Source organism: Dipodomys spectabilis, unplaced genomic scaffold, assembly GCF_019054845.1.
Source record: "Dipodomys spectabilis isolate Male_0828 unplaced genomic scaffold, ASM1905484v1 ptg000075l, whole genome shotgun sequence".
Taxonomy (NCBI): Eukaryota; Metazoa; Chordata; class Mammalia; order Rodentia; family Heteromyidae; genus Dipodomys; species Dipodomys spectabilis.
Genome location: NW_024870752.1, coordinates 2,585,247 through 2,657,335, shown reverse-complemented (window position 1 = coordinate 2,657,335; position 72,089 = coordinate 2,585,247).

Here is a 72,089-nt window from a genome sequence, read left to right as displayed (position 1 = left end):
CATAGATACTAACATGTCCATATTTTCATGACATATCAAGTATAGAGTTTATGCAAAGCAGATTAAGAGACTAGTCACTGATCATGTAAATCCCTCACATTAAACAATAACTGTATCATAGTAAGGTCATTCAATCTAATTGGACTGCAACATTGTACTCAGAGATATGTTTGATTTATTATTGCCTAGCATACTAGACTTGGTGTTAAAATAAGAAACAACTCAATTTTGACATCTCCACTCTCATTATTTAACTATATCTCAAAGATTCTAGTTCCTAACTGATGGGAATCTGCTCTGTTCTCCTAACTCAAAGTTGCCCCCATGGTAAGGTCCACTAAACACTCTATCCTGAGGACCTTCCTGAAATTATTCAGTACATACTTGATTCCCAAAATGAATCTTAAACAAAATGTGAAAGCCATTTCCCTACCTCCACCCCTCAGGTGTCAAGCACCTGAGTTCAGCAAGCCACACCCAGCCAACCTATTAACAATACACAATAGATTCCCATAACCAGGCCATTTCAGGCCATTCCCACAAACTCTCAAGGTAAAACCTGAAACTCCTTGCAACTCTCCAGCTACCTTGACTCTGCTCCCACCTTGGACCCTACTTCAGGCCCTCCACACCTGTCTCCAACAACTCCTCTTCTTGTCTCCTGACTCTCCTAAGGTCACCAGGATGTCCCTCTTCAAGTTTCCATTAAAGTTGATTTGGTTTCTTGAGTTCAATGGCTTCTCTTTCTTTATACTAATATCCTCATGACCCAGTTTCCTAACAATGACTCATTACCTTAGGTTTTTTTCAACACCTGCAAGGGTACTGGGAATATAGAAATGTCATATTCATCATTAGATTTTTCCAATTTGACTAATAGTGAAATATGGATACTGGGTCCAACTGGTGCCATTTTGGCAATGTAGTAGATGAAGTTCTGGTGAAATTCTACTCACACACCCAGGTGATGGGTGTGCCTGAATTCCTAGAGGCAAGCTTCCAATGACTCTGACCCCTGACCATGACCCTATTTAGGCCCCAGCATTTTGTGCCATGTCTGTGTCTCCTAACTCTTCTCAGGTTACCATGGCTCCCCTCTTCAACTCTCCATTATAGCTGATCTGGTTATCTTATTTGTTGAGATTGTTTTCTGCTCTTTTTTATTCTTTTTTTTTTTTTCTCTTTTTTTTCCTTTTTTTTTGTGGGTGGTGAAGGAAAGAAAAGCCTCCTCCTCCTCCTCCTCCTCCTCCTCCTCCTCCTCCTCCTCCTCTTCCTCCTCTTATTTTTCTTCTTCTTCTTCTTCTTTTTCATCTTCTTCTTGGCTATTTTCTATTACTAGTTACTTTGATGGACTTATGACATTCTTGACCATTCTTTATATTTAAATGTATGTTATGATAAAGGTATGTGCAAATATCTGTATGTAAATTCTTTTATCTAAGATCAGAGATTGATATCTTTTTATAATAAATGTGACATACATAAATATATTAAACAATATAGATCATAATAAATGGAAGCTTTAATCAATTCATAAATAACCCAAAACAGAAAGCAAACATTGAATGGATCTTAGTTTTTTATCCAATTTGCTATTCTTTGATTGGAGAATTGAATCCATTGATGTTTAGGATCATTATAGAGAGATGTGTCATGTTTCTTGCTACTTTTTTGATTCCCTGTATTTTTTTATTTCCTCTTCCTGTTTACTAATTGATCTTCTAGTGATTTTTATCTGACATGTTTTTTAAATTTTATTGTTTTCTTCAGATTGTACTCCTCCCTTTAGAATTGTTTGTAATGCTGGCTTAATGCTCATGAATTCCATTAATTTTTGTTTGTCATGAAAGGTTTGGTTTCACCATCTAAGGAAATGATAACTTCACTGAATAGATCTGTTTGGATTGGCAGTTGTTACTCTTCAGTGCTTGAATTATACCATTCCAGTCTCTCCTTGTTTTGAGGGTTTATGTGGAGAAGCCTGCAGTGATTTTGATTTTTTCCATTGTAATATAATTCCTTCTTTAATTTACATCATGTAAAATAAGTTCCTTGCTATGTCTAGAAATGTTTCTTCTTGGATGTAGTCTACTGCATATTCTATATGCTTCTGTTTAGTAGGTGAGATTTACTCTCTAAAGAGTGAGGAAGTTATCAACTATCATTTTATTGAACAGATTTTTTTTGATGCCTTTACTATTAAATTCTTCCTCCTTGTAGATCCCAATCGTATAAATTTGATTTCTTAGCTGAGTCTGGCAATTCCTGGACATCTCTTTGGTAGATTCAGAGTATTTTTTCTAAAGTTTTGATTTTTTGTTCTAGCTCTTCCATTTTATCCTTGATTTCTGAAATTCTATTTTCCTTTTCACTTATTCTGTTACCTATGGATTCCACTGTGGTTTGCATTGTGAAAATTGAACCTTTTATGGTACTGAGATAAGTTCTTGTAGTGTCCATTTAATCTTTTGTTGCAGTGTATAAGATGTTTATTTTTCCTCTCTGTATCTGCTCTTTCTTTATGCTGTGAAACTCATGTCTCAACTTCCTAACAATATTAAGTGTATTGGAGGTGTAAGGTGTGAGGCTGCAATGTAAGGTCCGCTCCTGGATGGCAAGAAAACTCCACCCTCCTCGCAGCAAAGTCTCCACCCAGTACCTGTGTTACCTAGGCAACTGGGACACCTGGAAAAGGTCACATCTGCATCCACTGAGGTCACATCTGAATTTGATGTGGCAACACCTTTCTCCACCCATACCCTAGATAAGGCCTCCAGGCCCAGCTGGTCTTTCTCAGCTCTTTTCCTTCTCAGATCTTTCCCAGCTCTTTTAGCTCTTTTTCCCAGCTCTCTCTCTTTCCCTGCTCTCTTTTCTAGCTCTCTCTCTTTCGCACCTGTTTTCCCAGCTCTCTCTCTTTCTCATCTCAGGTCTTTCCCAGACCTTTCCCAGCCACTTAGAGTGCCAACCTGGCCTGGTCCAGCAGGTCTACTGAATAAACCTATCCCTTACCTGAATACCATGTGAGTGCTGCTGTTCTTACTTGACTACATCTTTTTAAAAACCTAACAAGAGGCTGTGAGCCTTTTTATTTTTTTGGTGGCAGGGAGGGGGAAGTGTTCATTTGCAGTGGCTGGCTTTCTAATGAATATTCCCACTTGGACTTCTCAAAATGTGGCTTCTCATTGTTACAATGGGGCAAACTTTATCCTTATATAAGCATTTTTTCCCTGCCCCTCCCCGAAATAGGAAAGTGTATATACAAGATGCAGAGCACTGATATCAAATACAATGAAAATAGGGGTTATACCGTGGGAGAGAAACATACAAAGCAACAAAAAAATCACATGGTACGTTATAAATATGTTAGAAACAATAGCAAGAAAAAAAAGATATTTGTGTCCCTATCTTGGGGTTCATTTCACTTAACATCATCTCATATGGTCATATGTACATAGCTTTAGACCCATTGTAACAATGAGATGTACAAAACACTGTGTTGAAAATGAACTTTACAACTTTGGTGGGAAGGGGGGTGTAGTTGTGGAGGTGGGAGAGAAAGGATGGTAGGGGAAAAACAAAGGAGGAGGAGACAACAATGCTCAATAGGAAATGTACTCATTGCCTTGCTCATGTAACTAATCCATCTGAGCAGCATTTTTACAATAAAAAAAAGTACCAAAACAAAAAAATGTGGCTTCTTTGTATCTTGGGATGAAATTCCCATATATTTGGAGGCCCCAACAAAATCCCAGTGCTGCAGGGGGCGGGGGAGAGTGGGGAGAGGGGGATGACTTTGCTTCCTTGAAGCCACTGGCAGATGGCCTCAATGGCCTGCTTACCAAGAGGTAGGGGACTCCATAGTGCGAACACTGCTCCGACAGCCAGCCAGCTTGTTAACAGGCCATTACATATTTTGAGTCACTCAAAAATCTACAGAGGTAAGTTCCTGTTTTTCTGTGTCATCAGTTTTCTGTTAATCTGTGGTTCTGTTTTCTAGAGATCAATCTACTTGGTTTCTGTTGTGTAGAAAGAGATCAGACACAATCAGGCCCACCCAATGGGCCCTCTCAAGCTATGATGTCAGCAGAATGTTTTGGTTTCTGTTGAGGAAGCTCAGATGGGATCATCCCTACCCAAACTGTGACATAAATAGAGGATTTTGATTTTTCTTTGTTTCTGTTTTGATATTGTCTAACTCTGTTTTGAAACAATAGGTACCAGTTTTAGTTGAGATTTTCAGATGAGTATGAGGTGAAAGTTCTAAATCTAAACTGAAAAGGTTTGTATAGTAGTTTGTCTTTCTTTGGGGGTTGTCTTACCAAGCCAAGGCTCCATTGACCACATGTTAATCTTGGCAGTTTGGAATTTGTTAGGTAAATTGCTCTCTCTTAAAATGGGAGAAAAACATAGGCTATGTGGTAGGTTAAGGGCTCAGTTCCAGGTCAACTTCACATGTCCACCAATCTTAACTCCTCCACCACCCATCTAGAAGGTATTTAAAGATCAAATTTATTTGCTAATATACCTTGCTAGCAAAAGTTGTCTCTCTTTGAGGTCCATGGAGACTGACACACATCTAATGGGCTACACACACACACACACACACACACACACACACACACACACACACACACACACACACACACACACACGCAAAAAGTTGTTTACATATGTTATCTAAGTCTTGGTTATCTGTAAGATAAGACATTGTTTGTTTTTTTGGCAAAAGTATTTGTTTTTAAGGTTTTTTCTTAAATAATGACCATGTGATTCTATATTGCCATGGGCAAACTATCTGTTGCCACTGGAATTCCAGACAATTTACAACCCATATTCATTTTTAAAACCTGTATGTGCTTTAAGACCTTTTTGCACAATGTATGTTGTGAATGTGTATGTTTGTGTATAAATATGTTCAAGATAATCTGGTATTTTGATACAAAAACCTGTCAGCATGATGTAAAATGGGTAGTTTTTCTATCAAACTGAAATGTTTCTGCTTTGTATGGTGATATTTTTTGGTATTGATATTCCCTAAAATTATTTGTTGTTTTTTTTAACCTCAATTGTAATTGTATCTGTGCTTCTTGTGACCAGCACCAAAGTTAGGAAATAGGTGGGTTTAAACTGAAACTTCAAAGAAGGTCACTAGATTTTAGTGTTAACAAATGTTTCAAGGGATTATTACATTGTGTTAAAAAGGAACTTTAAAAGATTTTACAAAGGATATCTTAAATGCAAATTAAAGCTTAAGGAGTATAAAACAAAAAGAGGAAGTTACTAAAGAAAGGCTTAGGTGAGCAAATTAAAAATGGTTTCCTTTGGATAAAAGGAATTTGAGAATAAGGATTTTCCTAAGCATTTGTTTCAAAGTGGAGAAAGGGGAAAATTAAGACTACCAAAGGTTGTACTTCCTAGCACTGGTTTCAATTTTAATTACCATCGTAAAGTGTTATATTCAGTCAAAAATGAACTAGATTGTTTCATCTGTTGCCATTTCAAAACTCTCCTTATGACTATTATAGCTTTGTCTTTATAGATTTGATCTCTGCAATGACAATCTATACCAATTATACCAATTAATAGACAAGCCTCAAAGGGACAGATAACTCTTACAAGTTTGTCAGATTCAACTTTGATTCTTAATAAATTCCAGGTAAGTTCTGCTTAAAAACTATTTCTATTGTTCTCCTGTTGCTTCAGTTGGAAATAAGGGAGCTTTGGGCAAAGGTTCATTTGATTTGTTCTTCATTACACTCCAGTGTAGGATTCAGCCAACACGTCAGCCCAGCAATGATCAAAAATGACAACTGGGACATTATCCCAGCAAAGAGAACACACCCCTTGGACAAAGCATGTCCTGGCAATAAGGGATCATGATGACAAGCGAAGAAATTGCTCAGATAAGAGGGGATGGTGTTAGATCCTGAATGGAATCATTTGTGCTTGTCCCTTCAAAAGTAATCAGAGCCAGGTGTCAGTGGCCCATGCCTGTAATCCTAGCTACTCAGGAGGCTGAGATCTGAGGATTGAGATTCAAAGCCAGGCTGGACAGTAACTCCTGGAGACTCTTATCTCCAGTAAATGACTCAGAAAACCAGAAGTGATGTTGTGGCTCAAGTGGTAGAGCTCTTGCCTTGAGCTAAAGAGCTAAGGGTAGCACCGAAGCCCAGAGGTCAAGCCCCACAACTGACAAAAAAAAAAAAAAAAAAGAATAAAAAGTAATCAGAGCCAAGAGGTCAATAGGAAATAGTTCATAGGTATCTTGTCAGGAAAGGAAGGTTAGGATAGAGTGTTAGTAAATCAAAATACTCTTCTTGACACCTGGCCATTTTGGCCTAATAAACCTCATGCACTCATTTAAAGAGTTCTTAATGAATATCTGTGTGGGTTCTAGATATACTTTTTTTTTTTTTTGGTATCATGCCCATGTAGACATTTTTAAAAAGGAAGTTTATTGGCTAATGATAGCTTCTTAAAAGGGCATGGACCTGAGATCATTTCTCTATTGTGTGCTGTCTGGAAGCCTTCACAAGTAACTGTTGTGCATTATGAGGGCTACTAAAAATCAGGTTCCCAATCAGATAGGAAAATGTTTTTGTAAAGTGGAATGCTAAACAGGGAGCACAGCCCTACTGTATAAAAATGGCTATTACACTCCTTCAGATCAACTTTTACCTAGATGGAAGGGACCTTGTACCATTCTTCTCAGTACCCCTACAACTGTAACTTATTTTTATGATGGGTCCTAACTTTAGCATAGCCTGAAAATCTGCCTGCATTGTTATATAGGTGGACTAGGTCTGTTTTTCCCACTGCTATGATCATCTATCTGGATCCTGCCTCCATTCCATCTCCTGGCCTGGAGGACACTGCCAAAGGGAACTCTTTGTTAAATTCAGAGGTAAAAAATGATGAGACAACCTGTCCCTTAAAATAGGACATCTTTAAACATCCTTACTGTAGCCCAAGAAGAAATCTGAGTAGCTGTATAAAGTTAAATATTATATATAACTGTGCTCTGAGCTTTAATGAGCTCCTTACCTACGATTCTCTGGAACCACTTAGTTAAAAATTGCTATTTATCTTTTTAGTGCTAATATGTGGGAGATACTGATTTGTTGTTCCTTATATTGTTTCTGTGGGTTGTTATCCTCCATAAGTTCTTAAAATGTTCCTTTCCAGTTTGGACTGAAAAAATCTTCCTAATGATATCTGATCCTGGCAATCTGACAACCAAATTTCCCATGTTACCCCTAGGTAAAGTAGGCTAAAATTTCATGTCTCTGGCTAGGGAGGGCTAGTGCCTGAACTCAGCTTGAAGCATTTACAAAAGATGCATCTTCACCCAACAACTTCCCTTAAGATTAAAGGAACAATGTCATTTTTTAAAAAAATGAAATAGGATAGACTAAAAAAATGGCATGGGAAGACAATGGTAACAACTACAAACCACCTTGAGTATGCAGACTTCACTCATGAAAGGCAGTTACAGGCCCAAGCCTTCCATGTCTGCCGAGGAAATCCTCACTTTATTGGAGAAAATCTGGTTACCAAAAGTTACTGCCCTACATTGTCCCAGACATCAGAAAGGAAATGTTTCACTAGTACAAGGAAATCATGCAGCCCCTGCCACTGAAGTGGGGAGATCAGGTCTGACTAGCCACATTTTGGCCACATGGTGGATGGTAGGGTCTGTCGTCTTGTCTTCATGGTGGGGAAAGTTGAAGCCCCTTCCTCCCAGGTGGCAGGAGTGTCTGAATCCCAAGAGGCATCGAGTGGGGACTTGAATCATAGGTTACTAAACCTGTCAGTCCAGTGCCTAGGACTCTAGTTTGCTGTGATTTGCCCTCTGACCTGACTTAGGGCTGGACCTGCTCTGGCACCATTAGGCCATGCCACATGTCTCCATCTTTATGTCCTGTCTCCTTGCTCTTCTCTATCACCATGGCATCACACACGAGCTTTCCACTGGAGCTGAATTGGTTTGTTGATATTGTTTTTGTTCATTCTTTCCTCTCTGGTCTCCATGGCTCACTTTCCTACAAGCATTAACTCTATTTGCTGACCACTGGTCTTTGAGACAGGGGTCCACCATGCAGTCACCGGCCTTTCAATAACACTCCAAAATTGACCTCTCAAAATGTGGTTTGTCTCTTTTCTCATGACTGGATTTGTATCTGATTTATGGTACAACTCCACTGCCTAACAATCTGCCTCAAAACCGGTGGGGCCTCTAAATATTTAGATTATTTCTGGTCCCTAGCCTGCCATCAAAGCCAACATTCTCAGAGGAAGCACTCCAGGAGAGCACTGGGAGATAAATTTCACTGAAGTCAGGCACCCCAAATTAGGCTAACTTAATAATGCTTCCTTACTGAGATTTCTGCAGAAATTATAGGCAACTCAGCAGGAGGTATATAAACAGATCTAGGCGAAACTGCCACGCCCCATCTGATAGTTCTATTTGGGTTAAGAAGTTCATCAAAGACAGCTTCACTCCCACCAGGAAGAGATGCTACACCATTTTCCTGACCATCCCCACCATGGTCTATGTAGTTAAGGTCCTTGCCTGGCTCCACTACATGTGGTTAAAACCTGTTGTGGGATGGAAGCATTATAAGTAAATTTGATCACGAGATACAGAAAAGCCATATCTCCATTGAGAGGTTGAATCAGGAGTCTTTGTTGGAAAGTCAGTGACTGCGAATGGACACATGTCCCCTATAAACTTGCAGCCTCAAATACAGTTAATACTGTTAAAAAACTGAGCCATGAACGTAGTAAAAAAGAGCAGAAAAACAATTTCAACAAATCAGATCAACTTTAATGGAGAGTTGAATAAGGATACCATGGTGACCTGAGGAGAGTCAGAAGACATGAGGCATGGGGCAAAATAGAGGCTGCGATGGTCAGGGCTTAAATAGGTTCACGGTCAGATGTCAGGGACACAGGGAGCTCAAGAGTTCAGTCTCTTAAATTCATGGCACAAGTCTGACATGTCCAATAACCTATTGACCCTGCCCTTACCTCTAGGAATTCAGGCCAACCAATCACTTGGGGGTTGAATTCAACCTCCAAGAACTTTTGGAAATTCCCTATCATTCCCTACGTTGCCAAGATGGTGCAACTTACCCAATATCCTTATTTCAGAAGGCACAGGACACTTCAGATGCATGAAAGCTAAGACTTTTGCCTCACACTGACCCCTTCTGTCAACTTGTTCCCAGGAGCCTTCTGTCAAATCAAGCAAACTTTTATTGCTGGAAACTCCTCACATTTTAGCTGGGCTCAGCCAACACAAAAACCAAAGAAGGAACCCTACACAGCTTGAGGAGAAACATGTTGTTTTTATGCTAATAAACAGGTCTTTAAACTTTGTTTAAAGTCTTAGTAACTCAGTTAAGTTCATGGTTGAAAGGGCTCAATACAGCCCTCTTACTGAAGAATCAATGACTTGATTCTATGTACATAAAACCAGTGGGGAATGAAATATGGATACCCAGTCTAACTGGTGTCATCTTGGCAACATGATAGATGATAAGGAATTTCCAAAAGCTCTTGGAGGAGAAGATCCACCCCCACTCCCAGGTGATGAGCATGTCTGAATTCCTAGAGGCAGAGGCAGGGACATTTTGTGCCATGTCTCATGTCTCCTGACTCTCCTCAAGTTACCATGGTGTCCTTTTATAACTCTCCATTACAGTTGATCTAGTTTGTTGAGATTGTCTTTCCATTCTTTCTTTACTACTTGTAACCAAGTTACCTAACAGTAGTAAGTGTACTTGAGGCTGGAAGATTTTCAGGACATGTGCCTGCTTACAGTGTCTGGCTTTCTAAAAAAGACTCGATACAACCACTCAAAATGTGTCTTCTCTGTATCTCATAATTGAATTCTCATATAACAATAGGACAGGTTTAGCTTTGTAGGAACAATAAATATTCTTTAATAATTTTGGACTTTTATTTTCTCTTTGGCAGTCCTACGATTTTGAACTCAAGATTAGGGTGCTTGCTGGGCAGCCTTACTAAAACACAGTATAAACTGGTCATTTTTGGCTTACTTTTACTCAACCTTGAGTTGTTTTGTCAAATATTTATGTTGAAGACTATTCAATCTCTCTTCAGTTACCCAAGGTTATTTCTTTGTGGAAATATTTCTTTTAATGTCTAGGTTTTACTTTTCACTACCTATATTCTTTGAACTTTCAGCTCCATCTGAATTCATCTTTACAAAAAGAAACAATACATCAAGAAAATATTTCTTTTGATAGGAAAAATTAATGGCTATCCAAATACTGCATCAGAGTTCTGGAAGTATAAGTTTCCTCATTTATTTTGAGACTAAAAAGTTTTAACAGTATTTAAAACTTTTTCAGGAGAAATAAAGATATGTTTGTACATGACTATTCAGAGATGAAACTTTTATTGAAGGTCTTCAGTTAAAAGCATAATAAAAATGAATAGGTCAGCTTTTTAAAAGATAAATAATTACAGCTGGAAAACATTTAAAGCTGTTTCAAGCCTTATATTTTTAGCTTGCAGTATAGGCATTGTTTGTTGAGTAGTTTTTTTTTATTTTTTTAAAAATAGAAGAGTTAATGCATATAATATATGTGGAAGGACATTATGAACATTATGAACAAATAAAGTAGGCTTACTTTATCTTATTTGGTCCACACGAATGTTTATATATTCTGCAGGCATTTAATTAACAATAAACTTTTCTCCTGAACATACCTTCTTACACTTTTTAGAATGACAAAATTAGCTCTGGTTTTCATTTTATTCCATTTTACAAATAAAGCACATTCTATTGCAATGCAAAGGAAACAGATAAAGTATGAGTAAGGAGAGACATATATTATTTTGGTAGCATGCATGTATATAAACGGTTTATAAGTTTAAATGTCATAATAGTTTCCAAGGGATAGGGTAGTTAAGAATCAGAAATTTCTGATATGACCCCTCCTTATGAAGCAAACAAAGATGGTTGTTTTATTAGTAGGCATTTAGTGATAATTAATGAATAATTGTGTGCTAAACATTATAAAGAAAGCCTAAGCCTTTTATTGTCTCACTGACAGCTCACATTGGATCCTTGCCACACTGCAATACACTGTTCTGTAAAATCATTTGTCATATTGTATTTTATATATTTTCTTAAATGTCTATTATATATGTTGACTCTTCAAAGGCAGAAATTTTCTTCTACATAAGTCTACATTATAAGCAGCTAGAGCTGGCTTAGATCATATGTTAAATTAAATGCCTTTACTATAGAGTAATTATCACTTTTCATTTGCAAAAAGCAAAACACAATTTAGTTGAGATGCAAGTAACATCTGTTAAGTGCAACTAAAGTCAGCAGAAATGAATTGGTCACTAAGTATCTTGTAGCTTAAGCAAGTAAGTGGATAAATGGTTTCATTATATTTAGAGGTATGATTTGTAAATTATGTAAAATGACAAAATTATCTAAGGGTGAAGTTTCAGCAGCCCTCCTTATACAATCAGATATTAAATCCATTAATAGTTTAAAATAATTCACTAAAAAGTTAAAAGTTAGCTATTTATTAAAAGTAGGCATGTTCTTCAATTTTTCCATTTTAACTGAGAGTGCTGAAATATTTTCAATGTTGTTATTTTAATGTATTATTAATTTGGTATTGTCTCTCCAAATGTAATGCATTATTTTCAATTTCAATATTTGAGATTTAGAAAAGTTATACATTTTTTGTAAATGATTATAAATAATGTTCTTTGTAAAATTCACAGACATGAGTTTGCTTAGCCCACAAAAGGCAGTATTTGTTTATTTGTTTATTCTATTTGGATAATGGTGATCTGGGCTGGAGTATAAAATATATTTAATTTATTCTAGATATACAGACAGAAATGCAACCATATTGTATTCCTAATTTGAGAATCATTATAACTTCTGTGTACAGAAATATAAATTGGGTCTATATTTATATGCACAAACAGTAAACTGTAGTAAGATATTTCAACTTGTAATTTGTGTTCAATATAATTATTTTAATACTGAATTTCTATGAAAAATACTAATCTCCAAGTCATTTGTATTTGCCTTTCCCTTAGGTTAAATACATATACTATCAATCACTTAAACGCAATAATATACATAGATTGATGGTCTTGTTAATTTTTTATTCATACTCAAATATTAAGTTGTTTTTTTGGTGAACAGAAATGTCTTGTTGATTTTAACTTAGATTTGACTTTCTTCATGTTAATGAGCTATGATTACTTAACTGCTTGATTTGTGTATCAAGCAAAGCTCTACCTTAAAGAAATAAGGTCATGGGCTGGGAAGGTGGCTCAGTGGTACAGTGCTTGTCTGGCATGCATGAGGCCCTGTGTTCAATTCCTCAGCACCACATAAACAGAAAAAGCTGCAAGTTGTGCTGTGGCTCAAGTGGTAGAGTACTAGCCTTGAGCTGAAGAGCTTAGAATGCCCAGTCCCAGAGTTCAAGCCCCATGACCAGCCAAAATAACTAACTAAATAACTAAATATATAAATGGTCATATTTTATACCAGTTACCTTTGACAAAAAGTAACCTTTCTAAAAAAATGTAACTTTTGTTCATGATTTCAGAGCATATTTAGAAGATATACCAGTGTACTAAGGAAAAGCCTAAAAGTATTTTGAATATAGTGTAATAGCCTTTAAGTTTGAATATAGAACACAATGAGTGATCTCCATAAGCATACTGGTAAGCCTCAGGAGGCTGAGATCTGAGGATCACGGTTCAAAGCCAGCGCGGGTATAAAAATCCGTGAGACTCTTATCTTGAATAAACCACTCAGAAATACAGAAGTGGAACTGTGGCTCAAGTGGTAGAGTGCTTGCCTTGAGCTGAAGAACTGAGAGACAGGGCCCAAGCCCAGAGTTCAAGCCCCAAGATCAACAAAAATAAAAGGAGGATGTAAAAACGCTTGATAGAAAATGTACTCATTACCCTACTCATGTAACTGTAAACCATCTGTACAATATTTTTACAATAACATATATAGAGAGAAAATAAAGAAAAGAATACTGTTACTTTTTGCTGACCTTGAAAATATACTATGAGTGTTTCTAATAATGTAAACATTTATAAATATTGAATGAAAAACAGTTGTGGTGTTGATTGGTTTAAAAATTGTGTAATTAGATCATAAAAACTTTCTCTGAAGAGAAAGCACAATTTCTATTTTAAAGTATGACAGATAATCACTATATCCCTTGCATTTCTTTCACTTATATTTTATTTCTGCATGTTCTTACGTTACACAGCAGTTTTGTACTGATAAGAATCTGAATGGTCCATTATAGAGCTTATCACCATGAGGAGACTGGTATGTGACATGCAAATTCATAAATGCAGAAGACAAAACAATTGGATTGGAAATTCTCTAACCTAATTAATTGATATATTGTCAATTTTCATACACCTGTTATACAATATTTTCAAAACTAAAGGACAAATTTTAAATTATGTTTCATGTTTATTACTTTTCTCTCATGCTCTTGGCATAGTTAACTCCATTATTCATGCTCCTTGTATCTGAAATACACTTCTAAACATTTTGATATGTCTCAATGTATGATATGCGATATATTTCAGGGCCTCCAATTTCTTACACAAATGCTGATGAAGAATAATTTCCAAGCTAAACAAATGAAAGCAACAGCTAAATGATGCCAAAATATAATACATTAGAGTTGAAAGATTAAAAACTGGTAAAAAAAAAAAATAAAGGCTGAAGAACTCTTTATTTTCTTAAAGAGAACAAATCAGCCTCTAGAATATTGAAGGAAGGCTACATTTTCTGTGTGATCATTGTCTACTTACCATTCAGAAGCCCAGAGCCTTGTGTGGGAATTAAATGACAAAAGCAACCTAGGAAACCAGTTAAAAATTTAAAGTAAAACCACTTTCTGAAGGTGACAAACACTATTGAACTCAAGTCCATTTTGCCATTTATAAATGCTTGCTTGTTCTTTTGGCAGAACTTATTTTTTTTAAGAATACACCTTTAAATTGCACAAATTGCAGCTACTAAATTGTAACAATAGCACCTTCTCAAGCCCCACTATGATTTTGATATTTTTTTAAAAAGTATTCAGGATAATGTAACAGTAATGCCTAACTTAAACAATTACTAAATGCAAGGTCAGCATAAGGAAATACTGGGATACATATATATATATATATATATATATATATAGAGAGAGAGAGAGAGAGAGAGAGAGAGAGAGAGAGAGAGAGAGAAGTACATTTCAATAATTGATTTTATAAGTTTGCTAAAAATTAAACCTGAAAAAATAATGTGAGAGCCACATAAAGACACATACATAAAACAAATATTTGTCTTTTTGTTTTAATGTGGTATATTAGGAAATATTTCTAAGCTTATAAGGAATGATCCAGTAAAGAATAGAAAGAAAAATAGAGCAAATTTAAATTATAATAAGGAATTTATGCTTGGAAATACTCTGTGAGAATAAAAATACTTCTCTGATGAATGTTGTTAACATTGTAGCATGCACATTATAGATGAAGAAATACATTGTATAGATTGTTTATAGATTTAATAACAGAATTTTATGCTTGCACAATCATTAGTTTGTTTAAGTAACAGGAATTAATTGGTTGACTGTTAAGGGAAGGAAGCTTTTATAATAGAATTAAAGAAAGAGTATGAGAACTGACAGTGAATTGGCTAAAGAAATATATTATTAATGGAGAATTAAAGACTGCAAATTTCCTTTGGAAAGAGACAATGAACACTATGTATTTTCCTTTAAGCGTAAATAGCACTTTCCTTTAAGCTTCTCTATTAAAGACCAATACAAATGACATGAAATTTCTACTACATTTTTCTCCATAACCTCTGCCAATCAGATCTTTCTGTGTCTTGAGGGATCATTTCCCTGCTGTAGAGAGCAAACGTAGAGGGTTACTTCCTTTTCCTTTTCCTGCCTGCCCCCTGACCTGGTGACTGGGTGGAGAGGGCTGTTGCTGGAAACTGCAGTATATTAAGGATTCTATTGCCTTGTGTTTTATTCACCAAGAATTCAGGAGAGTTATTTAATACCCTGGGTGTCCAAGGAGGGACCACAACTTTCTGTGAGAGAGGGGAGATAGGGGGGAGGTGAAGAAATGGGAGAGGGCTTGTGCAATACACTGCCCAAACTCTATTGTTCCCAGTCTTAGCTTTTGCTATCCTTCTCTCATTCCTGTAGCTTTCTTCCTGTTCTGCCAGTCTAAAAGGAGATGTATTTCCCTTTGCCTTTAGCTTCATGGTGTTTTCCTTTCCCTTAGCCTCACAGATTGGTTTCATAAAGTTCTCAGCAGGTTTCTTTCAGAGACTCTTCCCAGGGCCAAATTGACTCTCAAGGCAGATGTTCTGAGTGACATGTAGTAATGTTTGTTATTCTCAGAGACAGGAAAATGCAGAGGACTTTGATCAAACAAGATCTTCCCGAGATGGGTCTCCATAAGGCTCTACCAGTCTATGCTAGGAAATGTGGCACAGTTTTCTAGCACATATTTGTTATGTAGATCCTCAGACTCCACTTATACACAATGGCTAAATTTTGTGTTTTGCTGTGAGGCCACAGTGTCTCTCTCTCTCTTTGTCAAAGATCCACCCTAACTCTGCCTCACTGTACTGTCAGTCCTGGGTCTTCCTGACTAAAGCTGTGTTCAAAATCCAGTTTCTGAGTTTCCCTATGTTTCTTGTTCACTCCTAAACTTCTGCCTTATTGCACAGTCACTCATGTCCGTGATTAGGTGCTCTAGAGTTGGTTAGATGCTTGTTTTAGAAGTACTTCTTCCATGCCATCTTAAATCTCTAAAATGAACATGACACGAATATACACTTTCCATTTGCATTGTAACCCAGCCATACCATTGCTCTCTGCTATACTCAGAAGCCTGGGGAAGTTCCGGAGAAGTGGTCTAATACCCACTGAAAGTATAGGACAATGAGAGATTCTGAAGGTGCAGAAGGCTCATAAGAAATCCCCTTGTAGGATGAAAAGCTGAAAAAAATGAATAAAAAATTAAGATCTACCTATACCATGTAGGCAGTAAAATGTTTAATAAAATGATCATCAAAGCAATGAAATATATGATGGAAAAGAGCATACAAAAACTAAAATGAGGGCTAATGACTTAAAAGAGAGACTTCTCCAAAGAGAAAATGAGAAAGGCCAAAAGACACATGAAGAAATGCTCAACTTCTCTGGCCATAGAAGAAATGCAAATCAAAACAACGTTGAGATACCACCTCACCTCAGTTAGAATGGCTATAACTAACAAATCTAATAACAACAGTGGAGGGGATGTGGCCAAAAGGGAATCCTACTGCATTGTTGGTAGGAGTGTAAACTTCTTCAACCACTTCATATATATATATAAATATATAAATTCTATGCCCACATCAGAAAGAATGACACTGCCCCATTTGTTAGGAAATGGAAAGACTTGGAAAAATTATATTAAGTGAAGTAAGCCAGACCCAAAAGAACATAAGTCCCATGGATTCCTCATTTGCAAAAACTAGTACATCTAGGATAATCTTACCAGACAAGCAGAAAAGGTCAAAAGCTATGTACATATGACCGACCATATAAGATGATGCTAAGGGAAATGAACCCCAAGATAGGGAAACGAGGTTTTTTCTTGTCGCTGTTGTTTTTAATGCACTATGTGACTTTTTGTTTCTTTTGTGTGTTCTTCCCCCATGGCATAACCCTTATTGTCACTGTATTTGATTCTCCTGCTCTGCATCTTCATATACATTTTTCTAATTTGGGGAAAGTAAGAGAAATAACAAAAAGCTGAAATAAGCACACAAGTTGACCCATTGTAACAATGAGATGTACAAGACACTATGTTGGAAATGAAGTTTACAACCTGGTGGGGGGGAGAGAGGGGAAGTGAGGAGTTGGGGAGGTGGGGAGGGAAGGGATGGTAGAGGAAAAACCAAGGAGGGGGTAACAATGCTCGATCAGAAATATACTCATTACCTTACTCATGTAACTGTAAATCCTCTGTACACTGTCTTTACAAGAAAAAAATAATAAATACTAAAATGTGAAAATTAAAGAGTAAAAATATGAAATTACATCCTGAAATACTGTATATCAAAATTATATGAGCTTTTGAAAGTTGAAATAATTTACACACAGAAGTACTTTCCATGAAATGATATTTCATATTTCAATAGAGCTATGCAATGCACACTGATTGATTTAAAGGAAGTACATGTTCTATTTCTTTAAACATTGATCACATTTAGTATTATTTTTGATTGATACTCTTTAAGCTCTACTATTTTTTGGTCTTGCATAAAATTACACATAAATTATTATAAGCTGTAGAAACTCTAATAATATCCAGAACCCTAGAATTTTATTGGGAATATTGAGTTGGAAGAAATAATCCTATTTTAAGTAGGTAATTAATATTCTTATATTTACAACATGCTTTAAGCCTATAAGCTAATTAGGAGAGATTAAAAACCTATGTCTTCTGAAAAGCATCTTAATAATCAATTAAGGATAAAATGGAAAACATTTTATCTTTTTTCTTTATCTTTACTTATCTATATTTGAAAAATGTCTTTACTTCAATAGAGAAATAACTGCTAAAAGAACAGTAGACATTGGAGTGTCCACTTGATTAAGTTACTGTAATCTGAAGTCATTTTCCAAAACCTATCCGTTTTTCACACTTGTCAAAGTGGTAATTGAAAGGAGATGGAGTTGGAATCAACCTACACAAATCTCAATTATTTTTTTTGATAGTGGCACTGATGAATGATATTTATCCAGAGATTCAGTATTGCCTTTGAATACTCAAAGCTAAAGTGAAAATTAGACCATTGTTAAACATGTGTATGACAAATACACAATCATATTCTTGAGAAATAAATATAGATCATTTCAGGAATGCAGACTAAATTGTAATTGGATCAGAATTCTTGTTTTCCTACAGTTCTCTAGCCCCTTCCCTCTGATTGAGAGATTGTAATTATGTTTGAACTATCTAGTAATCATCAGCTTGATTGCACTCTCCAATACTCCATGAAGTTCCTACATTTCCATTTGTCTGCAAAAATAGTAGCAAAAAAACATACACCTTCATAGCCTCTTGAGGCATACTAAGAGTGAACTCAGAGGACTTTTATGTATTTCAATGATTTAAAAAATATTGTACATGCTGAAGCTCATCACCTGCAGGTGTTTTAGTTTTGAGTATAATTTTATCCAAATATATAGTGAAAAAACACTTATTTGATATAATTTCTGTAACTTATGTTAGGTTAAGTTTTTTATTAAATCAAACATCTTGCATGTCATTCCTAAGGTTTAATTAGTAAACTAAATATGATTAAAATATTAAAATTTTACCTTAAATAATTTCAGAAATAGTATCACTATTTAAGAAATGTTTATGTTTACTTGTAGTTGTTTCTTTTTTGTGCATTTTTTATTGTAAAAGTGCTGTACAGAGGGGTTATAGCTACATGAGCAAGGTAATAAATACATTTCCTATTGAGCACTGTTGCCTCCTCCTTTGTTTTCCTCCTACCATCCCTTCCCTCCCACCTCCACAACTAACACCCCCCCCAAAGTTGTAAAGTTCATTTTCAACATGGTGTTTTGTACATCTCATTGTTACAATGCGTCAACCTGTATCCTTATTTAAGGATTTGATTTTTTCCCTTTCCCTCCCTGAATTAGAGAAGTGTATACACAAGATGCAGGGCACTGACATCTAAGATATGGAACCAAACCAGATACCACTCAGTAGATGAATGGATCAAGAAAATGTGGTATATATCTATATCTATCTATCTATCTATCTATCTATCTATCTATCTATCTATCTATCTATCTATCCACACACACAATGGAATTCTATGACTCCATCAGAAAGAAAGATGTTACCCCATTTGTTAGGAAATGAAAAGATTTGGAAAAAATTATATTAAGTGAAATAAGCCAAACCCAAAGAAATATAAGTCCCATGGTTTCCCTGTTTGCAATAACTAGTACATGTGTAGGACAAGCAGAAAAAGGTCAAAAACTATGTGCATATGACTATATAAGATGATGTTAAGCGAAATGAACATAGGTCCCATGATTTCCCTTATTTGCAATAGCTAGTATATGTTTGGGACAAACAGAAAAGGTCAGATAGGATGAAGTTAAGTGAAATGAACCCCGAGATAGGGACACAAACGACTTTTTCTTCCTTGCTATTGTTTCTAACGTATTTATAAGGTACCACACGAGTTTTCGTTGCTTTGGATGTCTCTCCCCCATGATATAACCCCTGTTTTCACTGTATTTGATGTTGGTATAACTTGGGGAGAGGAAGGGAAAAAACAAAATATTTAAGTAGGGATACATGTTGACCCATTGCAACAATGAGATGTACAAGATGCTATGTTGAAAAAAAAACCTTACAATTTAAGTTTGGGGGAGGGGAAGTGTAGTTGTGGAGGTGGGAGGGAAGGGATGGTAGGGGAAAAACAAAGAAGAAGACAACAATCCTTGATAAGAAATGTACTCATGCTTGGCGCCTGTAATCCTAGCTACTCTGGAGGCTGAGATCTGAGGATCAAGGTTCAAAGCCAGACTGGGCAGGAAAGTCCCTGAGACTTATATCTCCAATAAACCACTAGAAAACCGGAAGTGGCATTATGGCTCAAGTGGTAGAGCGCTTGCCTTGAGCTGAAGAGCTGAGGAACAGTGCCCAGGCACAGAGTTCAAGCCCCACGACCGACAAAAAAGAAAGAAAAAGAAATGTACTCATTACCTTGCTTATGTAACTGTAACTCTTCTGTACAGTATTTTCACAATAAAAAACATTTTAAAAAAAGGAGAAGTGCCAGACGCTGCCATTGGCTCACGCCTGTAATCCTAGCTACTCAGGAGGCTGAGATCTGAGAATCAAGGTTGAAATCCAGTCTTGGCAGGAAAGTCCCTGAAATTCTTATCTCTAATAAACCACTCAGAAAACCAGAAGTGGCACAGTGACTCAAGTGGTAGAGGTAGAGCACTAGTCTTGAGCTGAAGAGATGAGGGACAGCGTTCAGGCCCAGAGCTCAAGCCCCATGACTGATAATAATAATATTAAAGGAAGAGTATTATCGGTGGATTTCCTGGGAAATACATGACTATAGATACCTTCCAAATGACTCTCCATGATGTTATATCTGGATGTAATGTGTTCGACTTTTATGAACCTTGATTACTAGATATAAGAATGTGCATCAAACTAAAAGGTGTAGGAGCTCTTACACAACAAACAACTTGCAAGTCTAAGCCTTGTGATTATTTTGGTTTATTTTTGCTTATGCAATTCAAGTATAACATCATCAAGTTCTCTGTATATGTCATTTCTTAGGACCAGATGATCAATTATTTGAAGCCTAATAGCTCTGTTTATAAGTCACTCCATACCATCAAACTACTATGCCACTGTGGCTGTCCACTTGAATGACTTCATGTACCCTTATTATCATCTCACTGCTGCCAGTAATGATTAGCATAATTTGTCTCTTTCCAAGGCCACTGAGTTTACATGCCTTATTTCAATGATTTCATTCCTCCATGCCACAATATCTTATGAATTAAAAAGAAATCATTATTGAAAGATTAATGTGTTATGTCATTTTCACAAAGGTGTTCCTTATGTTCAGGTAAATTGACTCTGTTAAGTAAAATAGGCAATATGTCAGGAACATTTCGATTTTCAGCTATGATTAAATTATTTTATTATATTAAGTCAAGATTTTTACTTTTTGTGAGAGACACATCTTTAATTTACCAAAGTAATTATGATGACAGTTGGCCACCCAAATCAGCACAGTGAATGCACTTTGGCATGATCATGATTATGTCATTTTCTTAGTTTGAAAATCTCAAAAGTCATGCCATTAAATTTCTGAGAATTAATAATTAATATTTCATTTTGTCTTATTTTATTCTTGGGAAGTATATGATAAACACATAAAATTAACAAAGTATATGATGGAAATTTTCACAGCTTTTACTGTTTTACAAATTCAGGTTTGCAAAAAATGGAAAATACACCAGAGATTTAGAATCCAAGTTTGAATCCTTCAAAATATTCTATTCCTAGTTTAAATTTCTTTAGTACCATTAATTGTCAACTTTCATAAATCTAGAAGTAGTGGCTATCAAAAGATGTTATTACAAAACAATTATAATCTCATATTGTTTTTGAATCATATCATTCTTAACATTTTTTATCTTTTCTCAATGAATTCGTTGTTCCAAACTTAAGTACATGGTTTCAGTAAAAAAAAAAAAACAACCTCAAATTCTGTATTTATGAATATTAAAGCAGTCTCAAAGTGAGAAATAATGTATTAAAAATGCCATAAATAACTGTATTCCAATAATTACTCTGTATAGCAGGATTTTGTGGAACAATTCATGTTAAAGAGAATGTTATTATCTTGTTTGATAAGTTTTTTGATATTTTACTCACATTCCTATTCTATTTTTAATTTTTTTTATTTTGTGATGTATAGAAAAATATCCCTAAACAGGAAAGAACACTTTCAGAGGTACTAGCTACACTTGCTAGAAGAATTGAAACAATATATAAATCATTGTTATAATAAAACAGAAACAATAAAATCAGGTTATAAAACATTGTGATAAAATTTGAAGGTATAGGGCTGGGAAGGTGGCTCAGTGGTAGAGCTCTTGCCTTGCATGCCTGAGCCCCTGGGTTCAGTTCCTCAGCACCACATAAGCTGGAAGTGGCACACTGTGGCTCATGTGGTAGAGCACTAGCCTTGAGCTGAAGAGCTGAGGGGCAGTGCCCAGGCCCAGAGTTCAAGCCCCATGACTGGACCCAAAAAAAAAACCTTTGAAGGTATATCTTTAAACTTGGGCAATGTCCATTACATACAAAGAAAAGGTCTGATTTAGATATATCTATCTACCTATAGATAGGCAGATACACACACACACACACACACACACACATACATACACACAAGCAAACATTGTGGCATGTGATATCCATCATTAAAAAGTTAAAAACTGATTATTGATATATTCCTCAGTGTAGGATCAGATTTTGTTTGTTTTGTTTTCTTTTGTTGCAAGTCCTGTGACTTGAACTCTGGGCCTAGACTCCATCCCTGAGTTTTTTCTGGTCAAAATTGGTGCTCTACCACTTAAGCCACACTACCACTTCGGGCTTTTCTAAGTAGTTTTTTGTAGTTAAGAGACTCACAGACTTTCCTGCCCCAACTGGCTTCTGACTGATATCTAATATCTCAGACTCCTGAATAGTTAGGATTACAGGCATGAACCACCAGCTCTAGGCTTAGGTTTAGCTTTTATTATCTAAGTACATTCATAAAACTAATCTTTCTACTGGTATTAAAGAAAGTTGTCTGAATATTTTTTACCCCACATATCCAGCGTTATGCAAACATTGATGAAATATAATATTCCTATGAGGTAATCATTTCCTAAAGAGAAAAAAATACTGAGGTAACATTTTATTTTATTTTTTAACTTGAATCATGTAGAATAGCCATATGCATTACAATGTCAACTTTTAGTAATATACAGATTATATATTCTTTCTATAGGAAATATGAATGATTTTTTTCTGTGGCTTAGTATTTCAGTTTTAATAATATTTTTAATGCAGGAAGGAATGATTGTATGTATTAACTTATGATATCATCTAAAAGTCAGCTAAATATTCGATTGATAGTAAACTTAGTTTAATGATTTATTAAGTGTCTGGGCAACACAAGATTTTTGTTAAGAAAAAAATGTCATTATGGAAAACATAGGTTCTTCTTACCAGACTAGAAGGCAGGTTTGTTTTAACAATGTATTATTAAAATGTACAGAAATATGTGACCTGTGGACAATAGTATTACAGTGGTGATTAATTAGAAAATGTATTTTTTGTTCAGGTACTGTTTTCTTTGCAATGTTCGAGAGCAATATCCAGGTAAGTTTATGTATATGTATATATATATGTATATATATATATATATATATATATTACTTAGTTTTATTTTATCACATATTTTATGAGTTTTGACAGGTGTTGCTAGACTTGTTTTGTCAAGAGCTGCATCAATAATTTTAATCAGTGCATAACAACTTGACATTTTATAAAGCTCTCAAAATTCCTATCTATATGTATAATTTATTTTAATTCAAAATCCCAAATCTCTACTTAGGTTGTTAAATATGATGGTCCCACTTTATCCATGCATAAATTTTAGCATAAGTAAGTGAAAATGCAGATATTGAAAATATATATGGTGAATAGAGCTATACATATGTGTATGAATGGTTAATTAAAGTAATATATTTTGCATGTTACAAAATTGTAAATAATTTATAGCCTTCAATATCTAAGTTCTTCAGGGTGACATATTGAGAATGTTTCCACTAAGGTTCTGTACATGTATTTGGTTACCATAATAGCAAAACATGATAGCAGCTAGCATAGATATGTGAATACTCATTCATTATTTTACTTATAGTATTTCATTTAATCCAATGATATTACTTATAATTATTCTCATTTTAAGATAACTAATGTATTAACAAGACATGCAATGTATGTTCAGTAAATCGGATTATTTCAATTAGTAGCTGTATTGAAGTCCTCATTCTCAGTATCACAGAATGTAAACTTATTTGGAAATATGCCAGTTGACAACAAAATTATTTAACTAAAAATGAGAACACATTGAAGTAGGGTTGACTTTTAAATCATTGTGCCTGAAAGCTTTTAAGAAGAGAATTTAGACACTGCTGCAGAGTCTCATTGGAAGAATGCAAAGTCATGGAAAGGCAAAAACATGTGTTACAACTACTGGTCTTAGGGTGCTAAATCAAATGATAATCACTGAGAGGCAGAATGATTCCACTCAAAGTCTCAGAAGACACATTTCCCTATAGATGCTTTTCCTTCAGACCTGTGGGGAAAAAACACATTTATAATTTTTAAAGCTTTGAGTTTAGAGTTACTTTATTGTAGCCATTCTAGTGTATTAATAGAGTACCCAATGCCACAAAGCTAGTAAAAGTCAAGAAATGTGAATAGACTGAAATCTTGTCCTATTTACAAGCTAATAAGTTACTCTAACACATTTATGATGCTACTGCTATATGATAGACTTCTAGGTCAGAGACAAAGAGACTTTATTACTAATAGTAGAGCAAAACATTTGAAATTCAATACACTATCTTCAAATTTATCTTGGCCTGAAGTTCAGCACAAATGAGATATATGGGCAAAATGGGTGCCTGGGCATACCTACTTTTTATAATAGGAGCACAATGTTCACAAAACCCAAATATTACAAGCTAAAGTCTCTACCATTTATTCCTAAATAAGATAATAACCCTACTCTTTCAATGAACTTAGAAAAACTGTTCATTGTTTTAAAAGAAGAGTCTATTTACTCACAGTTTAACTGTATTCATATCTTCAAAAGGATAATGTCAAACGTCACTTGGTGATTCCATTAAAACTTCTTTTTATTCCTCCCCTCATAAACGAAAAGAGAAGGTGACAACAGAGTTGGAGATTCAACATTGTCAAATATGTATTTGGGTTATCTTTTCTATAAAAGCTCTATGATTCCCATACTCATATGGAAAAATACAAACAGTGAAATATTGCTCCTCTATATCTCTTTTGCTTGCATATACATTATATGTGTGCATTTATATGTGTTGAACATGTATATCATAACTTTAGTAACTATCTGATCATTTAATTTTCTACAGAAAACACTCTTGAGTATGAATGTGTCTGATTAGAACTTTCCATCAGAAGCCCAAATTCCTTTGCTTTCTCACAATGATTTTCAGTAAGGTTTCTTGGAGGGGCTTTTGACATTATCTGGAAACAGTTTGAGCCATCTCAAAGTTTGCTTATGCTTCTAGCATCTGTTATTTTGAGTTTAGTATTGGTGTTTGTACTTGATAAGATATACACAGCGCGTGCGCGCACGCACACACACACACACACACACACACACACACACACACACGCATCAATAATCTGTAGCCTAAAATCAATCTACTACTGATGTTGAAAATCTTAATTCTAATCACTTAACAACATGTCAGTCTTGTCTACTTTTAAGTCATTTAATTTTAAACAGTTAGTTATTACTGTCCTGGGACTTGTTTAGAAGGTTTTTGTTGCCTTTTAAGAAATGCATCAAGCTTGTTTTTAATTATTTCATCTTACACGTAGTTACTGTATGCAAGGAAGTTTTTCTTCCTCTCTGTAGTTTTCACCATGTGTATTGCTTTAAAAATATTTGTATTATCTTGTACAATGGAGTTGCCATTCACTCAAGCAGTTTATGAAAGCAGTGCATCATGATCAATGTCTTTTAAATAATAATCCATTTGACTGTGTTCCCCTCAATAGTTTGTATAATTTAAATCATCTGTTCTCCTGACAATCTTAAACTTTTCTCTAACATCTACACAAAACTTATTTGAATGGTTATTTGTATAATGATTAGTTTAAAAAGTACATGACATGCAGAAACCCTGAAGAAAAATATTCAATGTATTTTTCATGGTTCTATTTCCTCCCCTTTTCCTAATGTCCAGACCTAAGAGTGGCAGGGTTCACAAAAACATATACATTGATTCATATTTAATACATTTCTATACTATTCCAAGTAGTGTTACAGTAAAGTCATTCCATAATGGGAAGCAGTTACTGTGTATTGTCTAAATGGAAACCAAATAATTCAAGGTGAACATGAAGAATAGCAGAGGAAAGCAGAACTAAATACCATGCAACCATTTTCATTTATATTTCAAATACCTGTTTCAAAAATTTTTAATCTACTTTTTTTATTGTGAAAATACCGTACAGAGAGGTTACAATTACATGGGCAAGATAATGAGTACATTTCTTGTCAAGCATTGTTGCCTCCTCCTTTGTTTCCCCTTCCCATTTCTTCCCGTCTCCCTCCCCATCCCCCCACCCCCCATTCCAGGCCAAAGGTGTAAAGTTCGTTTTTTCGACATAACGACATGTACAACTCATTGTTTCAATGGGTCCGCCTGTATCCCTATTTACCTAATTTTACTTTCCCTTCCCCTCCACAAATTATACCGACATCAAATACAGTGAAAGCAGGGGTTATACCGTGGGGGAGGGATATACAAAGCAACAAAGAAATCATCTTATAAATATGTTAAAAAAAAACAATCACAAGAAAGAAAAACATTTGAACACTTATCTAGGCATTCATTTCACCTAACAAGAACTAAAGCTACCAGCACAACTATGTTTATTGCAGAATTATTTACCATAGCTAAGATATGAAACCAACCCAGATGCCCCTTAGTAGATGAATAGATCAAGAAAATATGGTATATATATATACACACAATAAAATTTTATGCCTCCATCAGAAAGAATGACATTGCCCCATGTGTTAGGAAATGGTAAGATTTGGGAAAAAAAATATTAAGTGAATTAAGCCAGGCCCAGAGAAACATAGGTCCCATTGTTTCCCTTACTTGCAATAACTAGCATATGTCTGAGTCAACAGAAAAGATCAGATAAGTTAATCTACTTTTTGTGGCAGCCTTTATAATGGAAAACTTTAAGGAAGACAATCATGGTTTAACAATACTCGATGCCTTATTATAGCTAATAACTTTCTGTCATTCCTTCCATGAAACAGACAAATTGATGAGAATGCAGAGAATTTATTTCTACTGATTATACTTTGAATCCAGGAGATACAGATTTTAGGTAGCTGAGATAGGCTTATGGGTCACGTGGAAAATGAATAAGATTTAAAGGTCAAAACAGTGAGTGTGGAGAAAGAGCATATCAATCCTTTGTTAGAAATTTATATTAATGTACTTGGAGTAGAAAGAATTTAGGTATATATGCACACATGTATATAAAAGAATAATAGATGTGTATATATAGTGATGGAATTTTATATATAAAGGAATTAAAAATATACAAGAATTACATACGTATATACATACATACACACACACATATATACAGGCATACTTGCATACATTGAAGTTTACTTTGGAGATAGTGAAAAAGGAAGAAGAAAGAAAATCCTGGGAGAAAGTATTAGGAAAAATAAGGGAATGAAGTATTCTATATAATGAAAACTATAGTTCTCAGAATGTAAATTATAGGATATAGCAAAGGCTGGCCTGGTGGAATTTCAAAATGTGCAGGATAAAAGGTTTATTATGGAGGCATATTTGACACACAAAAAAAGATGTTTTCAGTCCTTTTGGACAAATATTTTGAGGTAATTTAATCTGTCCTTACATGGTTAATTTTATTTTTTCTTAATATTTGTAGTTGAAAATTATAAATATCTGATGTTACAGAGTTATGATGAACTACAGCAAAATCAGTAAAATAAAATACTGATTTTAGGTATAAAAATATGCTGTGTGACAATAAAGTAGGATAAATTTAAAAGTGATTTCCTTGCAACTGAGGGTTAGATAATGAATATTCATGTTTTACCAAAATTATCATGCCAATTAAATCATAAGAAAAATCAGACAGAGAGAAATATATAGTAAAGCTCATTTGGAGAACAAATATTAATTTCTTTCAGACTTATGTAGCTAGATTGGTTTTATTTGGAATGAACAATATTAATAAAATGTCTAAATTTTGTCAATACAAGGATAGGATCATTAAGAATTTCTCCATATTTCTAGAATCTATTATCTAGTAGAGAATAATAAATTTAGAAATAATTTTTAGATATATGTAAATGGATAAAATTACTACTTTCACATGATAATATCAGTGAATTCATGACAGATTAAAAAGCTACAAACAGTGAGATATGTTAGATATTTTAAAAATCAAGTTAGATTAAAAAATCAAAGATATGGCTTTATGGATAGATGATAGACTTAATGAAATATAAATGCAAATGAAGCAGTATTGTCAAACTTAACAAAATATTTGGACACAATTTTAAATATCATTAAAACATGTAAATATACTTTTATATAAAGAAGATAATTGTAAACTCTTGACAATTTACTACTCCCATACTTTTAACATAGAATAGACTCAGAGAAGTTTAGAGAATGGGAGATTGCACACATTGCATAGAGAGAAATTCCTGCTACAGATTTTACAGAAAAAATAGTCCTTGCTGATCTTAAGTGTCTTAAGAATACTCACTGACTCTTTAAAAAATTTCAGTATCCAAAAAATCTTTAGCTCAACCAAATATTCTTAGGACAGTAATCTTCTTAGAATGAAGTGTTAATTTCGTACAAGCTAAGAGATAAATGGATTTAACAATGAATGTCACACTAAAGAAAGGAACATGTTAATGTGAAATTAAGTATTTATCACTCAGGCAAATACTATCTTTCTAAACTTTATCAAAATGTATGGGCAATCATGAAATCAACCAAAAGGGTTTATGAGATATGAAATGAGAGAAACAGCCACTTTTAGCTCTTTTAGAAGTGAAAAATGTAGAAATGATAATTTTGTGGTCACATGCTAACCTAAGGTATTGTAAAATCCATTTGGAAAACTCAATTGATTTACACAATTGAGCAGTGGATGTCCAAAATGGCACAACTGAGACTCTCAAATTACATTGCTACTGAGTCTCTGGAGTATACATGCAAATTAAGTATGAAAAGAATGTGCTGTGATCACAAGCCATTTTTATTTGCAACAAGAAATTTAATGGGCCTGGTCTCATTGCTATCTTTAATGCTCAACTATCCTATAAATACCTGTCTTGGGAAATAAGATATCCAAGTGCTGGAAGCAATATCTCCTCTCTCTAAAGCAATTGCTGGAGATTAGTGATTCTGAAACATACTTGTTTCGCTGATTTCTCAGTGATATAAGATTTGTCTACATCATATAAAAAAATCTCCCTAATACTACTTTTTTTTAGTATCTGTACATATGTTCAACAGTGTAAGAATGTTATAAACTGAAACAAACTAAATGTAAAAACTAAAAGTAATACTGTCATTAACTAGTATTAACTTACCAAAATATGAATGTGTTGCTATGTGACATATCACAAACAGATGAATATTCTTTAGACATTAATAAGCTAATGTTTTTATATGAGAAGAGTAGAAAATGACTTTGACTTTGATTCTCAATGAGAGAATTTTGCCACTCTAAGTGTCGTCTTTGAACAAGGACTAATAGCACCACATTGGAACTTGTTAGAAATACAAAACCTTAACCACTAGCTCAGGTGGACTGAACCAGAGTTTGCATTTTAATAGAACTCTGAGATTTTACATGTGCTGTCTGAAGTTGGATAGGATTTTCCAAGTAGGCAAATAGACAACTAAGAATTAAGAATAATTATAAATATCTTTATAAGTGGATCATGTAGAGTGCTTTTTCCAAAATAACAAGAAAAATACCTCCACGTGGGCTCAACAAACAACACTATAATGAAAGCAAAAACAAAACCAAACAAATAGAAAGCATTCTTGTCACTTAAAATCCGCCTTGATTTCTGTTTATACTTCACTAAACTGAACAACAGTGCCTGCTTAATTTGGATGGTAAATTGGCTGCTGAACCCATTTGTGCTGTCTTTTTAAATTACATTCATTTGACTTTGATTACTCTGTAAGAACAAAAAAAGCTAATGTAGTGATGAGCATCTACTCATGCATTATACCATTCTTTTAAAATCATAATTTAATTGAGATGACCGTGATACCAACTTTGGTCAGACATATTGCACACCCTTACAATTCTTCCTGGGGAAGTCATAGACAGCTATTCATGAATATTGCTGTGTGAAATTAAAATAGACACCCTGTGAATATTTGAAGCTTAACCAGGAATTTATAGCGGATTAGGGACTATGAAAGAACCTCCTATTTTTTTAACTAGTAGCTAAGTCTTGTCTCTCTATCCAGAATGACCACACAGGTTAACTTGGATTTTGACCTGAGAGAGGCAAATGCAGTGGATTAACCATTTTCTCACTGATTTATGGGTGTTGATTTCTGCAGTTGTTACTTAAAGATCAGAACGCTTCTATTTCTGTTAAATATGATCAATAATTCATATAAACTTGCTTTCTAAACTTATACACTACATAACTAATTACATGTTCTTCTAGATAATGTACACATCCTCATATACACAAGCATCCATTGCTAAACAATGGTTAATGCAAAATACACACTGTTGTTTTCTTCATGTTTTTTATGTGGTTGGTGTTAGCATATATATATATACATATATATATATATATATATATATATAGTATGCATTTGATAACACAGGAGTTTATAATTAACTCAGAAGTATTATTTTTAATAAATAATACATTAATATCAATATTTCTTCTATGTAACATAAATAGAACTCAAATGTAGGGTTTTAGGGGAAAGGTTTTTCTCACAAATCAACTAGTCACTGAGCAAATTTTTTGATGCCTCCTTGCACTGGTTTTCTTTCTATGAATTCGGAGTACTAGTAAGATGAGTGAATTACAGCAACTGACTTTTTTTTAAGAAACTCTGGTACTGATAATATACTGTTACTACTAATGATGATGATGGAAAAAGGAGATGGAAAAAATGTTAGAATCTAAGAAATATAGATGCAGATATTACACGTGATTTAAATATGTACACAGTTTTCACTTATGTAATATGTCATTAGCTGGGGAACATTTTTTAAAACTTTTAAAACTTTTAAATACTTTTAAAAACTTTTTTTATTATTTTCTATATTTAAGTACACTGTTATTCTAGAATATTTTGTACTAAAATTAGGTAAGATTACCATTCATCTTTCTTTTCTGTTAGCCAAAAATAATAAAGTAATCATGTATTATTCATTAGATTGAATGCCAATGTTACATTTACATATATACATATGTATTTCTTATTATTTAATAATAGTTATATGATGTTTTATACTTATTTCTGTTATTTAGTGTGCTTAATAATATACCTATTCCAATAAGTTAAATCATTGTTCTTTAAAATACATTTGTATATGTGATAGAACTAGTCTCTATATTTTTATTATTTATATTAATATTGATATTTATATAATGATTGTTATTTACGAATGTCTTTCAAATTGATTTTCTAGAGGCAATATTAGAGAAAAAGGTTGAATTTAAAGAATTAAGAAGTATGTAGAATTTACCTAAATTATACATTTTAATATTTATAGTATCTATAACCTTATGTATCCAAATTTGATATTTTTGTCTGTGTTGCCAATTTATATTTAAAGAGTATAACTTTTATTCACAATGAATATTCTCTGTCCTGCCTGGGGAAGAAAAACATGCTCGTAACAGCATTTTACAATAAGAAAAAAGAATGAACTTTGCAGCGACAAGCAGCTTTACTGGAACTATTTCATTGTCCTTTGAAAAAAGCACTCCTGCAGGTAATATCTCATATAAATTCTTGAGACACAATCAATTATTATTAACTGCAAACATGATTCATGTACTCCATAAGAGACACTCATATGCCCATTCTATTGAGGCTGGAAGAAGTAGCAAGACTAAGCCTACAGAATTACTTTACCTGTTGGAGATATATAAGTCTTTGTTTTTTTCACTGCAAAGAGAATTCTGAGTCATGGCATGGAGCAGGGTATTGTATATATAAAGCAGGTGGTTTACTTTCTGTTTAGATGAGCACAGTGTCAGGAGACAAGCCTGTAAAGACAGGTGAAGGTCGAACTGGGAACAGCTCTATTCTGAGCTGAGAGGACATGGTTGAGGTATTTGTGGTGCTTTGGGCTCCCACTTGCTGTTGAATTGCAGGCAATGAATTGATAATATCTCCTTGTCATTGTAGTGTAGTGCACTCAACCAGCTACCAATCTCCTTCAAAAGAAACCACTTTCTTCAGAAGTAAAAAAAATAAAAAATTGTTACAGGATGGTTCTGAGAATTGCATGAACTTTTGTGGATTCTAAACCCAAAGTGCCAAGATTTTTCATTGTATTTTTAGAACTGAACTGGCTCTAGATTAAAGGAATCAGTCAACAACTAGAATGCTGAATTAATGTATTTCTAGTCTGCATTTAAATTATATAAATGCATTTAAAATATATTAATCACTGGGCTGAAGATACAACTCAGAGTTAGAACAGTTGGAAATTGCTTCCTATACACAAGGTCTAGAGTGCAATCTTCATCATCTCCAAAACATGTAAAAACACTCTCATGTTCTTTAAATAAAGTTGGTTCTGCATGTTTATATTTTAAAATAGATAAGAATTACAGTGTCTATATTATTAAGATGATAGACAAAACTGGCATGGTGGTACATGCCTAAAATCCAGGCACTTAGGAGGCTAAAGCAGGATTGTGAGTTTGAGGAAAGACTTGGGTATATATTGAGAACGTGTTTCAAAAAAATATTTTTAAAGCAAGATGGAGAAATAATTTTTTTTTGATCTGGTTGTGGGGCTTGAACTCTGGGCCTGGGCGCTGTCCCTCAGCTCTTCAGTCAAGGCTAGCGCTCTACCACTTGAGCCACAGGGCCATTCTGGCTTTTTTCTTTTTGCTTATGTGGTGTTTAGGAATCGAACCCAGGGCCTCATGCATGCAAGGCAAGCGCTCTACCACTGAGACATCTTCCCAGCCCCTAGAAATAAATTCTTGTGTAGAGCACAAAACACAATTTATTATGATAAAAGCTTACAAATAGGAAAATTACTGAGAGTAAATTCTCCTTTTTTGTTAATAAATGTCATACAAACAAAAACTTTTTTTCTCCACTATCTTAGTACTACGTGTTGTAGACACCTACTGAATGAATAGATAATATCTACACTCAAAGGAAAAATCTATTCAACAAGCATATGCAGAAAATTTACATATCTGCTTTTTATTCTTGTGCTTTTTTTTCCTTTTTTATTGTGAAAATACCATACAGTGGGGTTACAATTACATGGGCAAGGTAATAAATGCATTACTTATCAAGCATTGTTGCCTTCTCCTTTGTTTCCCCTTCCCATTCATTCCCAAACCCCCCTCTCCTCCAGCCAAAGTTGTAAAGTTCATTTTCTGCTTAACATCTTGTACATCTCATTGATGCAATAAGTCCATCTGACTCCCATTTAAACAATTTGTTTTTTCCCTTCCCCTCCATAAATTATACCAACATCAAATACAGTGAAAACTGGTTATTATTATACTTGCTCCCTTTCCATCTGTAATTCCTTTTCTCTGTATGAATGCAAACTGTTTGGGAAGTACCATTACTGTGTGTCAAACACACATCTATTTTGTAATCTATGAAATGGGAGAACATATTTACAAACTGTATGCATAATGAGTTACTATGCAAAATGCATATATGGTGTCTTAAACTCAGAATCAAAAGTTGATAAACAGTCAAAGTGGTAAAAATTTGAATGCACATTTCTTCATAGGAAAAATACCATAAGTTAAAAGGAATATGAGAGATGCTAGTTATGATAATTATTGTGAATACTCCAATCAAGATGAAAATCAGGTATAAATTGACATTTTTAGAATTAAAACTAGCAATAAATCATTGATAAGCATTAGAAATAATGTGGAAAATTAAAGCTTTTGTAACCTACTTTTTGAGGATGTAAATAATGGTAACCACTAGTAAACAGTATGTGGCTGCACACTAAACTTAAATCAGAACCAAAATAGGACAAGGAAAATTCCTTTGGGTATCTGACAAAAAATAATTGAAATGAGAATGCTGAAGAGCATATTTTGCAATTTTATGTTTGCCACAGAACTACTGAAAAATCACTTAACTGTGGAAATATTCTATATGGCCATGAGAGATAAATGAATAAAGAAAATGTAGTATAAGCATATAAAGGAAAGATATTCAGATTTTAAAAAATAATGGAATGCCATGATAAATTAGATCATACAACAGGGAATATTAAGTTAAGTGAAATAAGAAAGAAACAGAGAAGCAAAACTGCATGATTTCATGCACATTTGGGAACTAATATGGTCAAAGTCATAAAAAAAAGGTTTGAAATAAGTGCTGACTGTTGGACTATGGAAGGAAGAAAATGGAAAACTATTGTTTAACAGGTATGAAGTTTCATCTATAAAAGTGTTATAAGGATATCAGTACAACATTATGATTATAACAAATAGCATTTTGCTATGAACACAAATTGTTATGGAGCTACAACTCATGCTATGTGTTCTTAACAGAATATTTTTGTCTTGACTGAATAAAAACACATTTGTGATCAGATAATATTACCGCAAAATATGCTCATTATGGAATTACCAGCTTGGTAACATGGAAAATAGTTATGGATTCAGTAAACAAGAGAAATTTTTCTCTAGAGAAGTATTTTGTATTACCTTTTTCTAAAGAAAGGATAAAAAATAATTGGATAAGCCAGTTCAGATTTATCATCATTAAAGGAAGGCCTTAACTTTGATTGTAAGTTAAAGGAAGCATTAGATTGAAAGAAAGACAAAACCACATTTTGAATCAGAAGGCTTTTAATAGAAACAATTTCCATAATTGCTTTCAATGTGTTTAGTTAATGTAATTAAAATAAAATTATGAAAATCTCATTATCTACAAGAAGTTAATCTCACTTCAGGAAACAGCTAAAATTTTCTAAATGCATAAACTTTAAAATCTCATAGTTACTTTTGCATATATGGACATGTTAGCATGATATTTTCTAATACTTGGCTTTGGAAAACATTCAATTAATCAATATTTGGTTTTGTCATTCTTATTTGATATTTAAAAATTAATTTCATGAAACTGAATCCACAGAAACATGTAAAAATTAGATAATTTTTAAAAAATATTTTCTGAGTTTAACAAAGCATAAAGAAGACTGTAATAGAAATTGATGTGTATATCAGTACACTTGTGATTCACACCTATAATTTTAGCTACTCAGGAGGCTGACATCTGAGGAGGATGGTTCAAAGCCACCCCAGGCAGAAAAGTCCAGTAGATCCTTATCTCCAATAAACTACTTAGAACAAAACATAAATGTTGCTGCGCTCAAGTGGTAGAGCTCTAGCCTTGAACACAAGAAGCTAAGAGATAGTGCCCAGAAGCTGAATTCAAGCCTCTAGGACCAACAAAAAAAAGAAAGGAAGGAAGGAAGGAAGGAAGGAAGGAAGGAAGGGAGGGAGGGAGGGAGGGAAGGAAGGAAAGAAAGGAAGGAAGGAAGGCAGAAGGAGCGAGAAAAAAAAGAAAAAGAAGTCAAAGAAAGAAATTGAAGTGTATTTATCACAAAATATGAAAACATAAACCTGACAGGAGTTTGTTTGAAGACAACTGGTTCACAAAAGACTTAGAATTCTTTCTTTTTGTATATATTTTTATTGTAAAAATAGTGTACAGAGGGGTTACAGTTACATGAGTAAAGGTAATGAGTACATTTCCTATTGAGCATTGTTGCCTCCTCCTTTGTTTTTTCCCTACCATCCCTTCACTCTCCACCTCCCCTCCTTTCTCCCCCACCAAGAAGTTGTAAAGTTCATTTTCAACATAGTGTCATGTACATCTCGTTACAATAGGTCAACCTGTATCCTTATTTCAGCATTTTGTACAATAACAAATAAGGCTATACTAAAGCTACCAGCACAACTATGTTTACCACAGCATTATTTAACATAGCTAAGATATATGGAACCAACCCAGATGCTCCTCAGTAGGTGAATGGATCAAGAAAATGTGATATATATATATATATATATGAATTCTATGCCTCCAAATTATATTAAGTGAAGTAAACCAGGCCCAAAGAAACATGTGTCCCATGGTTTCCCTTATTTGCAATAACTAGTATATGTCAAAGACAAGCAGAAAAAGTCAAAAGCTATATAAATATGACCATACAAGATGATGCTAAGCGATCTTGTATATGCATTTTTCTAATTTGGGTAGGGGGAGGGAAATAACAAGACTTAGAATTCTGAGAGAATAAAATTTTAAGCAGAGATTATTAAAAAGAAGAAAACCTTAGTATTTTAAACAGAGTAGTGGGCATACTAAACAAAAAAACCAAAAAATTTTAAAAAATCATGTATGTGATGAGGAGTAGTATCAAGAAATCCTAACATGATGTAAAGCAAGACTGCCTACCACAGGGACATCTGTCTTGGTGGTGAGGCAGGAGACTGGGGCTGGTAAACAGGAAGTAAGTTCATGTTCACTGTATATGAAATGTAGTGCAGTGTACACATGCATGTCATACTGCAGAATGCATACACATTGCAGAAGATCAAGCAACAAGGCTCAGAGCCTCAATAGTACTTTGTTTCATGACAGCAAAAGTTTCATTTCTGAACAGACAAGGTGATTATTGAGTTTATGTTTGGAATTAAATTACCAGAAGAATAAAATATACAGGGGGATTACTATATATTTCAAGGAAAATTACATGAACCATCTTATATTATTTTATGAAACCAAGCATTCAAAACATCTCAAAAGCTCTAATAGTGAATATAATTCACTCTACATTCTCAAGTTATTAGTGACAACTTTGTGTCCCTTTTGTTGTTTTACTTAGTCTAGAAGTTTATAAGGCTTGACACTGAACAACTAAAACAACAAAGAGGATATAAAGTTGTCACTAACAGTCACAGAGAACAGGCAGAGATAAATATCAGAAATCCAAATGAATAAGCCTGAGCAAAAGTACTAAAGAAAATTAATCCATGGGTCTAATGGACTTCTATTTAAAGAAATGATAAAAGAAAACCTGTACAATATCCTTAAAAAATCAAGATGAAGTATGAAAGATGTTTTTGCAGATATGAGATTAAGAACACCCCTGGCTTACTTCAAGTGGTTTGGATCACAAGAATAAAAATGTACAGTGGTTAAAAAAATCCCTACAGTTCCTGGAAAGTGATAGCAGATTCAAACTTAAAAATATAGTTTGTACACATTACCTTGCTCATGTAGCTGTAAGCTCTCTGTGCAGTATTTTCACAATAAAAAAACTTAATTAAAAATATAGATTGCCAGTGATATGACTGGCAGGACGACATTGAGCTATTATGCTTGTATATGTTTTGAGAAAAATACTTTCTTGTCCATATCAACAAAGTTCATTATTTTCTGTTTCTTCTTGTACGTTTTCTGTAGCTTCTATTAAGCCTCTGCTCCACACATTGATTTTTATTAAGCACATTCTATACTCTTATTGTATCAAGCTCCCTATTCTATTCTGACATATTTCTAAAACTACAATGTTAGCTAGCTCTATATTATATTTAGAAAACTTATTGATATATATTTCACTTATTAATTCCATAAATACAATAGAAAAAGTACATATTCCAGAATTAGTACTCAGCCAAATAAATAATTGTAGCTGTTTAATGAATACGAATGGTTAGTACTTGTAGAGAACATGTTGTAATGTATTTCTTTGATAGAACAACAATTATTTTGATTGTCACATGGCCTGACATTAATCTACAAACCATCACGTTTTCTTTTACTCTTTCTTTTTGTGGATTCAATTGACAGAATTTTAAATATGTGCACATAAATATAATTTCAATTGTTGCATTCAGTTTTCAGAATAGCCAGTTTCGCTTGCTGTATATTTAGTTCCATCATTTCAAAACATAAGTTCTGTTCTCTTGAATATGTTGTGGAAATTGACAGTCTGTCTTGTAATATAAAGAACTGTAAAGCTTCGAAATATACCAACCATAAAAAAAATCTGTCTTGTTGAATATATACAAAGTTAAGAAGACACTAGAGAAAAGACAAACGATGTTTTCTGGGAAAGAAATAATAAGTTGTAAGACAATTTGACAGTCACATAGAGTGGTGATCAGTTATACATAGTCTCTCATGAGTAAGTAAGTGTACAGCATTCTTGTCTCATTGCCTTTGATGTAATAATTGATAGGAAAGGTATTTCTGCAGAAAGGAATCAATTCCAGAAGTGATCTCAGCACATCTGTTTCATTTTCTACTAAAAACTTTGCCAGTTTTCCTATTGGGAAGGAAGACCCAATGTCAAAATTATTCTAGAATGAATAAAAATGAGCTTGCTTTATTCAATTTATCCACAATTGATATTAACTCTTGAAGACTAAAGGGTCCAGTGATGGTTACGACTATTGGATACTATGGGGTACTAGTTTCTCAAGCCTATGGTCTACCTACTCAAGAGAATGAGAGCTAAGGATCCAGGTTCAAGCTCACAAGGGCATAAATGTCTGAGAGACTCTAGATTTAATTAACTATGAAAATACCAGACTAGATGCATGTTTCAGGTAGTATAATATGAGTCACTAGCCATAAGTGAAAAAGCTGAATAAGGACCCCTAGATTCAAGCAATGATATCAGAAAAATTAATTAAGCAATTAATTAAAATCAATAAATAATTTAAATAAATCAATCAATAAAAAGGCATGCCAGGCATTTTACATAAGATTAACTAAGGAAATAATTTGCAGAATGCAGAATGGCAGGTGATAGGTCTCACACTAACCAACTGAAATCATCGTATTGTTTATTTAATAACTTCCTTGGTATTGGTTTCAAAGTTCTAAGATTTATAGATGTTTTTATAAACTAATTAAGGTAAGTAATATACAAATCAGAACAACATCAAACAATGTCCTAGTTTTTCTTGCCACAACTTCTTGATAGAGACCTGAAATACCATCTTTGTATTTTCGCAGAATTTTATTAATTTATCCCCGTGAAATTTGTTTAACTAATGATGAACAGTTATATGTGTAACAATTTTCTCATCAAATCTTGCATACATTGTTATTTATACCTTTACAAATTACTGTTTTACTTTTTGCCATTGTTGTTGTTGTCGGTTATGAGGCTTGAAATCAGAGCAGGAACTGGAATCTGTCCTTGAGGTCTTTCACTGAAGGCTAGCACTCTAGAACTTTGATGCACAGCACCACTTCTGTTTTTCTGGTGCTTAATTGGACATATGAGTCTCACAGACTCTCTTACTAGGCTGGCTTCCAACAGAGATTGTTAAATTTTACTTTTTACTTAGATAAGAAAGAGTTAAACAATGTTATGGAGTTTTTCCTAGGCTAAAACACTATGGATAACAAATCCATTTTAGGGACTAAACTGGAATTCTAATTTCATTTTTACTAGGTACAAGTCAATAAGCTCAACATCCCCTTTTATCTCGAATTGTAAATGTAGATAGACAAAATTAATTACTATATTCTAAGATCGAAAGATTCTTCAGTCAGTTCTTATTATTTCTGCATAATAAACTACCACATATTTAACAACTAACTGCAAACAAAAGCATCACTTTAAGAAATGGTAAACAAATCTACACGCACATGTTTCTATTCTCTGCTTTGGGCCCCTGGTGAGTTGGGTATCCTCGCAGAAGACAAGTCCAGACACACAGCAGCTTATCCCACGTGGACTAGACGCACCTGGAACCACTTATTTTGTTCCTGAATATACTTTTCCCTCTAACTACACTCCATCTCCATTATTTTCCACCACTTCAATAACGCCTTCAAATTATGAATCCATCTACCGATCGACTCAGCAATAAGCCAGAGCGGTCCTGATCCAATCACCTCTCAAGGACTGATAAGTAACTGGAGGCTAAGATGTTAACAGAAGAGACTTTGGGGATGACATTTTTAAACCATGACATTTATCTTTTAGTTTTGACTTTTGGAGCATGTACTCTGGATGATAGATACAATCCTAAATACATTATAATGCATTATTAAACAATATCTGGTATTTTTTAATGTCCCAGAGTAATACATGGATGACATCTATACTGTGCATCTTGAGAAAGCTCTTATTGGTTATTCTAAAATACTTCTAAATATACTAACTTAAAAGGAGTAGTTTGATTTATATGCTTTAATTTATTATTCTTAGTTGGGCTATAGAATCATTATTCTAAGATCTAAGTTTTGTATTTTAAGCTGTATTAATGTTTTATTTCTTTTTGTGTGAGCATATTGTTTCCTCAGGTCAGATATTAACTCTATCATAATTTGATAGTTATGAGTCAATAGACTTAATAGGAAAAGCCTGGGGAAACTATGCATTTACAAAAGGTGTTGTTGTTATAATATATTAATAACTTTCATCTATGTGGCAATAAAATGCAAATTTAACAGTTTTAATGAAAATAACATATGATTTATTCTGCTGGAAGTGTATGAATCCCTGAAGTAATGTTTTCACAAAATAAGCTGTCTAGTGTTACCCTTAGAGTGTTTCAGACTAGAATGTGTTTTCTAACTCCTGTGCTAGAAAATGTTAATAGAGCATAATTGAAGCTGCGCATGATGATACACATCTGTAACTCCACCACACAAGTAAAGAGGTTATGAGGTAGTCACTTGGCAAGAATGTTTGGATGAGCAATATATATACATACATACATACACATATTTATAATTTGCCAAGAATGTTAGTAAAAATTTTGACATTGACATACACCTGTTTCTTTAAAATTTATCTTGTAATAATTTATAAATAAAGATTATTGTCTATACTGGCATTTCTTAAAGATTTGGAAATATCAGAACTATAAAAATAACTAAAAATTACAATATCATGGAAGTAAAGTGGCTATTTTATACAGATTATTATCTGGCTCATTTTCTTATTCCTCCATTTTTATTGGCATAAGTTCTGAGTACAGGGACTTTCACTTTGGCATATCCACAACTCAGACAATGTACTAGGCTTACACCAACCCCATTATCACTGTCTTTCAGTGCCCACCCAAACCAATTTCAAACAGACTCATTGTTTCACATTCATAGATAATATAAAGTATTTTTCAGTCATATTCACCCTCCATCACCTTCTGAATACTGCCCCCCTTCAGTATTCCTGCTCTGAACAGGACTCGATTTTACATTCCTGTCACTCACTTTTTAAAGTGCAGTTTAATTGGTAAAAAGGGTTCTCACCATGATTTTTCACACTGGGCATTTACAATATAATACCCAGATTTAACTATCCTCCTATTTTCACTTTTTCGATATCCCTACTGGCTATTATTCAACAACTTGCAGTGAATTTTCTCTTGTCATCTTCATGAATGAATGCAATGTATTTCATTGTTTTTCACCTATTAACATTCTCTTCTCCCACTCCCCAATCCCTTACATCAATCTTACAATTGCAAACATGCTTTATGCACACATACATGCAAAATACATATATTAACATATGCAATATTTTTATGTATTCTGGTATGTTTAAATATATGATTACCTTTTAGCATCCACATATGAAAAAAAACCTGAGACTTCTGAACTTGCGGTACTTTGCTTATCAACCATTTCCAAGTGATGTAATATTAGTGATCGGTAAAAAAATTTCATGTGCATGAATGAAAATAATAATTCATAAATAATGAACAAAATCCCCTCCAATATATATATAAAATTTATAAAATATATTAGTAATTTCAAGATTTAAGTATCATTTATTTAGTACAGATGGTTGTGAAATAAGTTTATCATTTAATTATAATACAATTGTTACTTTCACAAGTCATAGTTTGGTTTCTACTATTTGTTTATTTATTTATTTATTTATTTATTCACTTATTTAATTTTGTTCCTATATTGAGTCTGGAAATACGAGTCTGGACACTGTCCCTGAGCTTTTGTGCTCTCTGCTAGTACTGTCCCACTGAATCACATCTCCTCGTCCACCATTTTGAGGGCAGTTAATTGGAGATAACTGTGGGCGAGCGATATACTACTTGAGTCACAGCGCCACTTCCAGTTTTCTGGTGGTTTATTGGAGATAAGAGTCTCAAAGACTTTCCTGCCAGGGCTGGCTTTGAACCACAACCCTCAAATCTCATCCTCCTGAGTTGCTTGGACTACAGGCATGAGCCACCAGTGCACAGCTGGCTTCTTCTTATTTTTTAGAATTATATTTGATCAGCTTTAAGTTGTTATTTATTAGTTATCAAATAATTTTTAAAACCATATATGATCTACTACTCCAGGCTTGTGATGTTAGTCAATTAGTTCTGCATGGACACCGTTCTCACAGCTAATCTTTGACTGATGATCTCATACCCATTATGATTTGTGTACCATTTTTCTTTTTTCTTTTCATTTCTCTCTGTGTTTTGTAAGACAAAATCATTTATTCTTACTGTTTATTTAATGAGTAAGGGCAGTCATTTTTCTTTTACTGGATTTAGTGATTATTTTACATGGTAAGATCATTATCTATCACTTGACAAGTACATAATACATATTAGTTAATTAAATGAATAATGTGGTAATCTTATTTTTCAATAATAGCTTCTCAATGCCTTCATTTAATTTTCTAATAACCTAAATTTACCTACATGCTTACTCTCTGTCAAAAATCTCAGTTGTTTTTCATTCATCATTGAAATTAAATATTCAAATTTTAAATCATTTGCAAATCTTTCATTACACAGCAATAATCATTTCCAACAACACACTCTTGTACATACAAAACTGTTATTTTTCTATTCTTTCTAGATTTTATAGGTTGAGTAAATAATATAGCTTATTTATAGTGATAAATTTTACATTTAGTTTTTTTACTAGTGTAAGTAAATATTAAATATGTGATGAGTGTCAGTCATTAACACTATACAAACCAAAATTTTCTACATCAACCTATCTTACAAAGCACATAAAACATTTCTCTAAAAGTAGTTTTCATTAAAAATATCTGAAATCAGAATCTCCACTAAATATTTGTGCTATATTATAAATAGGAAAGTCAATTAATGGTATAGAATTTCCAGTCTGCTCCTTGTCTGCTATAGCATGGTGGTGACCCAAATTCTACCGTGATTGTTCAGGTCTTGTCTTTATAGTATTAGAAGCAATTGACCCCAAGACTCCCAAGTTATTTAAAGCTGCTATTCCAGAACAATACTTACTGAAACTAGACTAAATCCTAGCACAATCTCTCTGTATCTCTTAAAAAGAAGACTGCTCCCATAGACATCTCAAAAAATGGAATAGAAACTATATACACTGTGTCTGAACTGAAATACAGTCTTGTACCATGGTGTCCTACTAATTACCCCAGACTTAACCCAGACTTGGGATATTCTGTAAGAGAATGACTAAGTCCAAACCTATATTATTTTTCTATTCATAGTGTTACATACTTCCTTTTTCAAATGAAATCTACCTTGCGATATGACACTGATAAATTTCTTCCAATTCCTAGGGCATATGGGACCAGCCTTGCATGACATAAGAGCAATGGGAACTCATGTACATTGCTCTGGGAATGTAAAATACAAAAACAATTTGTGATTTCATTTCCTAGCTCCTAGCAAAACTAAAACTGGACATAGGGGTTGAACCTTGTGGTTGCTAGGGCTGGAATCTGATTCACAGTCTAGAAATCTGTTCCAAATTTGTTTGAATGATGAAAGTTAAAATCATCAATATGCCATTGCAATGCTGAATCGATATATGTTATGAGGTGTAGCCATACAGGTGTGAATGTAGATAAAACCTTATTTCTTAATGTAAACATCTGTAAGCCATATAATCATATGTTGTGCAGTAATATTTACAGGATGCAACATGTGCTTAAAATTCTTATACCTTGCATATTGGGAAATAGAAAAAATACTTTCTTTAATATAAACAGTATTCATTGAATTTAATCTAAAATTCTGTGTCCTTTATAAAGTGCCAGTGAGGAGTCTGCTTCCGCTCATGTTGAGTATTATCATCAAACCATGACCTGTGCATGTGCATAACTGTGTGTAAGGAGCATATATACAGATATGCAAATATTCTAAAGGCTTTCTTTTAATGCTGTTTACTTTATGAATAGATTATCTCTTTGTTTCATAATTTATCTTACAATTTAATCTAACAAAAATTCCTTTATGAAATGTGTCCAAATACATTGACATTTTTCTTTACCTCACTAAACAGGGAAGAGTAGACAAATAACATTAAAGTTGTCTATTGGAAAATGAGTAGGGTTTTCAAATATCTGGAATAACAGTATTTCTGTTGTAAAAAGAAACTTGAAGAGCCAATGCTTTATGTAATAATTTCAATCACATTGTATAGTTTATAATTGAATCAAAATTACAAATGAAATTTTAGAAAATTAACTGAACAAAAAGCATCACTTGAGCTACATGACAAGCACTGCATTATTTAAATGGTTTTTCAAATGTAGTATGCCATAAGATTGTTATACTCCTACCTATACCAAACCTCTAGCTGAGAATTCAGAAATAAACTGCCTTGCCAAGTTTGTGTATTGAGAAGTAGTCTCACTTTATTTCCTAGATTGACCTCAAAATGCAATTCTTCTTATCCCTGTCTACCAAGTAAATGGAATTACAGGCATGAGCCTCTGCACCTGGCCTGAATTGCCTTCAATGACTGCTATAAATAGTTCATACACACTTGGTGCCTAAAGGAACATAGATTTATTATTCTAGAATTTTAGAGGAAATCATGGTATGAACATATTTTTCTAACCATAACTCTGATTACCATTGGTGTACTGGAGAAAATATTATTTTGGAGAATCAGCTAATATAGCTATGTTATTGTAAGTTGATGGTTTCATATGAAATTATTATATTACTCCCCACATATGAAACATGAGCAGCTTTTCATTAACCAAGTGAAAATTTTGGATGATGAAACAAATTGACTGACACCAATATAAACAGTTTTATATGATTGATAAGTTTGATAATATCAGTAAAACACCCAGGTGAGTTTCAATTATGAGTCTGAATAATGAACATCATTGCTTTCACCATCTTACTGTCTGTAAACAGAGCCAGAACATACAATGCATTTATTTTTTCACTATGAATTAAGCTTATGTAATTTAGTACCTGCACAAAAGTTTTCAGACTTCAGTAGAAAATGTATTCCCAGACTAAGGCAAAGAAATTATAAATCTCAGTCTCAGTGATTACTTTATTCTGTAAATAAGGAGAAAGTTTGATAATATAAATTACAAATTGCCATCCTTTCTTTTTTGGGATCATGTGTGTTAGTCAGAGTATCAACAAGAATCACTGTGAATAATCATATCTACCATAATGATGATTATTTCCTATTTAGCTTGTACTAACTAGCAACCCATAGATATTAAGCAAATGCAGTGGTATAATCTAATTTAATATTCTATGTATGCAAGTTTGGTAATATAATTAAGAAATTATAAAACAGTATATATGTATGTAAATGTATGTGTGTATGTATGTATCTATGTACTTAGCTATACGTGATATTTGTATTAGATATATTGATCAGTAGTTGTTATATTTGTTCTAATGCTAAGAAGGGATTATGTGTATCCATACACACATACATACATGTATGCATACATACATATATATATGTGTGTATATATGTATATAAATATATATTACAATTTTATTTTATATAGCTTCATATTTGATGATCAAAACTATCTTACCAAAAATTTGATCTAAAATTCTTTTACCTAAATCTGGTGTTTTTGTAACAGATACTGGAACCTAGAAATGAGGTGACAAGGCAAGGAAAAAGTCATGGAGAAAAAGAAATTCGTCCAAGAAAGAAGTAGGAAACAGCCTAGGGCACCAGCCCTTGCTTAGCAGGAGAGGAGAAGAAACTGAAGCTGTGTATACATCTATAGTAACTACCCAATAACTGAATGTTTAAGTAAAATGTGGGTACTTGGTGCAACACCGAAACTTCTTTGACCATCAGCATCAGGGAAGAAATCCATTTTATCAATCAGCATATCTTGGAGTCTTGATTGAGAACAAGCTAACTTCTATGGAGACCTGAAAACAAAGATCTCCCAGCATGTGAAGAATTTGACTCTCCCTACACCTCAGTGTTAGCATGGAATGGTAGGGAGGGAGACAATCAGACTCAGACCCACTACAGTGTATGGACAGCAGGGACCTTGGGCTAAGGCACAGTGACTGGTAAGTAGCTAGTGTCTAGGTTAAATCCTATAGCTTGAATCACCATAGAGTCTGGGATCCAAGTCAGAGCACTTCAGAGCTACCTCCCTGCTGTGAGTGGGTTTCAGCAGAGCTGGGAACAGAGCTCTGAGCCCACATTCTGCTATAATAGACTGTTCTTTTTGTCCTGCCTTCTGCCTCTTGCAGGATGATATACGACATACTACTGGATAGGATCAGTGTGCATTTCTCCCCCTGCAATGCAGAACTCAGAGCTTTGTTTGTTCCTGAAACTCCCTTTCACACTTCCAAGGACTTTTATCATCACAGGGTTCACAAAATAGGAAATTTGGAGCAAGACAAAAGCTGCACAGACCATAAGCAACAATATACACAGAGAAAGGAAGCTTCTAAAGAAAATTTAGCCCAGATGCTGACAACTGACAACTAGCCTGGCTCTCATGCTGCCTAAAGCAGCTTGACACAACGGATACTGTCACAATAGTTAGTTTTTTTTCTCTTTGTGTAAAGAAAGAACTGATCACTAAGAGGTCAAAAAACAAATTTGGAAGAGATATCCTTCGAAACAAATGCACAAATCATAACCAAGACACACAATGTGAAAGCAAGGTAGTGTAATTCCTCCCCAAGTGCATAACACCTCAATAACTGAATTTTAATTCCTCACTAATTTAACCCAAAGGTACTGAAATAGCTTAAGTTCCAAAGATTTCATATATATTTATATTAGATATCGTTAACATCTAATGTGATTCAACAAAGAATTGAATGAAATTAAGTAGTTTAAGATCTGAATAAGAACTGACTGAAATAAGGAAGTTAGTTCAAGATCTGCATAATAGCAGGGCACAGGTGCCTGTAATCCTTGCTACTGAGGATGCTGATATCTGATGATCATGGTTCAGAGCCAGGAAAGTACATGAGACTTGTTTCTCCAATTAACCACCAGAATACCAGAAGGGGTGTTATGCTTCAAAGTGACAGGGCACTAGCCTTGAGCAAAAAAGCTCAGGGACAGTGCCCAGGCCTTGAGTTCAAGCCTCAAAGACTACCACAACCACCAACAAAAAAAGATCTGAATAAGAAAGTAACACATATGTATGGAGTATTACTACAAAACCTTTGACTGTAAAAATTAATGTGTAGTAATGAAAGCATTATTGGTAAAAATATAACAAAATAAATAAAAATAAATATAATGGAATTATCTGTACAATAAAACTACTGAATTTATTATCATGAATTCTTAGAACTGAAATAACATAAACAAATTCAATTAAAAGTTGAAATGGGAAGTATCAATTAGGTGATGAATAAATTTCTAATTCCTTTATTGTTCTTCAAATAAAGTATTCATTTGAATAGAACTGAATATTAAGTGTATTTATAATTATAATAGAGTACGTGGCTGGAATCAGTATTTGCAGGCACTTATTCCTACAGGAACTTATCATTATAAACATGTACTTTAGTTACTTAAGTAGTATTCATTTACTGTCTAATTTGTCTAAATGTAAGTAGAAATTTATTGGATGCTGTAAAATTCTATTGTGTTCATGAAATTCATTTAAGTAAATAAATTAGTCTTCATGTATTTTATAACTTTTATTATCTAATGCATTCATAAACTAAATCCTCTTGAATTCAATAAAATATTAATTTCTTCATAAATTAGAGAATGAAAAAATTAGCTATAATATGGGAATTATATTTTTCATGTGACTTCTGTCAAATAGCAAATGTTTTTTTTTAGTGTTTCCTTAGAGAGAATCTTCAGCAACTCAGTTGCATCACATTTTCCAGTTTAAAAGTAGGTAATACTAATTGTCATTTTGATAATATAAAAATTTAGGGATGAAAGATGACAAATAGTTTCAAGATTATAATTCATTCTAAGTAAGTTGTAGTTATTTCTAAATTTGTATTGCTAGCTGGCTTCAACTTTTGATCTCTGGCCTCAGATTTCTGTGTGCTGGGATTACAGAAGAGAACTACCATGTTTGCCTTAACTATTTTTATAGACATGAAAGTAAAGACCATTTGTCCATTACAGTATGATTGTTCTGGCATCACACATCCTAAATATCAACTATGTTCCAGGCAGTGTCTTTAGTATATAATCAGACTTGAACAATTCCTTATAGAGCACATACTTGAGATCCAAATAAATAGAAACTTTAATAATAGAAAAACAACAGATAATGAAGTGATTAAAACACAATTTAAAAAATTTTGCCTAAGTTATCACTGGCATAGAATGTCATTGTACAGGAGGTCAAAGGTGTCTAACTGACATAACAGGTAATTATTGAGAATATGGAGTAAGAGCAATCTGAGCACCATAAAATATCTAAAGCAAATGAGTGTAAAGTAGGAATGATATTTAGGAATCCAATAAAACAGGATAGTGATAGGATCTACTGAGTCAAAATTTTAACATACAAAGCAACAAGACAGGTTTTATTTCCTTGAAAGTATAGACTGAAACCATGAGTTGATTTTAACCAAGTAAAAAGTGTTTATTTGCATTTTCATGGTTTATCTGGATTTATTGCAGGATGAGAAAAACAATCCTTAAATTGTTGACTTGAAAAGCCTTGCAGCCTTTTGAAATAGTGTATGCTTTCTGGAATTGAAATCAGAAAAGCAAAACCAGACTTGGAATAAAGAATTCATTTTTAGCTACACACTGGTACCTCACATCTGTAATCTAGCTTTGCAGGAAGCTGAAATCTGAGGACTAAGACTTAAAGCCAGCCCAGACAGAAAAATACATATAAAACTTTTTCCAAAATAACCAGCAAATTTGAGGCATGACTTAACTGGGAGAGTGACAGTTGAGCACGTAAACTGTGTGAATTTCATTCACTACACAACTTGTTTAAATGGATTATGTTTAATAGAATAGAAAAACTTTAAAACACATTTTATAAGTATATATTAGTTGTACCAGGATGTTTTATTTTGGACATTTCTGTACATGCATACCATATATGTCAATAAGCTCAGACATCTAACATGTTCCCACATACCATTTCCCTTTTCCTTAAAACAATCTCAGCAATTTTTATTTTCTATTTTCTGTTTTCAATTAGTCATACAAACTACTGGAACATACTCACTCTCCAAATTCCCAGTGGTACCTTATCTTCCCATGCCCCACACCCCAAAAATGCTTTTTAATGTTCAGTCATTCATTTTGAGGATAGATTAACAGATGGGTTTACCCACGATATTGCACAGCACATATATTATATTATAGTCAGATGAACTGCCTGTGTTTCCTCCCATAATTCTCTTTTCCACTTGTGCCTCCCAGTCCAATGGCTACAATCATGTTCAGCTTAGGACATGGTGCACGCACTGGTGTATATGAATATCTTTTAGGCATAAGTTCCACAAAAGGGTATAATCATGAAGGATTTGATTTTTATTTTTTATTTTTATTTATTTTTTATTTTTATTTATTTTTTATTGTGAAAATACTGTACAGAGGGGTTACAATTACATGGGCAAGATAATGAGTACATTTCTTATCAAGCATTGTAGCCTCCTCCTTTGTTTCCCCTTCCCATCCTCCCCTCCCCCCCACCCCCTCCTCCAATCCTCCCCGCCCCCCCAACACCAAAGTTGTAAAGTTCGTTTTCGACATACCGACTTGTATTTCTCATTGTTGCAACGGATCAGATAAGGTGATGTTAGGGAAATGAACCCTAAGATATGTATTCAAATTTTTTTTTCTTTCATGCGATTGTTTCTAACGCATTTATAAGATTATTTCTTTGTTGCTTTGTATGTCCCTCCCCCACAATGTAGCCCCTGCTTTCACTGTATTTGATGTCGGAATAATTGTGGAGGGGTAGGGGAAAAACAAGTTGTTTAAATAAGGATACAGGTGGACCCGTTGCAACAAGGATTTGATTTTTAATCTCAACTTATTTTGCTCAACATGATGATCTTCAGTTCTCATCATTATCCTATAAATGACATCCCTTATTTTCGTGTATGGATAGTATTTCATGTTATAAATGTTCCACATCTTCATTATCCATTTATCGGTGTTTGGCACTTCAGTATAATATATTTTTATGTTTATTTTTTATTGTCAAGGTTATGTACAGAGGAGTTACAGTTACACAAGTAAGGCAATGAGTACATTTCTTGTCAAACATTGTTATCCCCTCTCTTGTTTCTCCCTTCAGCATAATTTTCATTAGAATTTTCTATTTGGCTGAGGATATGAACAATTCTTCCTGTAGCCACTGGCTATTTGTATTTATTCTTCTGATTACTGTCTGCTCAACTGGTCCACTTATTCAGTGGGTTGTTTGTTCTTTTATTGTTTAATTTTTTAACTCCTTGTATAGTCTGGATATTAATTCTATCTGCTGATTAGCTGCAGAATATTTCTCCCATCCTGTAAATTGTCTGTTGGTTCTGAAATTATTTATTTGGCTGTGCAGGAACTTTTCAATTAGACACATTTCCATTAGTCAATTCTTGTTCTTATTTTCTGGGTAATTGGAGTTCTATTAAGAAAACAATTACCTGTATCTATATTTTCCAGAACTTCCCCTAGGATTTACTGTGATGGTTTGAAACTTTCCAAACCCACATTAAGATCTTTGGTCCATTTGGAGTTTACATTTGTACTGGATCATTGCTAGCCTATTTCAGACTTCAGAGTACAGATAACCAGTTCTCACAGCACCATTTTTTGAAGATGGTATCTTTTTTCTCCAGTGTATGCTTTGACCCTTCATCAATGGTCAGATGTCTATCACTGTCAGCTAAGACATTTTCAGGAATAGAAAACAAAAACTATTTCATTTCAAAACTACCAAAAATTACACATGTAAGGTACCCAATAAATTCTACTTGATTTACTATTATGTATATATTTTAGATATGAGACCTTTGTCTGGTGCATAGCTAGTAAAGGTCCTTCGGTGGGCTTTCTAGGTATCTTGTTAGCTATATCCTTTGCCAAGGAAAAAACTATTCAGTTTGATGCAGTTCAATTTATGCAGTCTTTCGTTGTTTTGTTTTGATTCTAAATCTTTACTCAGGAAGTAAAGAATCTCTAGGGTTCTTTAAATACAGAATAATGTCATTTACAAAAAGGGACGGCATTACTTCTTCTATTTGGATCCCCTTTATGTTTTTCTCTAGTCTTATTGAACTTGCTAGGAATTCCAGTATTATATTGAAGAGGAGTGGAGAGAGAGAGATACCTTTGTCTGATTCCTGATTTTACAGGCAAAATGCTGCCAATATGTTTATCATATATAGACTATTTTGGGGGGGAAGAGTCCGGTAGTGGGGCCTTTACTCTGGGCCTGGGCACTGTCCCTCAGCTCTTCAGCTCAAGGCTAGCGCTCTATCACTTGAGCCACAGCGCCAATTCCGACTTTTTTCTTTTTGCTTATGCGGTGCTGAGAAATCGAACCTGGACCTCATGCATGCAAGACAAGCACTCACCACTGGACCACCTTCCCATGCCCGTATACAGACTTTATTATATTGAGGAATGTTCCATGGATTCCCACCTTTGCTAGAGTTTTTTTTTTTTATCATAAAGTGCTATTGAATCTTATCAAAGGGCTAGAGATTTAAAGAGACTTCTCAGAGGAAGAAATAAGAATGGCCAATAGACACATGAAGAAATGTTCAACATCTCTGGCCAATGTAAATCAAACCAAAGTTGAGATTCCACCTCACCCCAGTTAGAATGGCCATTATCAAGCAAACTAACAATAAGAAGTGTTGGCAGGGATGTGACCAAAAGGGAACTAACTATGTTACACTGATATTAGGAATGTAAAATTATTGAACCACTCTGGAAAGCAGCATGGAGATTCCTCAAAAGACTAAACATAGAACTCCCCGATGATCCAGCAATCTCACTCCTGGGCACTTATACAAATGACCACAAACCAACCCACACCAAAGCTACCAGGACAACTATGTTCATTGCAGCATTGTTTATCATAGCCAAGAAATTGAATCAACCCAGATGCCCTTCAGTGGACAAAAGGATCAAAAAAGTGTGGTATATATATACAATGGAATTCTATGCTTCCATCAGAATATATGAATACCCCATTTGTAAGTAAATGGAAAGAATTGGAAAAATTATATTAAGTGAAGTAAGCCAGACCCAAAGAAACAGACAGCATGGTTTCCCTCATTTGTAAAAATTAGAATGTACCTATAAATCTACAAGTAAACTCAATAGATATTAAAGGACAAAAAATTACACTTGGACATTCACTTAAACATTCACTCAATGATAGCAAAGTAGGATATTCTTAGATCATCAAAAGAGCTAAATAGCTGTGGGTATATGATCCTATACTATGATGCTTATAGAAAGGAACTCCAAGAAATGGAAGCATGAGGGTTTTGTGAAATTATACTATTAGTTGTTTCCTTCTTCTTCTTCTTTTTCTTCTTCTTCCTCCTCCTCCTTCTCCTCCACCACCTTCTCCTCCACCACCTTCTTCTTCTTCTTTTCTTCTTCTTCTTCTTCTTCTTCTTCTTCTTCTTCTTCTTCTTCTTCTTCTTCTTCTTCTTCTTCTTCTTCTTCTTCTTCTTCTTCTTCTTCTTCTTCTTCTTCTTCTTCTTCTTCTTCTTCTTCTTCTTCTTTCTTCTTCTTCTTTTCCTTTTGTCACTATTTTTCTTTTAATCTCTGTACCCTTTGTCTTGTATATAAGTTTATCTGATTTGGGAGGAGAAGGGAAATCACTGAAATATTGGCAGGATGGGTGAACCAATTCAGTAATGATACTCACTAGATATTATGCTGTAAATATATACAACTAGGAGGAAAGGCATCAAGAGGGGAAATACTGTGAGAAAATAGGTGTGTGTGTGTGACACTTTCAAAGAAAAATGTACTCAATTCTGTAATCCCTCTGTGTATCACCTATAAAATAAAAATGTTTAAAATGATCTCTTATCTTATCAAGCAAGCTCTTTTAATACCTGTATCCTTACTGGTCTGTTCAATTTGAAATCATATTTACTGATTTAATAATTATTTATTTTACTCATCTCCAGAAGCAGAAAGTATACATTTTATTTTATAATGCATATGACTTGAACAGAGACTAGAAGAAAATGAAATGCTCAGAGTATATATGAATTATAAAGTGAATATTTAGTACAGATTGAAGCACTTACCTAATATCAAAGAAAAACATAAATAATAAGTTTTTTAAAGTATTTAGATATGAGTATCATATTTGTGCTACTTCTTTCCCCCATTTCTATGCTTTAGTGTTAAAGCCTTTCACAGCAGGAGTTTTACACTTTTTTTATTCGCTCTAGGTGGTCATAAAGTAAAGGTTTTAGAGAAAAGTAGTTGGCTCTGAATGTTTGGGAGCCATTCTGGGAATTTTCACCCTGGAGGTTATTATACTAAAAGTCTTGGAGAGTCATTTTCGTGTCAACTGTTATATTCTACAGTGCTTTTCTGTGCCGGTTCACTTTGTTCTCTAAGTACCATCAATTCTAAAGGAATTCATTATAAGTAGATGGAATTCATGTCATTTAAATATCTGCTGACAGTCAAAGAAATCTTATTCCCTTATATCATTTTCTTATTTAATACATGCTAAAATTTCTTTGAGATTCCTGGGGAAACGTGGTTTCAAAATGTTATCTTAGTCTTTGCTGCTGAATGTTTCTTTCTCTCTAAATTTATATATGTATATTTGTTTTGCATTTTTATTATCTTTAAGTAGTGTACAAAGCAGTTGTCATTTAACACAGCAGTTTATTAATGTAATATGTCTTGATAATGTCACCCATTTCAACATTCTCACCTATTCACCCCTACCTCACTCTTCTTAAATTTTTAGGATATACATTAAATTCTTTTTTTAATTTTTTGTATTGTAAAAGTAGTGTACAGATGGGTTACAGTTACATGAGTAAGGTAATGAATACATTTCCTATCAAGCATTGTTACGTCCTCCTTTGTTTTCCCCTACCATCCCTTCCTCCCTCACCTCCACAACTCTCCCCCTTTCCCCCTCAAGTTGTAAAGTTCATTTTCAACATAGTGACTCATGCATCTCATTCTTACAATAGGCCAACCTGTATGCTTTTTTCAGCATTTCGTTATTTCCGTTCCCCTCCCCAAATTAGAAAAATGTATATACAAGATGCAGGGCACTGACATCAAATACAGTGAAAACAGAGGTTATACTGTGGGGGAAGAACACACAAGAGAAACAAAAAAAGTCACACACAGAACATTTTAGATACATTAAAAACAGTAGCAAGAAAGAAAAAACAAGTTGTGTCCCTATCTTGGGGTACATTAAATTCTTGACCCCTGGTATCTAGGAGTTTATATAAATATGAATTCAAAACAAGAAGCAAATCATGTAGTAATAACAATTTTCAAATAAAAAGCATTCCTATTTTAGTCAGTTTATTTGTACAAACAGTATTAGTATAACAAAACAAAATATAAAATTTTATAGGTGATACCACCGTGTTCCTCTTAAAAACAATAGATTGTTTTCACTAAGAATCATTCATATACATGGCTTATATTGTATAAACATGGCTTTTATTATACAGTCCTCCTCTGATTCCTCAATGTGCTGAGTTCGAAGATATATATACTTCCATCAAGATATCCTTCATATTGCATCTAAATCTAAAACAAGCTTCTTTACTTTGACTAGAAAATTGGATAATTTAACTGTTTCACAAACTATCTCTCTGCAAATTTTAAAGGAAGGTATTCCTAGTAATGTCAAGTGGGTGTGTGAAAATAAATTGATCCCTTTTGAGCATACCAATATCACTGACAGATTAACCATAAAGAGATTGAGGTTATCTTTTAGAAAAATCCAGGCTTAAATTGGTATATGTAAACCTGTAAATATCCAAATAATTTTGCAGCTGTCACCCTTTCTGTTTACCAATTTTTCAAATTTTGAGAAGCCCAAAGACTAAGGACTCTTATCTTTAAACCTAATATTTTAGTGATTTAAAGTTCTCAGAAAAAATAAAACACTACAACTATCGATGGGCACATTATATATATATATATATATATATATATATATACATATATATATACATATGTATAAAAATATTTATTTATTTATTTAGTCAGTAGTGAGGCTTGAACTTTGAGTCTGAGCACTGTCCCTCAGCTCTTCAGCTCAAGGCAAGCATTCTACCACTTGAGGTTTTCTGGTGCCACTTCTGGTTTTCTGGTGGTTTACTGGAGATCAGTGTCATGAACTTTCGTGCTCAAGCTGGCTCTGAACTGTGATCCTCAGATCTCAGGCTCTGGTGTAGCTAGGATTATAAGTATGAGCCACCAGCGCCCAGCTGCATAATATATATATATTTGCTATTCAAAACAAGATTTTAATAGCAGGTATAATTTGCATACAAAAATTTTCTATTGTTTTGATATGCTTCCAAATTAATGTGATAGAAATATAATCCCCCAAATTCCATGTTTATGGTTATGAAGTTGAGATTGGAAAGTTATTTGATCATAAAGCATGCTCTTTACTTTTCCAAGTTTACTAACAAATTATTCAGTTCTATCTTAAAAGTTGTATTTTCAGAAAGATGAAAAACATGCTTTATTACACATTACTATGCTCGTGATCCTGAAACGATAAAGTTTTCCCATTAGTCATATTACTTTATTAATTTTATTTCTATTTTGGATTTATGTAGAATTTTTTTTATTATTTTCCAATTCTATGCATATACTAAAGAATTTCCATTTCTTTTTCCTTTTGTCTTCCTCTTTCCTATCCTTTTTTTCTCCCTTTCATACTTCTTTCCTTCGGGGGCTGGGAAGGTGGCTCAGTGGTAGAGCGCTTGCCTTGCATGCCTGAGGCCCTGGGTTCGATTCCCAGCACCACATAAGCAAAAGGAAAGAAGCCGGAAGTGGCGCTGTGGCTCAAGTGGTAGAGTGCTAGCCTTGAGCTGAAGAGCTGAGGACAGTTCCCAGACCCAGAGTTCAGGCCCCACGACCGGACCACCCCTCCAAAAAAAAAAAAATGTGTCCACACTTCCTTCCTTCGATCCCTTCATCACTTCTTCTTTCTCCCTTCCTCTCTCCCTTCCTTCCTTCCTTTCTTCCTTCCTTCCTTTCTTTTTTCTCTCCTTCTCTCTCCTCTTTTCCTTTGGTACTGCAATTTAATCCAAGAAATAATACATAGTCAAATAGTTTATCTACCTTTTTAAGACTCCTATTTTTTTAACCTTTTTATGTTTACTGTGTCCTATAAAATAAGTATTTTGTACTTATTTTTATTTAAAAATTGTTCACTGCTAATTTCTCTGCAGGCATGAACTACTACATCTCTCCTTCTGAAAAGGAGATTGCTTTGATTTTACATACTGATTTAAATATGCATCCACATAATCACTGCCATATTATTTTCCTATTTGATGATAGCTAATTATATTTCTAGAATCATATAGAAGAGAGAATCTCTTATTTGCCAAAGTAATTTCTTTGAAGTGGGTTGGATATGACATTATTTGTCTAAAGTGAAATACTTGAAAATTTAAACATGAAGGAAATATTGAAAAGATGAAGTTCAACTACACAATTGATTTGATTGTTCTACTTCACATATACCATTAGAGCCAGATGTTTATTTTTTTATCAGAAAGCTAGTATTATTTCCCTTGGATTATAAACAGTCTAAGAGAAAAGACATGAGAACAATTTTACATATAATGATACTGTGTCACTCTTAGGAGTTTGAAGGACTGCTGAGGACAGTATATTAGAGATCAATATAATACATACAAATACTGAAGTTAATCATATACCTCACAGTGAATTAATATACTTATGGAAAAAGTGTCCATTTTGATTCTCATCATTACCAACCATTCACCCATATCAGAAAATAGGTGGAAAATGTTAGTGTTTATCTGAAGGCTCACAGGATTCCTGGATCAGTTTTAGTAGATCCTGCTTGAAGATCTTAACTGAGCTGCGCATGATTGTGCTGTAATGTTAACAGCAAAAAGAGACAATGATTCTTAGTGAAAGCCTTACTTAAAATAAACATACTTTTAGCTTACAAACTACTTAGGATTTATTTGTGCTCCAAAACAAGGCCTCTAAACTGGAAACCCATAAAACTGTCAACTTTAAAATTTCTATAGGATTAATTTTTAACTGCTTCATTGCTCTTCTTCTATATTTTATTTTGGACTTAACTCAACATTTAAAATTGTAAGACATAGAAACAGGATATCTTCTTGAATTGGTAAGTACTTTACTAAAGTTTCCAGACTCATTTCCAAAATTGTTAGCCCAGAATCCTGTCTCATAGCTTAATATGCTTTTTCCTTTGGCAACACTAGGTCCATGTATATAGTAAAGACAGCAAATGATTAGCCCCTACCCCTTTTTCCTGAGAGATCTCCCCTTTGGGATAGCTATGACCATATAAAGCAGCAAGATCCCCCAAATCCTGGAAGTTATAAAAGGTCACCGGAGACAACAGCCAACACTTCTCACTTCCTCTCAGCTGGTCAGAAAGGGTCTTGTGGTCCCTTTGCTGGCAATAAAATAAAATAAATACTGTTCTTCATACCTGGATGTCCATGTGGTTTTCTGGCAGAGTCTAATTTACTCTAACAAACATACTATGGAATATGACTCTTTGTATCATTTACAGAGTGGACATAACTTAGTTATACAATAAGATTGTAGGTTATTTACAAATATCTATCATGTATGTAGAGATCAAAGCTTAACTACAGTATAGAAGCACAAAGAAAGCTAATGTTAAATTTCAAATTATTATAACATCTTTGTTTCATTTTTTTATTGCTCCAATCTAATCAATTGTATTATACTGTAATTTGTATTTAGGGATCTTCATTTTTATATGTTTTGAATTTATATTCTTATAAATTTCATTGCTCTGTGCCTGTTTTGTTCTTAAAGACAGAGAGTATTATTACAAGCTAAAGGTTTTAACTAAGTTTTTCCTACTAAATTCTAGTAGAAAAGATAAATAACTCAGGTTATATAACAGCATAAAATCATTTTTTAACTTTTAAAATTTAGCTTCATTATTAAGGATAACTGTGGTTTAAATATATTACAAATTATGCCAACTGGTGATAAAGTATTTCTATCCATTTATCCAACTCTTCAGAGTTTTTATGCTGACAAGCATAAGAAAGAAACATATACATTTAGAATAAATGGTGTGTCACTTGCTCTTTCTGCTAGAAAGGTTATAAATGGTGTGATCATTTCATTATGCACATTCACACGTTGACAAATGTTGTTAAATGTTGTGCAAGGTAAGACAGAAAAAAGCTACACATTTATCAACAAGAACCCAAAATATCAGTATATTGAAAAGGCTAACATAGGGCAAATAATTGAAAGAAAAGAAAATGTAAGAAAAATATTTGGATAAGCATGGCTTCAAGTAGTTGTCAAAGCAAAATTTACTTATGAAATTTGTTAAAGTGGTAATCAAACAATATTGACAACCATTGCAATGAATGGAATAAATGCTTTAGTATGGTTTTACAGTTGGTAAACAATGGGGTCTACCCTCAGGTACAATACGGACAATTGGATATTTTTGCCAAGGGAAGAGTAGAAGGACACTATAAAAATATCTGAAAATGATTTTTTACTAATAGATAAAATATAAACAATACTGAGTACTAATTAATAATAAAAAGTGGAGAAATATAGAGTTGAAAGAAGATTCAATTTAACCAAAATTCTATAGGCAACCTGATTTATTACAGACAAACCACCTAATTTTTATTTAATAAGCATATAATTCTCTTAACCTTATTTATAATTTCTGGCATATATAGTAAGTTAAAAAGTGAATATTATAAGTATCACAATTACAAATGGATAAATTGAATTCATAATTGTCAATATGTTGAATATTAGCAGCCATCTATTTTAAAAGTATCACAACTAACACATGTTGAGTGATGTTTTGAACCAGATCAACATACAACTATCTATCAATGTTCTGTTCACTAGCAATGGAAATGAAAAATAAAAGTGTTCCATTCATCTACTGAGGGGCAACTGAGTTGGTTCCATATCTTAGCTATGGTAAATAATGCTGCAATAAACATAGTTTTGCTAGATGCCCCTCAGAAGATGAATGGATCAAGAAAATATTATATATACATGTATATATGGTGGAATTCTCTGATATATATATATATATATATATATATATATATATATATATATATATATATATATAGTGGAATTCTATGCCTCCATCAGAAAGAATGGCATTTCCCCATTTGTTAGGAAATGGAAAGACTTGGAAAAAATTATATTAAGTGAAGTAAGCCAGGCCCAAAGACACATAGGTCCCACGGTTTCCCTTATGTGCAATAACTAGTATATGTCTAGGACAAGCAAAAAAAGTCAAAAGCTATGTACAAATGACCAGGTAAGATGATGTTAAGTGAAATGAATTCCAAGATAGGGACACAAGTGCTTTTTTCTTTCTTGCTATCATTTCTAATGTATTTATACTGTACCATGTGATTTTTTTTGTTTTGTTGTATGTTCCTCCCCCAAGGTATAACCTCTGTTTTCACTGTATTTGATGTCAGTGCCCGGCATTTTTTATACACATTTCTCTATTTTGGTGGGGGGAAGGGAAAAAACAAAATTCTTAAATAGGGATACAGTTTGACCCATTGTAACAATGAGAAGTACAAGACACTATGTTGAAAAATGAACTTTACAATTTAGGCTGGGGGTGGTTAGTTGTGGAGGTGAGCGTGTAGGGATGGTAGAGGAAAAACAAAGGGGGAGGTAACAATGCTTGATAGGAAATGGACTCAATACCTTGCTCATGTGACCATTACCACTCTGTATAGTATTTTTACAATAAAAATGTATTAAAGAAGAAAAATAAAAGTGTAGCATGTTGATATTTTGAAATCATTGACAAATACTTCAAACCTACACCAATAAAAATAAAATATTGTGAAATAATTTGGAAGACTTGATATTATTAAATTTATTTATATATTTTTTTAATCCTAGTCAGCATCAAAGTAGGATTCTGCATAGAAATTCAAAAGGTGATCTAAAACTTATATAAATAATTTTAATGGTATTTGACTATTTATATTACTCTAGTATGTTGAAAATGAACTTTACAACTTGCAGGCAGAGTTGGAGAGGTGGGAAGGGAAGGGATGGAACGGGAAAAACAAAGGAAGGGATAACAATGTTCAATAAGAAATGTACTCATTATCTTATTAATGTAACTGCAACCCCTCTGTACAGTATCTTTAATATAATATATATATACATACATATATATATATATATATATATATATATATATGTGCACTAAGCACCAACCCAGAACCCTGTAGTTGCATAGACTATTAAGTGAAGTAAGATAGACCAAAGAAATATAGGTCCCATGGTCTCCTTTATTTGTAATAATTAGTATATGCCTAGGATAATCTTAGCAGATGAACAGAACAGCACATTTGACCATATAAGATGATGCTAAGCAAAATTAACTCAAAGACATGGACACAAGAGGCTTTCTATGTTGTTGCTATTCTCAATGTACTATGTAATTTCTTTTTTTTTTCTTTTGTGTTTTTCCCACCAAGGTTTATCCCCTGTTGTCACTGCATTCAATTTTGGAACCCTGGGTATTGTATGTATGTTTATCTGAATTAGGGAAGGAAAGGTGAACAACAAAATGGTGAGACAAAGGACAAAGGGGGAACTTTTGCAACAGGGATACTCACAAGACAATATGTGGGAAATGATCTATACAAATTGTGGGGGAGATTGGCAGGAGGGAAAGAGGGAAAAATATGAGGGAAGGGGTAAACAGACAAGAAATGTAATCACTCCCTTGTTTATGTAACTCCCTTACTTATGAAACTGTAACCTCTCTGTACATCACCTTGACAATAAAATTTTAAAAAAAAGAATAGAGAAGAGTTCTGTGAGGCTTATATGTTAAATTGTATTCCATTTATTTTCTCCTCCTAGAAAACACATTGGAGATCTAAATCCCAATGGATCTGGGAATGATCTAATTTTGAGAAAATGTAATTGGAGTTCTGAGCCACTGGCACAACTCCAGCATTTCCACATGTCAGCCTGGCCACTTACATAAATATGACAAAAAAAGAGAGGTGAAGAGCAGAGAACAGAGATTTATAATTTGCCATGGGCACACTGTAAGAAGAGGCAAAGTATTCAAGCACTTTAGCTTATCTTTAGGGTGCAGACATGAGACTTTGGTTTAAAAAGAAAATGGTTTAGATAAAAATTATGCATAAGTATTAAACAAAAATAGTCATAGATGTGCCCTAAACAATTATTATCGCTTTATTGTTTCTACAAGTCATTTCCCAGAAGTTGTTATCGTTGTTACACTAAATGGAGGTAATTGGTTTCCATGAAATGATTACTCTTGGTACAGTTTCATCACTGTAGAAATTCATCTTAATTGTGTGGGGCAAGGGAGTCCTGCCAGTCCTTCCTGATCATCTCCTTGCAGTTCATTAACTGCCACTCTCCTCCTAAACCTGTTTTCTATGAGTCCTGTCCTTCCTGGAATCCAAAGTGATTTCAGTGGAGTAAGATTCCATGTAAGGGAGACAGAGACACCAGAGTTCTAAGGTTTATCTATATTTAGTTGATCATAGAGTGCGTGTTTCAGCACAAGCAGCTTTTAAGTAAGTACTTTTTATAAGCACTTTTATAAGTAGTTATTTACAGAGATAATTAACATAACATTAAGTTATTAGTTTGAGCTTTAAATAAATTTTAGTAGTGTCCCTAGGAAGAGAAAACTCTTGGCCACATAAACAATAATCCATAGAAAAAAAGGGGTGAAGATAAAGCAGTCACTAAACAAGGCCACACTAAAGCTACCAGCACAACTATGTTTATTGCAGCATTATTTACCATAGCTAAGACATGGAACCAACCCAGATGCCCCTCAGTAGATGAATGGATCAAGAAGATGTGGTATATATACACAATGGAATTCTATGCCTCCATCAGAAAGAATGACATTTCCCCATTTGTTAGGAAATGGAAAGGCTTGGAAAAAATTATATTAAGTGAAGTAAGCCAGGCCCAAAGAAACATAGGTCCCATGGTTTCCCTTATTTGCAATATCTAGTATAGGTATGAGTCAAGCGGAAAAAGTCAGATAATGTGATGTTAGGAAAACGAAACCTCAAATATGTATTTTAATGTTTTTGTTTCTTTCATGCATGTGTTTCTAACGCATTTATAAGATTATTTCTTTGTTGCTTTGTATGTCCCTCCCCCACAGTGTAACCCCCGCTTTCACTATATTTGATGTCAGTATAACATGTGGAGGAGATGGGGACAAACAAGTCGTTTAAGGATTCAGGTGGACCTGTTGCAACAATGAGAAGTACAAAATGTCATGTCAAAACCAGCTTTACAATGTCGGTGGAGGGGGGGGTATGATTGGGTGGGAGGGAGGGGGGAGGCTGGGAAGGGAGGTGAAGGGTAAACAAAGGAGGAGGCTGCAATGCTTGGTAAGAAATGTATGCATTATCCTGCCCATGTAATTGTAACCCCTCTGTACAGTATGTTCTCAAATAAAATAAAATAAAATTTAAAAAAAAAAAAAGAACTACATTGTAGCCTTTAAAACTCTGAAATGGGTTACTTATACTTGTTTTCTCCTGACATAATGTTTTAGAGAAAGTAGCAAATTATTTCAAAATAGAGTTAATCTCAAGAGAGTCATTTTTGCATTGTTAAGTCTGAAAGTAAGGGAACTTTATAGTCATGTATTTATTTGTTGCCATGCTGTAGATTTGCATATTGAAATAAATATTACCAGATTGGTGAACAAAAGGAAATTACATGATGTTGTTTATCTTCTAAGTACTAATGAATGTCAACTTGTGTTCTAATGATCCCTCTAAGGGAAAGCCTATTGATCATGAAAAGGCTGGATTCAAGAAAAAATAATCCCAAGGCAGCAATTCCACCTAGCCATAAAGCAAATTATAATCAAGCAGATGATGATTTGTTCTTTATTCAGCACAGAACATACAGTATTCTGAAGTTCATAACAATTGATTTATTTTTAAGAAAATTCTATTTATAAGCTGTTCAATTTGTGGGAATAGCACAACGTAAGAAATAATAGGCTCAGGACATATGTCTATTAGATGTTTATTTCTAGTTTGATAGGTTACTTTGAGAGAAAAAATTGATATATTTGTCCTAAAAATTAATAGCCAGCAAATGATTAAAGATGATCTTATAAAATGTAAGAAAAATAATACATGATTTTCTTTATTCAATCAACTAATTTTCCTTAATCAGTTTACTGTAGGCCAGTTCCTATCTCTCTTGAGTTAATATTCTTGTAGATCTAAATAGCCAATAACTGGGCTCAGAGGCAAAACACTTGCTGGCAGGTGCAAGGCATTGGGTTTAGTCCTCAGTTCTACAAAAACAAATAAATGGAACTCTATCATCTAGGAAAATTATATAAAGAATGAGAAACACTAAGATCTAGCAGGAAAGAAAAATAAATAGGGAACAATTTTACCTTTAAAAGGAATGGTCAGTTATAGGCTTATAGGCTTATTCTAACTCCCACAAATAAGGGAAACCACACCACTTTTCTTTCTCTTGGTCTGATTTTCATTACTTACTATGATTTTTCTAAGTCCTTCCACTTCCCTATGAATGGAACAATATCATTCTCTTTGATGGTGAGTAAAATTCCATTTGCAGTGGTTACAAATGAATTAACTGAAGAATAGCAGACTCTATGAAAACCTCAAAAGGTGTAATTAGTAGAAAGACAAAGTCAAAGCTCAACAAAATAAGCACCAGAAAATTGGTTCTGGCATGGGGGCGATGGGGCTACGGGAAAGGGGTAAAGGAATGAAGTAAGGAAGTAGGAAAGAATTCAGTCTAGAACTCATGGGGGTTTTTTACAAAGTTAAAAAAGGTAAAGGCATGGATGCTTTGAAGGGGATAAGAAGGAAGAAGGTGATTACAACAATCAAGGTGCATTGTATTCATAAACTGCCTTGTTGAAGGGCATCTGCTTTGTACAACTATGTAAGATAATATTATTTTTAAGGTGTGAGCAGATCATCATCACTGGGAAGATCTTTTTCAAGCAAAAATGTAACAAAGTTTTTATTATACAGAACCTAAAACTGGACTTTGTTTGAAGTTCCTGAACAACAAATTTCAAAGCTATGGAATATATTTATAAATCTTTGATTCAGACCATCATTTGACATATAGAAGGTAATTTGAAAATAATATGTGAATGTTAGTAACTTTGTCAAACAAATTAACATTTTGGGAGATCATAGAATAAAAGATGAATTTCACGTTAATGATTTAAGATATTTATGTACCTATGAATGTTGAAATGCATTATAAAATGTCATAGTTAATCAACTGTAGATGGGAATTTTTAGGTATAAGGTTTGAATAGCTGTCAAAGAAAGTCATCCAAAGAAAGTTGTAAAGTGAAACTATCCCAAGGAGATTGTTGGCAACAATACTATTGCTGAAATTCCTGAGAGGAGTCTGAGCTAGGAAACATCCATTGCTCATTTAAGGCAGATATTCACAGGAACCAGAAAGCATAAGAAATGACTAAAAACAGACTTAATTTTTCAGAAAGACTTATTCATTCAATCATACAGTAGGAGCAATCCCAGTCCACATACTATCTTTTATAAGTGGCTTAACGATTTTGTCAAGAGAAAAACAGCAATAAGTATCCATCCTTCTTCATTATTTCTCAGAAGCCCATAAACCACTGCATGAACTTTCATTTTTTTTGTTAATATACAAAGAGAGAATTCATAAGAAAATGTTAGTTAATTATTGCATGAAGTAGAAGCCAAGTTTATTGCAGAACCATCTTGTTGATCTGGAGACAAGTATAACAATGTTATGTATTTAAGGATAAAAATGTTTTTCAACAAAAGCTTGGAAATAAAATATAGTAGAACAAAATATATAGCACCCAGGAAGTGGGTAAGTTCCTAGTTAGATTCACTGAAATTTTTATTATTTATAAACAACTTATCAAGAAAATCATACGGTCTGACCAAATGGGATTTATCTGAGGAACGCAATTTTAATATACCCAAGTCATTTAACATCTTTCAACACATCAACAGAAACAATAATGACAAGAACTAAAAGATCATCTCAATAGATGTAGCAAAAGCCTTTGAAAAGATTCAATATCCCTTTACGGTAAAGGCTGTATATATTAAACCTACAGCCAGCATTACACTTGATGGTGAAAAACTAAAGCCGTTCTCCCTAAATTCAGGAATAAGACAATAGTATGGACATCTTTTCTACACTAATCTTCAGTTTAGTATTAGAATTCCTAGCAAGATCAATAAGGCAAGAGAAAAACATAAAGTGGATCCAAATAGGGAAGGAAGAAGTAAAACTCTCCCCATTTGCTGTATCTCTTTGTCCAAACAACTAGAGCTAACCCAAAATGTTAGGAAAGTAGCAAGGTATAAATGAACCCATAAAAATCAATAGTCTTTCTATATGCCAAGAGCAAGAAGATTGAGGCTCAAATTAGAAAAGAAGCTCCATTTATAATTACCTTAAAAAAAAGAAAATTTCTAGAAATTAGCCAGACATTAAGGAATTATTCTACAGTGAAATCTTTAAAATTTTGAAAAAGAAAATTGGAGAACCCTTAAGGAAATGGAAGGATCTTCTATGCTCCTGGGTTGGAAGAATTAGCGTTGTGAAAATTATAATACTTCCCAAAGAAATTTACAAATTCAGTGTACTTCCCATCAAAATCCCAACAACATTCTTTTTTTTTTTTTTTGTCGGTCTTGGGGCTTGAACTCTGGGCCTGGGCACTGTCCCTCAGCTCTTCAGCTCAAGGGGAGCGCTCTACCTCTTGAGCTACAGCGCCACTTCCGGTTTTCTGGTGGTTTATTGGAGATAGGAGTCTCACGGTCTTTCTTGCCTGGGCTGGCTTTGAACCGCGATCCTCAGATCTCAGCCTCCTGAGTAGCTAGGATTACAGGCGTGAGCCACCAGCGCCCGGCTCCCAACAACATTCTTTAAAGAGAGAAAGCAATTCGAAAATATCCCAAATAGCAAGAGCAATCCTTAACAGGCAGACCAGTGTTGAGGAAGTAACAATATTAAGAATATTAACCTTCAAACTCTATTACAAAGTCATACAAACATTTAATACTACAAATATTTAAAATTATTACAAATATTTTAAATTATTACAAATATTTAATATTTGGTTTAATATTTGATATTGTTGTAATAGTCTTTAGTTACTCACCCATTCCTTCCCTACCTACCTACCCCTCCCCTCACTCTTCTTAATTTTGTAGGACATGTATTAGATTTTCCTGTGCATTTTCTACCTCTCCTCTTCATTCATCTATCACTTTCCCCTTGACCTCATCTCACCCCTTTTAAAAAAGTGTTCCACTTTTCTGACATTTGATTTTTGTTTTCTAAGGAATTACACTATTGAAGGTCTCCCTTGGATCTATCATATTTCAGTTAATATATGTGTATACCCTTGCATATCAACCAATGTATTAGTTTATGAGTTTGTAGGCTAAGTGTAGCTTTTACATATAAGGCAAGAAATGGATCCTTTATTTCCCTGGACATGACTTAATGTTTGGGACATTCTTAATGTTTGATTTTCTTTTACTAGCATAGTAATTTAACATGTTAATGAGGTCCACACATGAACTTGCACTGCTCACATCAGAGAAATAGAAGCAAAAGCCAAGACTTTTATTGGAGAAGTTACTCATATTCACATAGGAAAGTTTGTTCACATCACAATCAGGAACATTTCTGAACATTTTCATTTCATAGTCACACTTTTTTCATACATCATGTTTCCAAATGTGAGTAATACATGGGTGGAAAATTTTATATTATAATGAGGAACTCCTATCTTCTATATTTTTGTAAGTTACTACGAAATATAGTCACTTCATTGTGCTGTTAAACAATGAGATTTACTCTGCCTGGGTTTGGGCTCTTTAACCCCTTCTTTTGAAGGTATCGCAACTTAAATGTACATTTTGTGTACATCCTATTTGTGAATCATACCACCACTGAGACATGCCCTCCTTTACTACCATGGTTCGTCTCTGAAGAATTAGCACATCATATGTAGTTTGTAGATACAAATGAATATTCTGATTTCTTAAGTTACTTTGGGAATTAAAGTAGGAAGAAAATTGTAATTCATAAGAAACATTGTAGCCTTCTAAGTTAATTTGAATTTCTCTTTAGTGTCAAGATTATGTAACTAAACTTTCAGGTTTCAACAAAACTCTCTATTGCCTTAATTGCTTTAGTTAATAGTAATTTGTGACCATTTTTCCTAGGCAGTGCTCTGTTGTATAAATGATATATTAATCATTAGTGGTTGTGAAGAAGAAAATTTTAAAATCAGAGCAAATGTAAAGATATAGTAAAACAAATAAAGTATATCACAAAATGATTAAAAGCCGCCTATCTACAAAATGAGGTATTTGTAGTATTTTATAAATATGTTTATTACACACTCAATACATTTGATATTGCAGTATTATCTTTCATTTCTTATTTCTCAATGAACTCAAATAATCCAACTGAAAGAAAATCTCAGCTCAAGAACTAAAGAGGAACTGTGATTTTAGTATTTTATTTCCTTTTATGATTTCATTATATTAAATACTAGAATTACTGGGTAAATTTTTATATTTACAATGAGATAATTATCCAAGCTATATACAGTTATTTCAGTTTCATGAGACTAAAACCAATAATATAAAACTATTTCTTCTCGACCAGGCAAAGAAGCATTCCTGGAGATATAACTTTTTTATTGTAAAGATTTTAGTCATTTCATGGCCAATTTATGCAAATGTAGTTATATCAACCATACTTGTTTCTTTTAGGGTGCATGTATGTCTGTGAATACATATATGGATATGTGCATATACAGATATACTTACTTGTAGATATATATGTAGATTATGTATACATACGTATATTTATATACATTTTAACTTTATTTTTATAAAATTAAAACTTTCTCAAACATAATTTCCTTTTGGATTAAGTAATTTATTGCACGATAAGCCAGTATATCTGTAAACTCTGTATCTTTACACAGGAGAGTTACATGGTCAAAGGGAGCGTATTTCAAGAAAAGAACAATGGACATAAATTTTTTGGTCCTATGAGTTGAAGTTGAATTTTGTAATCTATCTCATTACTTCTTTAACAGATATTTATTTCACTTACTCATTACCTGAGTTATTTGATTATTTATATGTAGAATATGATTTAAGTTGTATGATAAAATTATTCATCTGTACAAAACCATGTTCTTAACTTTTCCAGTTTCTTTTATGGCCTTTTTGATATTGTTTTTGAGATAGTTTTTCTTCTTGCTGCTTGAATCCACTAATTTCTCTATAGACTTTCATCAAGACACTCTATGGATACTCATTTTTTTCCCTATCTTCTAGGATAATACGATAATAAGTAAAATTCTTAACCCTCAATTCCATATATTATTTTTTTAACATATAGCTGATAGCATGTGAATATTTTCAGCTGCTCTTATAAAATTAATTGTAGATATATATCTACATAAAATTATTATTGATTCAAATTCATACTGACCTAAAGTAAGGAATGTTAATTCTGTTCCTTATTTCTACAGGATGTCTGATCCTTATTCTTACCAGATGAATACATCCAGATGCCTTTTTTAAAGGCTCACAAAATACAATTATCCTTAAGGGAAGAGATATTGGAGTAAAAGTTTTAAAAAGTTAATTATGCAGATTTAATATTATACGGCTTCTGAAACCAGAATGTATTTGTCTCACTTTTATCAGCATTTCTTAACGGTCTGAAGAAGAGTTCAAGAATATTTGCCATTAGTACGTTCAACTCCATGAAGTGAGAAGTGACTACTTGACTACAACGTGTAGGGATTACTGAAGTAACCATATCTGACATATAAAATTCTGATCTGTGCTGAGAATACCCATTATGTTTTTTGTTGTTTGTTTGTTTTTCCCCCATGGGGCTTGAACTCTGGGCTTGGGCGCTGTCCATGCACTCTTCAGCACAAGGTGAGCTCTCTTCTGCTTGAGCCACAGCTCCACTTCCAGTTTTCTAGTGCTTTATAAGTGTCTCATGAACTTTCCTACCCCGGCTGGCTTTTATCTGTGATCCTCAGATCTCAGTCTCCTGAGTAGCTAGGATTACAGCTTGAGCCACCTGCGCTCGGCTTCACTCATTAGTTTTTAAGAGACTCATTTTACAATTAATTATAAGATATGAGCCTAACTGTTGTGCTACAAAAAAATGGTTAAATGATTAAACTTTGTTTGACCATGGCCTTAAAAATTACTGTAATAAAAAATAGAAACATGCATTCTCAAAATTATTCACTATAAAAAATGATCTTGTTGGTTTACAAGAGTATACTTTTAGTGGTAAATGGTATGACTCTCCTGGAAGGTTTTGCTTCTACACCATTAGTCAGTGTTAAATCCTGAACGGTTCCATGATAAATCTTTAATCTAATGCCCACAAGGAATTCCTTTCTCTAAATTTCTTCTTATATAATAGAGCATCCATTTATCTTAGGCGGAATAATGACATGTACGTCTGAGATTGTTACATGCATTTTTCCAGACATTCTCTTTTAACTCATTACTCTCCTTAGTGCTCCTGATTCAGTAAAAAGACAATTCCACACCTACCTATGAATTCCAATTTCTTCTTATAGATTTTTTTTTTGGTTGGTTATGGGGCTTGAACTCTGGGCCTGGGCACTGTCCCTCAGCTCTTCAGCTCAAGGCTAGCACTCTACCACTTGAGCCACAGTACTACTTCTTCTTATAGATTTTTTATGTTACTTTTATTAGTAGGAAGAATGTATGAGTTATACTACTTTGAAAAGTTAATAGAACTTACTAATCATCAGATTTTTAGAAGCAGAAGGGGAAAAAAGTAAAAGTGGAGTTTGGGAAACAGAAATACCCAAACAAGCGAGAATAGATGTTACTTTAGAGAAAGAATATCTTCCTGGATTCAGAACCTAAAATTAATTACCAAGGCGCTTGTCAGCCATCATTTTTCTTTATTAATATCTGTGAATAGTGATTTTATTTCTTTCATTCCCACTCCATTTCTTGTCTATTCTTTCTTAACTATTATGCTTTCCTACTATGAACAGTAAGTAAATTGTCTTCCTAAAATCAGTGCAACATATTAAATCCACCAAATCAATTTTGGTTACTTTTCCCATTTCCTTTAGAAAAATCCCTCCTACTGTTCAAAGACACCTAAATTATACAGGTACACATTAATTTTGTTGTTTTTTTTGTATTTTAATAGTATTTCTTCAATTAATATGACCTGGCATTTTCTCAGTAGAATAGGTTTGATTCTTTCATAAATTTTTAAATGTACGTTACTCTAACATATAACAAGTTTACTCTTTTTGTAAATTTTGGAAAAAAATTTAATTAACAAAAAAGTATGTATTTATCTTTACCAAAGGGTATTTTGACATATATGTTAATTAACTTACATGTTGATCTGATTAACTTACATGTTACTTCACCTTAACTGTCATTTTGTGGTGAAAACACTTGACATCTACTCTATCATTGCTTATCAAGAGTTTAGCCCTATTAACAATAGCCACATGTTCCACAACAGACATACTGAACTTGTTCCTGTAACCTAACTGAAATTTTGCATCATTTGATGATTATATCCCTATATGCATATTCTCACAACACAACAGCTCCTGGTGACCATCATTCTGCTCTCTCCTTTGATGAGTTCACATGTTTTGGATTATTTTCTTTTGTTTTGTTTTCTCTGACTTGTTTCATTATTCACATGGAAACTAACATCCTAATAAGTGGTGGAAGCTGGAAACAAAAACAGCAGAGCTCTCTGAAGTGATCAATGAAAGCCTCATGCAAAACACACATCATGAATAGTTCCTAGATGAAAATGTAAACAGACGTATTTTAAGTCCTTGAAGCTCTGAGGTAGCTGATTATAGTTTGCACAAAACACTGAGTTGGAAGAAGGAAAAATGTAAGCATAGAATAGTCATATAATTAATCAATTCACCACTGGTTTCTACATACAAATGAGATAATATTAGAATTTCAAAGACATGGCTAGTTTCTGTTTATTGGAGTACTATTCACAGTAATGAAGACATGGAAATAACTGATTAATGAATATAATAATTATGAAAAATATGGCACATATACAATGAGTCTCATGTACCTTTGGAAGATGGCGCATTCCTTGAAAACAATTGGAGAAGACTTTGCAAGCTAAGCATTACTAACTTCTTGTCAAGGTATAATATGATATAAAAATTGTTTATTACAAATACAAAAATGCAATATTTTAAATTTAAATTGCTGTTTTAAAGAAATACAATCATATTTTCAGGTACCTTTCTTTTTGTATTATACTACTAGGATTCGGATATGGTATAGAATTTCAAACAATAATGTATTTTGATTCCCTTTATCTTGCATTTCTGTGTTTATTTAGTCAAGAAAATAAATTTAGTAGAGTTTTTTTGCCATTTCTCAAATGCCATTTCTTTGCCTTTGAAATTATTTTCTCTAAATTTTAACGTCATTTGTAATATAAAAAGATGATATATTATTGAAAATCTAGTTCAAATTTTATCAGCTTTTATTCTTTCTTATCTAAAATTACTAGAATCATTGCCAATGCATCTCCTATTAAATGAAAAGTACTCATATGTATTTGATTTTCACACTCGATAACTCCTTAGTCATTTTCACTTTAATTGAATTTGATACTTCAAAGATTTATAAGTGAAACACATAAATAATAAATATAATATCTCAATATTTATATGTTAGTATCTGAGATTTGTTGAACTATCAATACTTA